This window comes from Vanellus vanellus (genome assembly GCF_965231255.1).
Source record: "Vanellus vanellus genome assembly, chromosome: 4".
In the NCBI taxonomy this organism is placed as follows: Eukaryota; Metazoa; Chordata; class Aves; order Charadriiformes; family Charadriidae; genus Vanellus; species Vanellus vanellus.
In genome coordinates, this window is record NC_138909.1 from 45205703 (window position 1) to 45274459 (window position 68757).

The following is a 68757-nucleotide window of genomic DNA, read 5'->3' on the forward strand; positions in this document are numbered from 1 at the left end:
CCCTTAAACGCTTCCCAGTGTTACAGGGCAGTAAATGAGGGCTGAGGGGTTTAAATTGTAGCAGAAATGGTCTTTCCTATGGAGGGAGCGGTGAGAGACTGGTGGCTCCCGCTTGGAGATCGTGTTGGTATCAGTCATGCTATCTTGCCCTGGGCCCTGGCCCCTTTTCTCACTGTGGTGTCTGTCCATCTTGTCTCCCCACAGCCTGTGATCACTGCCTGCGGGCTCTGGAGACAGCAGAGGAGAACGCCCAGCGGCTGCTGGGGAAGAGCTCGCTGGTGCTGCCTCACCCAGAGCAGTGCAGCATCCGGAAAGACCTGCACCAGCAGTGTCCCCGGTGCCAGGTATGGGACTGCTGGGAGGGACTGTGGTCTTGTTGGGGTGGCTGACTCCTTTACAGCATCTAGCCAGGCACTTGTGCTGCCCCAAGTTGTGTGTCTGCCCTTACCTTCTGCATTGTGATGGCTAAAGAGATGGGGCTCAGATAGTCAGGGAGGGGGCACAGCTAGGCCTAGGACCCCCTTTTCCTGCTGCCATAGCCAATGCTGGGTGCTGTGCCCCTTGCTCTAGGTGACGTACTGCAGCGCTGAATGCAAGCAGGCCGCTTTGGAGCAGTACCACCAGGTCCTCTGCCTTGGCCCGTCCCGTGATGACCCCACGCACCCCCTCAACAAGCTGCAGGAGGCATGGAGGTAGGGGACTGGACTGCCTGATGCTCCACGGGCAGAGGAAGTGGCTCTTCTGGGCTGGGTGACACTGCCTGGGACCAGGGCTGTGGACCGTCCTTGCTTTGCATCCCTGCATGGGGTGGCTGGAGGGTGGTGGTGGCTTTGGGGCACTGCTCAGCTCTACCTGCTCATTGGGCAGTAGGTGAATTTGTTTTGGGAGCACAAAGGTTTGGACACATGGCTGAGCAGTTCTTATTTTTCTCCCAGTAAAGAGCTACAAAGCACTGAGCTGCGCATTGCTCACTCCTGCAGTTTTATAGTGCTCCTGCAGATCTCCAGCCTCTGGGAGATCCTCCTTGTAGCACCCTTGCGGATACATAAATTGCTGTCCCTGCTTGCAGATGACAAATGGGCACAGAGGGTAGAAACGACATCCCTGACCCAAAGCTTGTCACAAACCCTAGCTGTTGCTGCAGTCCTGGGCTTTCTATGGGACCCAGGCTGTAGTTTAGCAGGATGGTAGGGCATTATTTGTATGCTCAGAGCAGGCAGGTGGGTGGAGGCTTCTCACCCTGAGTGGTGCTGGATCATCATGCAGCGATGCTGCACTGGCCACTTTGGTGTGATGGATGGGTATGAGCCTGACCACATGGATGACAGCTTCTTCTGCCTCTCTCCAGCTTTTTATTTCCATACCAGCACTGATCTGTTCATCTTTTTTCCCTTCCCCTTCCCTTCCCCTTCCCTTCCCCTTCCCTTCCCCTTCCCTTCCCCTAGGAACATGCATTATCCACCAGAGACTTCCAGCATCATGTTGATGGCCCGGATGGTCGCCACTGTCAAACAGGTACATCTGCAGTTTGAGCCACTGCTGTCAGGGTGTGGTTTTCTCATCCCGTTGTGGCCGTTATTCCCAAGGATTGAGCTATTCTCTGGCAACTGGTGGGGTTCTTGAATAGATTTCAACATCTAGTGGTCCCTGGTCATGGAGACAGCAGGCAGCAAAGGAGGTTTCTATGTCCTGAGCCAAGCAGGTCTTTTTTTCTGTACCAAAATAGTGAGTCAGAATGGAATCTTTCCTTTGGCTCTGTTTCTTTGGCTTGGGTTTCTCAGTGTTTATTCTGACAATAAACCATGCAGCTGCTTCTGGTTGTTCTTGATAGCAGGCTGATACCTCTGAACTCAGCGGGGCTTGTCTTCTCATCCCTCTCTCCTGGCTGGGGGGGAAGTGGTGTTGATGCAATGCCTTTACTTGATTCCTTTTCCAGGCTAAAGACAAGGAGTGGTGGATCAAGGCCTTCTCCCAGTTCTGCAGTAAGACAGCAAACGAAGAAGAGGAGATTGTGCACAAGCTACTGGGAGACAAATTTAAGGTAAGACCCTGGCAGCTCTTGGATGTGTTGAATCCCCGAGCCTGCCCTCTCCCTGCCTGTGTCTGAGCCCACAGGTGCAGAGGCCCTGTTACAGCTGGCATGGGAGACACTGGAAATCCCAGGCTCAAAGTGGGGACATAAAGCCCCCATTAGGGGCTGGCTGACCTGAGAGAGGAAATGTGTTGCTTAGAGGGCTTTGGGCTTGTGGTGCTTTCGTGGGACTTGCTGCTTGTTCCTGTGGTGGAGATGCTTCTGCTGGGGGGTGGGACGGGGTGATATTTAGCTGCTGAGTAGGTGGCTTTTGATGCTAAAATGGGTGGGTTTCAATGCTCTAAGGGCAGCAGCCTCCAGCCTTGAAGAGCATGAGCAACCTGACTCCTGAGCCTTCTAGCCCATTCTGGGCTTGGCCATCAGTCTGTGTTTGACTCCCAGTTGCACCTCCCCACCCTGACGGTGTTGCCATGTCCTGCCAGGGCCAGCTGGAGCTGCTGCGGTTGCTCTTCACCGAAGCTCTTTACGACGAATATCTCAGCAGGGTGAGTTGAGTTGCCTCCCAAATAGCCCAGGAGCATGGCAGGACCCTCCAGTTGGCCAGGGCTTCCCCTGGGACTCTGCCCATTCCTTGCTTCCCCCAAAGCTCCCTGTGGGATTTGAGGCGCTTGCAGAGTGGGGTGCTGCCACAGGCTGGCCTGGGCTCAGCTGCTTTCTCATCTCCCTTCTGCAGTGGTTCACTCCAGAAGGCTTTCGATCCCTCTTTGCCCTCGTTGGGACCAATGGCCAAGGCATAGGAACAAGGTAACGGGGCTTTCTGGGTGCTCCTTGCAGAGCAGCAGAGATGTGGCATGGAGGGGATGTACAGTCTGTAAATCCATGCTGGCCTGGGTAATGGCTGTGTTCAGACGTAACAGAGGGGGATGGAGAGGCAAATTTAAAAGCAGTCCTTTGTCTTGGCTGTATGCAACCCTTGCGCATCCCTCTGCCAGACCTTGGCCTCTCAGAGCCACCAAGTTTAACCCTTAGAACCCCCTGTGAGGTCTCACAGTGTGCTGACAGCACTGTGGGACTGTAACAATGTCCCTCTGCTTCCCGACAGCTCTCTGAGCCAGTGGGTGCACGCTTGTGATGCGCTGGATCTCCCCATGCTGCAGCGAGAGGAGCTGGACGCCTTCATCGACCAGCTCTACAAGGACATTGAGAAGGGTGAGGCTTTGACGTGGGCAGCGTCAAGCAGTGCCGTTTGTGGGGGACTGCTGGAGATTCTTGCCAGCATTCAGGGACTAGGAGGCATTCCCACCGGGGACTGGGAGATCCCACTTCCCCTGGCCCATGTGAGCCATGCCTGCTGCCTTTGGCTCAATATGTGGATAGGGCAAGTGCAAGTTTGCGGGCAGCGCAACCTGTGGCGGGTTGGGGTGGGTGGAGGGCTTATCTGGAGGGATCCTGTGTAGAAAAGACCCATCTACACTAAGTGTTCAAAGACCTGTTTGTCGCTTTTTTGACTGATGCAGCTGTGTGAGTACAGGGACAGGCAAGGGAGCACGCACTTGAACTGGGGGTGCAAATCTTCATGTTCTGCATCCCCTCCCAGTGCGGAGGGAATGGTGCTTTGGAAACCACGCTCCAACACCCGGCTCCCAAAGCAACACTGGCTGGGTGCGTTCAGTATTGACAGACATCCCGTTGTGCTCACACTGATCTGTGCATGTGGAAGAGCCAGAACGGCCCATGCAGAGCTCTAACCCCTGTGTCTGTGCTGCAGAGTCAGGAGAGTTCCTCAACTGCGAGGGATCAGGTCTCTACGTGCTCCAGAGCTGCTGTAAGTACAAGGAGTGGAACTAAAACTAATAGTGAGGAGGGGGATGTCCTGGGCTAGACTGGCTCACCTCTTCCTAAAAGTCTGTGGAGAAAGGGGTTTACACTTCCTGTCCATGGAACGGGATGTGACGGGTGCTGCCCTGGGGCCTGGCTGCTCTTTTGGGGGCTCCTGACATCTCACCTAATCAGTCCTGGCTTGAATGGGCTTGGATGTGATATGGGCTCCAGGAGCCGTGTATGCAGTTAGCAAAGAGACCATCTCCATCCTTGTCTGAGCAAAACGGAGGTGAACAAACCGTTAAGGGAGGGAGCCTTTATTGGCTGGGCCATGGGGATGTAGGAGAGGATGTCCCAGCACCTGGAGCTGTGTTCTTTCACTCTTAAGCGTTAATGACAGAGTGGGAATGAGCGAGGCCTAGGGACTGGCTGCTGGGAGACTGAGAACTGGGGCCGAAGTACAGCCCTGTGCATCCTTCTTTCAGCACCTGGAGGCAGGGGATGGTGCTGTTCATCCTTGAGGTTGATCCATGACAGCTTGCCCTCTCTCAGTGATTTTTGGGGTCTGACGGAGAGTCCTGGCCCTGCACCCTGCTCCGCTGGACTCCCTAGTCCCTAGTATGAGTGTAGAGTGTCATGGTGGCGTCCCTGAGGTACATGGGGTGGGCACAGCATTGGTGCTGCTTTATCCTTAGCCAGGCCATGGCCCTCCCAGTTGGAGGCACTGGCTCCTGCGTGCCTGGGCCACACAGAAGGGCAGGCACAAGCCCTGTGGGCTCTGTGGGGTATCTGACCCTGCCTCTGCCTTCCCCTTCCTCTGGAGACACCTTCACAAATGCATCCCGTTTTCCCTGTAGGTAACCACAGCTGCATCCCCAATGCCGAGACATCCTTCCCGGAAAACAACTTTCTCCTGCATCTGACAGCTCTGGAGGACATTGAAGCAGGAGAGGTGAGACAGTGGGGCCGGGATGAACCTGGGGTGGCATTGCACCTTGGCAGAAGGGTTTCTTGCTACCAGGGTGCAGGCTGTGTTTTGTACATCCCCCACGGACCTCAGCCCTGTACCTCCTGCCTCTTGTATTGCCCTGGTAGAGGAATTCATGCCTTGTCCTGTGTAGGGACTGCTAGACCTCATGTTTCTGCCTGTCTGTTGGAGGGACCGGTACGATCTGTGCTGCTTTGGGTTCATGGGAAACAGCTCTCAGCCTGGTTTGTTTCTCTTTGCTCACAGGAAATCTGCATCAGTTATTTAGACTGCTGTCAGAGGGAGCGGAGCAGACACAGCCGCAACAAGATACTCAGGTAGGGGCTGCTTGGAGGGACCCTGGGGGACATGGCACCCCTTTGAACTCCCAACCACCCTGGGCTGTGTTTCCACCTTGGGGCCCTGTGAGTGCCCTGGTGTGTGGCTGTGTATGGGCTAGTGTGCCAACCAGTCTGCATGTGGTAGGGTGGGCATACAGCACTTGGTGCTTTTTGGGCTTCATCCATGCTGCCACGAGACCATGGACAACTTCTTGCTGAGTGAGGCTGGAGCTCCTTGCTCTCACTTCTCGTGGGTTGTAGCCCCAAGAACTGAGATTTGCTCCCCCCCACCCATGCTCCACTCTGCAGTTAGCTCCTGCAAACCCCTGCTGTCCTCACCCACCTTCCTTTTCCTTCTCTGCCCTTCAAGGGTAGGGGTTCCTGCTGATGGTCACCATCCCAATGTCCTGTCACCCCTGCAGGGCTGAGAAATCCCCTTTTCCATGCAGACTACCTCCGCCCCACCTGAGCCCAGCATGATCAAACATGCAAACTCTGCCAGGTTTAACATATTTAGCCCCTTCCTGGTTGTTTTGTCCCCGATCCCCTGGCCAGCAGCAGCATTGGGGTTGTCTCAGCACCATCACTCCTTCTTCCTTCCCTTCTTCCAGGGAGAACTACTTGTTTACCTGCTCCTGTCCCAAGTGCCTAGTGCAAGCCGACGATGCCGATGTGACGTCAGATGAAGAGGAGGAGGGCGAAGGGGAGACGGATGATGCTGAGCTGGAGGATGAGATGACTGACGTTTGATCCTGGCCCTGGGCAAGAGGAGAGGGAAGGGATAGGGGGGTCCTCTGAGAGGCAGCAGCTTTAATACTAGAAACAGGGTTGTGTTGTGGGGTCGGGTGGGAGGCCACGTGCCGGTGGTGGGTGCGAAGGTCTGGCGGAGTGGGGCAGTGGGGGAGCCGGAGGCAGGCCCTGCTCCCGCCTGTCCTTGTTGTGTGCTCTGTGTGTGTGTGTGTGTGTGTGTGTACGTATGTGTGTGTGTCAGGCTGTCCCTGTCCTCCCTGTGAGGACAGGCTGTGAGCTGGTGGCCTCCTGCCGTGTCCCAGTCCCCAGAGGGGCCGGCTGGTGCTTGCAGGGGAGGCTGGATCCGGCTAGCATCTGTGCTGGGGTAGGGGATGTCACAGTGGTCACCTTGTGGCTGCCACTGCGGCTGCTCCGCCGTGTCTGTGCCGGCCGTGGGTACGGAGGAGCATGTCCTTTCCTACCCTGCAGGGACAAGGGGAACGTGTGTGTGTGTGTGTGTGTGTGTGTATGTGTGTTTGTGCACGAGGGGTACTATTTAATGTCTATATTAGCACTATCTACACACTAAGGAGCTGGGGTCCTTATATATACTCCATTACATGCCTTGGCTCGGTGAGCAGCAAGGGGCAAAACAATTTTGCAGGTGGGACAGAGAGACCTTAGAGGGTGGTTCAGATGCCTGAGTCCAGTGGGGAGAGTGGGGCTGACCCTGGCAGACACCTCCCTCCAGCCTCAGCTGCATCCTTTACACGATACAAAGCCCCTTGCAGCGATTGCCGGGCTGTTCAGGGAGGGGGAATGGCCAGGCTGCTGCTAGCCCAGAGCTGACATGGGCTACGGTGTTGTGTAAGCACAGTCACCGTCCAAAACCCAAAAGATGTTTGGGGTTTTGCAGAGAGTGAACTGTCCTGCCGGGCTGTCCGGCTCCAGGCTGCTTCAGGAGCCACCATGGCCAGGGACACAGTGTGGTACTGTGTGCTTTCCCCACACTAAGCTTAATGGGCCCACCATGGAGACGTTACCAGCAGCTGAGCGTTGTCATCCATCGCATGCTGCCCACCAGCAATGTGACCGCACCACTGTCTGCGGTGTCCCCATCTAGACTACGTGGCCGGAGGGAGAAGATGGCTCCAAGCAATGGACAGGCAGCAGGTTGGGGATGTGCCTGGGGTATTGTCCTCCCCTCTTGCATTTTGGGGAGCTGTTTTCCTGCTGCTGCTTCCTTCAAGCCTGTGGCAGCTGCATTGTGGGACCGAGGGCGACGCTGTAGATGGGCACCACTACACTACCACTGCTGCCAGCCCTGCACCCTGCTGCTCGTCCCCAGCCGTCCCAGGGCCACGTCCCCTTCAGTGTTCGTAATAAACTGAGACTGGTGAGAAGTGGGACCCGTGTCATTTCTTCTGGTAAACTGGAGGGTGCCCAGTGCAGAGACGAAGGCTATGGTCCAGGGGCTGGTGTCAGTGGGGACGTAAGGGTTTGAGCATGAGGGAACAGAAGCCTACTGAGACCTGGGCAGTGCCCAGCCTGCCCTTGGGGAGGGATGCAATGCTGTCCTGTGAGGCTGTTTTTTCTTCCCCAGTGCATGACTGATCCATGCTGCACAGGGGTCTGATGTGAGCCCTGCCCTGGCTGGAGGAGGCACCTTGGGAGGTTTACTAGGAAAAACATCATTAGGGGATGAGATTGGTTCTTTTGTCCCCTGGCTGATGGAAAAAAAAAGAGAAACTCCCCTTTCTTTAAAACTTGTTCAGACTTCATTAGCTCAGACAAAAATATACAGATGTTGGGTGAGTGCTGCTAGTACAGACCAAGCCTCACTCTCCCTCCCATCCCTGTCATACCGCATCCGCGTCATGCTGCATGCCTCTAAATCAGCAGCACAAATTACCGGTGGCATCGTATGCAGCTTTAAAATGTTTCTCGGGGAAGTGCTGGCCTGCTCTGGGCCATCACCTCCATCCCAGAAAGTCACTACAAAGGGTGCTCGGTTGCCAAGCTCAAGGTTCCCACTGTGGGCGCTGGTGTTTGCCCTTCAGCCATGTGCTGGCAGCAGCAGAAAGATCTCCCATTGCTGAATCCGGCAAGGCTGGGTGGTGGGGTCTCTGGAGCATGTTGGGACCCTTTCCTCAAACCTGGTCCCTTGGGCAATCTCCTGGGATCCACTGAGTCCTTGATCCGGCGCAGCCTCCCGCTGCTACCAGAAGGTCCAGGGGGGCTGCATCATTTCGTACGTGGGGATGCTGGTAACATTGACGGGAATGGAGATGACGGCCCAGGGGAGCCCATGCTGCTCCAGGGACCGTCTGATCATGTACCTGGAAGGATAAAGAGGTGACAGGCGTGCCTGAGTTGGGAGAGTTGGAGCTCAGGTGTGAGCAGAAACCACAAACCATCCCAAAGAGAAATTCTGCAGATTAATTCTGACTAAATCCACTAAAAATCTGGCTCACCAAGCCCAGGTGGGACACGCTGATCACTGGGACCTCCCTGATTTGTGGGGACAAGGCTGTTGATCGGCCCTTCCCATGAGATGTTCCACACTTGGGAAGATGACATGTCTCTTGGCCAAGGCACCTACCCGTCCCTGCCCAGCAGGAAGAGTGCGGGGATGTCGGCTGTCCGCCTGGTGCTGTCCTGGATCATCTCGATATAGAAGCTGTCATTATCGTAGGCGTTATCTGCGATGATCACCGCTCGGCCACCATGCTCCTGGATCACACGTGTCTTCGACAGGAACGAGCAACCCCTGGGGCAGACAGTGATGAACCTTTGGTGGCCGCAGGTGGATGCTTGGCAGGTATGAAACCTGCAAGTGCCAGAGCTTGCCTGGAGATGCCCAAAATGGGGACTGTCTCCCTGGCCCCACACCTCCCCCAAACCCTGCTCCTCTTTGAATCTGTATTTTAGGCACAGACTGCCCACACTCGGCCATTTTCTCCTAAGGAAAAAGAAAATAAAATAGAGTTTTTTCCACCTTAGGGCAGGCTGTTTTCTAAGAGACAAAACATGAAACGCTCTGGGGTAGGAGCACCCTCACATTTTCCTTGTACACCCACACAGGGTAAGTCATGGAAGAAGCTGTAGGTGATGGTAAGATGTGGCCACAGCACTGTCACCCTCTGTGCTGTGGGCAGCTCCTCTCCTGCCCGAGGGTCCCCCCCAACAGCTCCCACGACACCAGACATACCCCCTCTCCACCAAGGCGATCTGGTCCTGGATGAAGACGCCATTATTCAGCTCTCCGCAGGCTTCGGGGGGATCTGCTGGGACCAGGTGGATCTGGTCGTACCTTGTGTTCTCCGAGGAGACAGGCAAGGATGAGCAAAGTGGATATCGGGGCTGCTTCCCGTCCCCTGCCCCACCGCGGCCGTCCCTGCTGTGCCCTGCTCATCCCTGTGTGGGGTGTGCTTTTGGGGAGATTTAGGGAGCTCAGGTGCAGGGATGCTGGTTGCCCCTTTCCAGCCCCTGCAAAGCCATCCCAACCTCACTCAACAACTTGCCTAGATCTTGCTGTCACTGCAGAGAGGGCAAACTGAGGCACGGCACCATTCATACATACTAGTGCTCCTGGGGAATGTGTGCAGAGCCAGAAAGTGTCTTTTCCTCTGGTCCTCAATGTCCCATGTGCTTCCTAGCAGGTCTGCTCCTGCACCCCCATCCTGACTCTGGTTTTATTCAGGGAAAGATCTTACACCTGCAGACCAGTTGGTTTAACTCTGCCATTCCCCATGGGAGCCTGAGGAGCCCTCCTGGGACATGGCTGTGCCTGTCTCCCCCCTCGGAGGAGGAAAGAGTGGGGCATGTGCTCCCTGAACACATGTGGGGCCAAACTCCCCCTCCAAAAGTCTGCTGAGGCTGAATGCAGGGATCACTGTGTGCCTCCTTCCTATGGGAAGGCTCACAAAAAAGCAATTATCTCCACTTTTATAAAAGGCTTCAAATTACTGGGCACTGCAATAGAGAAATATTATGAAGGGAGGGGGACCCAAGACAAATTCAGTTCTTAATACTTACAAACACACCACCAAAATCCTTGGCTGGAGTGGCGGTGAAGATGTAGCGGATGTCTCCAGGGCTCAGCACTTGGAAATACAAGTATTCATGGATGCGTAAACCTGGGTGTGCATGGAAAGAGGTGAGAGGCTGAGAAAACAAATGGGAAAATTCCCGAAACAAGGGAAAATACCCAACTACTGCTCCCTGAACTGCACCATGCTGAAGGGAACACATCCTTTGGCAATGCCAACTCCCGGCTGGGCCCCGGGGTCGAGGACCCAAAATGCCAGGTTCAGCCTGGGGTGCTGCAAGGGGAGATGCACCAGCACCCAGGAGCACAGAGGAGATGGTGGAAAGGCACTGGGACTGGGGTGCACGAGGGGAAGGGGAAAACGCAGCCAGACCACAGAGGGGATAGGGGTGACACGCACCCAGATCAAGCTGCACAGAGGGGAAATGCAGTTGGACCGAGGCACCTTGAGAAGAAATGCACCCGGGATGGGGCTAGGGTGCGCCAAGGAGAAATGCAGCCGGACTGGGGTGTTGGAGGAGGGAAGTGCAATGGAGCTGGGGTGCATGGAGGGGAAATGCACGCAGATTGGGGTGCAGGAGGGGAAGTGCAATGGAGCTGGAGTGCAGCGAAGGGAAATGCACCCAGACTGGGGTGCAGGAGGCAAAACGCACCTGGATCGCGGTGCATGGAGGCGAAATGCACCCAGATTGGGGGGCAGGAGAGGAAATGAACCCGGAACGAGGTGCTGGATGGGGAAATGCAATCAGGTCGGGGTGCACGGAGGGGAAATGCACCGGGATCGGGGTGCCCCGAGGGGAAACGCCGCCGGATTGGGGTGCAGGAAGGGACATGCACCGGGCCCAGGTGCACGGAGAAGTGCACCGGGATCGGGGTGCACCGAGGGGAAACGCAGCCGGGCCGGGGTGCATGGAGGGGAAAGGCATGCGGGCGGGGCGGGGCGCCGGGGCCGGGCGGGCCGCTCGCACTCACCGCGGGCCGGGCAGGAGCAGAGGCAGAGGCAGAGCCAGAGCGAGCGGCGGAGCATGGCTGCGCCCGGCGCCGCCAGCCGCCCCGCCCCGCCCGCCCCCTCCCCTACTCCCATTGGCGGCCCCCACGGCCTGCACCTTCCTATTGGCCGGCGCCGCCATCAATCTCCTGAGAGACCTAGGCGGGCAGGCGCCGAGGCCTGTGAGGTATCGGGCCGCAGCTGCGCCTTTCGGTCTCTGTCAGCCCGGTGTCCGTTTCCGGGGCGGCGCGGTTTTTGTGTCCCCTCACCGCCCCTGCCAAATAAAGCTCCCTCCACCAGCCCTGCTCGCTCCGGGCCGTGTGCTCGCTACCTCCCCTGGCAAATAGTGAGCCGCCCTCACTGACTTTCTATGGCTGTTCGGGAATGAGGGGCACCTCGCTGGGGGCCGCTCTGCTCGCCCGTACCATAGAGCGCGGCCGGAAGCGGTCGCCTAGCAACGCGCGCTTCCCCTCCCGCCCCGAGGAAGCTTCTCGGCGGCGCGCGGTGTATTGTGGGGTGGAGTTTGTCTGAGGCGGGGGTAGCAGTAGCGAGGAGTGCCGCCGGGATGATGGTGAGTGCTATCCGCCGCCATCCTCGCCGCCGCCGCACCCCGTTGCCCTGGCAGCGGCCTGCTCGGCCTCCGCCGCTCTCCAAGAGCCGTGTTTGGCGGGGTTGTGGCGGCACCGGTGCGCGTTCGGGCCGGCGGGGGGCGTGGGGCGTGGGGGGAGCGGGTATGGCGGAGGCCGCCGTGCCGCAAAGGCCTGCCGCTACCCGGGGCGAGAGGGGACAAGTCAGGTCCTGGTTCCCGCCGGGCTCCCGAGCCGGCCGGGAGGGGCTGGGTGGGAGCCGTGCGTGCTGGGAGTTGTAGTTGTGCAGCCCGGTGCGCGGGGCTGCCGGCGACCCGGTCCCCCTCCCGCCCCGGCCGTATGGCTGCGTCCCCCCCAGCCGCGCGGCCCGGGTCTTCCCCCGGCTGCAGGTCCCCTTCGACTCCGGCCCTCCCCAGCTCTGAGGCCCGTTGCTGTTGCTCAGGAGCAGGCAGGCCGCCGCACAAGGGCAGTGTGTTTGATTTTCTCGAGGATACAAGGGTTTCTTTTGCGTTGAGATCTCTGCTGTGGGGGTGTGTGGAAGAACTCGGTACGTTTTCTTCCACAAGTTCTTTAGAGAACTTAGGGAGGCCTGACTATGAAACTTCTATGCACATATCAGAGCCTCAGTCCTAGCCTTGTCACTCTTTAGCGCAACAGTCATAGTATAATTTTGCTCTCTGCCCGCAGGTGGCTGTTTAAAACTGGGTGCCTCACAAACTTTGGCTGTGTTTGGACTTTGTTTGAGCTTTGCCTGTAAGGCACGTTTTCTTTCTGACAAGGGCTGGTGCACTCTCAGAGCAGTGAGAAGCCCTTGTCTGCTGTGGCCTCTGTTATCTAAGCTGTCTTCAGCACAGTTTGCTGTCAGGCAGGTGTAATCACTTAAACTGTGTTCATCTACCACATCCTTCGTGTGAAAGCATCTTTCAGCAGTTGCTATCCTTGAGGCAGCTTGGACTCTGATTTGATGTGTGATGGGTAAAAGGCTGTTGTGCTTGACCATCTTGCTGGCACTACAATAAAAAAATCAGTGATCCGGTTGCAGCATTAATGCAGTTCCCTACTGTCTCAGTAATTACTGCATGTACTGTCTGCTCCAGTCTAACATCAAAATCAGAACTTCGCTGAGCTATGCTGTGTGGAAGAAGCCCACTTATTTTGGGGACAGTTATGGTATGGTACCAGAGCGTATACTGGAGACAGTTGAGTGAATATCAGTTATGCTGGGAGCAGTGGGAGATGGAAAGCAGTTAGATTGTGTGAAGGCAGAGGAATTTTAAGGAGGCTGTAGGTTTTGGTCTTGGGCTTTCTATGTGATCGTCGCATGCTGGGCTATGTGAGGAGTTAGCTCCAGGTTGTCTGCAGGCTATTGGGATTGGAGTAATGGCTCTGCTGTGGGTTCTCTCTTCAGCCGACACCAGTTATCCTGCTGAAGGAGGGGACAGACACCTCACAGGGGATCCCCCAGCTTGTCAGCAACATCAATGCCTGCCAGGTTATCGCAGAAGCTGTGCGCACTACCCTGGGACCTCGGGGCATGGACAAGCTCATTGTGGATGACCGGGGTAAGCACTGGGCAGTGGTCTTCCACAGCCATGTAGAAAATTCACTCAGAAATAATCTCCAAGCGCAGTGCATGCTGGCAGTGTGCATATTTACTCATACCTTCATATTGGTTAAAACCAGCATTTGCATATATGCAGACTTCAAATTCCTCACCCCATACTAATCTCAGCTTTCCCAGTAGAGTTTCAGTTTCTGTATCAATGTTCAGTTTAACACCTTGACTCTGGCCTCCACTGTTGAAGAGAAGATAATTGTCAGACCTGCCTGAGGAACTACCTGTTTGCTGCCTATTAGCCTGAGTTAAGGCAGCTGTCGTCTTTGTGAGATTATATAGATCCAGGGTTAGTGGGACTGGATATGAGAAGGTCCATACCCGAAAGGAGAAACGGTGTATCTTGAACCTGGTCTTCAGCTATCCCTGACCATCTCTCTCTATTTTTTTAAATGAGGCTTGTAATATGTGTGGAGCTACTCAGCACTTGTTGTGGCTCAGTGTGAGGTCAGTGGATGTTACTGGGTTGGTGTGTTTTTTTTTTGTTTTTGTTTTTTTGTTTGTTTGGTTTGGGGTTTTTTTGTTTGTTTTGTTTTGTTTTTTGGCATGTGATTTAGGGATGAGACTCCCCCCCCCCCCCCCCCCCCAAGACTTGTGTGAAGTCACCAGACTAATATAGTGTTTGTTATTCTTTTTATTGGTGTTACTGAAGGGTGAGGTTTAAGGTCTTAAAATTGTCTTTGTTTTTGCAAATAGGAACTGTAATAACTTCTGTTAAATTGGATTTAAATTTACCTAGTGACTACTATGATTTCTAGTCTCTTTCTTCATGTGAGTTTCAGGCTAGAATATCCCCCTCTCCGTGGGGGTGACCCCTTCATTTTTCAGCCAATTTATATTTGTGTATCTGGCTGTAGGAGTGTATTAATATCATGGTGATCACAACTCGAATCACATAGGAGAAATAAAGCAGTTTTACTGAAGAAAAATTACTTTGAAGTGTCAATTTGGGATGAGAGCCTGTGGTTCTTTAGACAGGACAAAATTGACAATGGTGTAGGACCAGGACTTGTTTGGGAAACACTGTAGCATAATACCGGGTTGGGGCCACATTTGACCTGAAAGGTGAATTTGCTGGTCTGAAGTTACTGTTGTATTAACGTCTCTCTGATGAAAAGCTTCCTTGGGTGTTGGGGTGTCCTTTCAGAGTGACTAGGGCTTTACTTGTGGCGGTCAAGCTTGACTTCCTTTTCTACATCAATCCTAGGCAAAGCCACTATCTCTAACGATGGTGCCACCATCCTGAAGCTCCTCGATGTTGTCCATCCGGCTGCGAAGACATTAGTGGATATCGCCAAATCTCAAGATGCAGAGGTAGGAGGGTGGCCTGGCTGCACTCAGGAACATAACACGCAGCAGCAGGCTTGCTCCTGTCGATTGTTGTGTGGACTTTGTGTTACTGGGTGGGAATTGCTCACGGACTGCTGGTATTCATTCTGGTTTCTTTATTGATGCCTTTTTGTTTATGATGACTTACAAATCTCTTAGACAGTTTCAGCCAGAACTGATGGGGAGTTTGGAAATGTCAAAGATACAAAGTTCACATTTCATGAACACAGGTGACTGAGAAATGAGACTTCACCCTCAAACAGGATGTAGTCTGAACCCAGCCCTTCTAAATCACTAAAGAATCCAGCTGCAAATCTGTGAGCACAGAAAATTATGAAACCTGATTTCCTTTGGAAGCCCTTGCATGGTTTTGAAGCTGCTATCACAGTGGCTCTGCAGTATGTGGATGACACAGAGTGTTTCCTCTCTTTGCAGGTTGGTGATGGGACCACGTCCGTAACTCTACTCGCTGCTGAGTTCCTGAAACAAGTGAAGCCCTATGTGGAGGAAGGTCTCCATCCTCAAATCATCATCCGTGCCTTTCGCACAGCAACACAGTTGGTAAGGCAGCGCTGCTTGTAGCTGAGGGAGGGCTTGGCTGCCGCTGCAGACCCGAGGGATGTATTGTATTGATGCTTCACCAGAGCATCTGAGGAGAGCAGTTCTGTGCCAGAGAGGAAAAATAACACACTTCCAGGCAAAAGTCAGTAATGAATGGGCGTGGGGGTGACAGTAGTGATCTCATGATGTCTTACTGCAAACATCAACTGCCTTTTCTGGTGTCAGTGAGCTGTTATTACCAGCTAGTACCTCTTGAGCGCTATTGCTTCCTTTGTTTTTGCTCCAAGGACGAACAAGTGGGAAAATGCATTTCCCATTCTCCTGATCTCCGCTACTCCTTGGTAAACCTTACATGCCATGAAGCACATCAGTCCCATTAACCTGAACCTTCGCTGGAGATTAACTCCCTCAATAGCCCTTTGATTCCACACATCTCTACTGAAAGCAGTGGAGCAGCTCTGAACCTCTTCCCGATCCTCTTATGTTGGTGTGTTTCTTAGAATTACTCTGGTGGAAGGGTGGAATAGCTTAAATGCTTGAAACTTCAGTGATGCTGAAGTAGGGAATAAAAGGTAACTTGAAATACAGAAAGGAAAGTCGGAGATATGATCAGCTTGCGAGCATGAATCATTAATCCAGCTGTTGGCTTGTGTTTTGACAGGCTGTAAACAAGATCAAAGACATCGCTGTTGCAGTGAAGAAGGAAGATAAAGAGTAAGTTTGCCTTAGAGATGACCTGGTTGTGTTAGCTGGTGTGAGGATGTTCCGACTTCTGCTGTGGCTCTGGCTGAGGACTCAAGGTTGCATGAAACAGCTGAGGCCCCACAGTGGGGTTATTCTTGAGCTTTCGGAGTTTCTTGCTCCTCTGGGGCAGATGCCGTGCTCCTACTTGGGCTGCAGCGAAGTATGTAGGTCAGTGTCTTTCTTCCAGTGCACATGGAAGAAGCTAGGTACCAAAATAATTGGCCTGATTTCTTTTTTCCAGTGGTGATGGAGACTCTAAGCTTTTCCTGTAATCAGTGGCAGTCTTAAATGCTCAGCGCTTTTCTGAAAATGAGATCACTTTTTAGCTGTTGTATACATGAAGTTAGATAGCTAATAACAGTAAGGGAATGATCCATTCAACTGAGGTGAGAATACTAGAGTTCATTTTCTCCCTGCTTTTTAAGCTCTTGTCTGCTTGATCTGACATTACTAATACCTGCAGTAAAAGTTCAGGTTGAACTGTGTAACCATCTTAAATAAACCGGAGTGAGTTGTATCCTTTCTGCTGTCCTGTGATGTGAAATACAATAGTTCTCATGGTCAGCAGTAACTTGGGTAACAGAGCCTGCAAGTTGGATCCCAGTTTCCCTGGGTCCATTGTGTCATCCACGCTGTTATGGCATGCATTACCTGAGTTAATACTTTAAAGAACATGCCACCTTTAGAGGGTTTCAGAAACTTCCTACTGCCTTAGGATGAAGGAGAGGATGCTGAGCCCTGGTGTTTTGCTTAGGCCTATGGTGTCTAAAAGCCAACTGACCTGGTCAGTGCTCATCTGATGCTCGGGTTCTAAAAGGGAGAATCATACGTTGACAGTCTGGGCTTTGACATGCGTGCCCTGCTTTCCCTATCGACAGAAAGGGATCTTCGCCGCTATCAGAGTGGATTAATTAATCACACCACATGCAATGTTTAGTGAGCTTGTGAAAAGAATTGGTAAGGGATCAAGACCTTATTTTTTTCTTTCTTTCTTGCAGTGAGCAGAGAAGCCTGCTGGAGAAGTGTGCAGCCACAGCCCTGAGCTCTAAGCTGATCTCCCAAAGCAAGGAGTTTTTTTCCAAGATGGTCGTAGATGCTGTCATGATGTTAGACGACTTGTTACAACTCAAAATGATTGGAATAAAGAAAGTGCAAGGAGGTGCTTTGGAAGTAAGTTCTGTCAGAGTCTGTCCTGAAGGAGACAGCGATCACAGCTCCTTTGATGGGTTGACTGTAGCAGAAATGCAGCCTGGCTTGATAATGCCTGTTCAGGATTTAACAAAGTGAAACAAAGCTGTTGATGTGAGGAAAAATCTTACTGAATAGGGCTGGATTTTTCTGTAGGCAGGAAATGTTTTTTTGAGCCAAATACACTCTTATCATGGCCCTCTGCAGCGAATGTTGTTACTGATAGAAATTCCACTTACATGTCTGCAAATAATGAATATTTTTTTTTTTTGTGGGTAGTCTTTGTTTCTTCTGGAACCAAAAGCCATACAGTCCTGGTTGTAGTTGTATGCATGAGTATTGGGCTAGGAAAAATGCAAAGAAAATGTTGTGAAGAAGCTGATCTAGTGGTGGGCAGAGCAGATAGTCTGTGGTTTGTACCACAATGCTGGAATACGTGTCACATATGAGACTGCACATGGGTGTGTGGTAGGGAGTTGTTGGTGTGTCTGTTCTACGCAAGATACAGGCAGAAGAGAGCACAGGTTTGGCCTGTCGCTTGGGACCCTTGTGATGAAAAGTGAAGCACGCCACAGTCTCTGAATTGTTATTCTGTGGCTGTTACTCTCTGTAAACACTCTGCATGAGCATTTTCATTGAGAAGAGACATAATTATGCCATTATCTTGCCCAGACAACTAATTCAGTGAATTAGGAATGTTTCAGCATCTGTTTTTGTGGTGTCTGGGCCTGCTGGTATTCTGAGGCTTGCAGAAATTGGTCCCCTGGGGAAGATGGTGTCTCCCGTTCTGGATAAAAGTGTCGTTCCTTGCTCTGTATTGTTTGGCCCCTATATTCCACTGTCAGACTCCTTGGAGACCTGTATAAGGATGGGGCAAATAATTTAGCACGCTACTTTTCAGGGTTGGCTTGTGAGAGATTCTGGGTCATCTCACCCTGTCAGCTAAAGCAGAGAAAGTCTGTGCTTGTCCTAGCTTAGGAGGGACAGGGACCCACTGGGCTTTAGTGGCTGGGCAGAGCTGGGTCTGCAGTGCTTGGTTAGATACTCATGGTAGGAGATTTAGATGCTGATATCTCTCCCAGCCATGAAGTCAAGAAGTTCAATTCAGGGGGCAGTGTTGGGCAGGGCAGTCCTGCTGCCAGACAATCCTGGAGGTGGTGATGGAGCTAGGAAAACCAGACCAGGGGAAAACAAACAAACAAACAAACAAAAAAAAACAAACAAAAAACAACAGGTGTGGGGCTGTGGGTGAGAATTATTCGTCTTCAAAGGGTAGAAATGGGAAAGACATCAGAGAGGGAACAGATTGCACCATCCCTTGATCTTCAGATTCTGTACAGCATCTTTCGCTGCAGTGTCTTGAGGGGTAGAAAGGAAGTGATAGAAGCTGGTTTTGTGAACGGAGAGAAGAAAGTATTTGCTGCTTATTTCTCTAAAAGTGGGTTAATCAAAAGAGACAGCTGTTGGTGAGTGCTTTGTAAATGAGGACTCTGAAAGCAGGGAGTCTCCTGTGGGAGTTATTAACCCTGTTGAGAAAACCTTTGGAGGGTGAGCCTAACACATATCCCTGTCTTCAAGGACTCTCAACTGGTGGCTGGAGTTGCCTTTAAGAAGACATTCTCTTATGCTGGGTTTGAAATGCAACCCAAGAAGTATCAGTCTCCCAAGATTGCCTTGCTGAATGTGGAGCTGGAGCTCAAAGCCGAGAAGGACAATGCTGAAGTCAGAGTAAACACTGTGGAGGTAAGAGCCGAAAGGGGAGCCTGTTCCAATTCCTCATGCCCGCAAGATGTGGTGGCTGCTTGAGAGCCAGTGGGATAAATAAGATTGCCTTTTGCACATCCTTTCCCCCCCCCCCCCCCCCGAAGGTATCTGGTGGGTTATGCTGCCTTGTTTGGGAGAAGGGTTTGGCAGACTCTGAATTACAGCCGGTTTAAGGCATGTTTCTGCTCATTCATTGTGCCTCAGCTATGCCATGATAAGTCGTCAGCGGTGTGGTGGCTTCTTTATGCCTAACAAGTGACCTTCCAGGGAAAGCTTATCAAGCAGTGCTTTAAATGCTGGAAAAAGCTTCTGCAAAATTAAGCAAACAAGATAGCCATTTGGACAGTAGTTCTCTTTCCATCTGGTTAAAATAACTTTATGAAGCATGGTCATTCTCTGACACCTTCTTGGAAAGTACCACAATGTTGCATGCATTTGGTTCGTGCATAACTGTGGTACCTAAAGATCTCTAAGTGCTTTGTTTTGGGGGTCTTGGACCCAATGTTCTCGCTAATTGTTTCCTTAAAGTTCCCCTTTCTGCCATGGTGAACATGATGGTCTTTGCTGTTGTAGTCGTCTGCTGTGTGAGGTGTTGCTGTGTGCTGTTGTAAGCTTTCCCAGCTGTCTATGGCTGTATTTCACTGACAGCTAGAGCACAATGGGCTTGTGAAGTCTGGGCATGCTGGTAAAGCATGAGGTTTTTCCTCTGTGGTAGATACTGTAAGTCTCTCTACCCCAACACCCATGCACAGTTCTGTAAACACCTCTCAGACATCAGTATAATCCCTTCTTCCTCCTTGTGCTCACTCTCTTTTGAGCTGTTGCTGCATCTCTGTCAGCTCATCCAGCTTCTTTATCAACTCAGTTCTGCCGCTGGAAGCATTTTTACAGACATGGCTCTTGTCATAAAACAGAGTGACCTAAAATCACCTATGAGTCTTGGAAAGCAGTTGTCTGCTGGGGCTGCACAGAGCAGTGTCACTGCTGCCTTTGTTTTAGATAAGCTCTCCCTTTGCAGGCACTGTGGGTTGGCATTTTCAACTCTTTGTAATGTGAACTCTCTCGTCCCTGCTAGGATTACCAGGCCATTGTGGATGCTGAGTGGAACATCTTGTATGACAAACTAGACAAAATCCACAAGTCGGGAGCCAAAGTCGTCCTGTCCAAACTTCCTATCGGTGATGTGGCTACTCAGTACTTTGCGGATAGAGACATGTTTTGTGCCGGCCGTGTCCCAGAAGAAGATCTCAAGCGAACTATGATGGTGAGCTGCCTTGCTTCAGAATAAAGACTTCAGATTTAGTCTTAACAGCTCCAGGCTGGTCATTCCCAAAACAGGGCAGCAATCAGTGACTGAACACACTTACAAAGATTTAAAATTCAAATCGCATAGTTTTTGCCATTGTGGTTATTTTGTAAAGTTGCCATATACTGACAAAGCTGTTCCTTGACAGAATGAAGAATCACGCACTAATTACATCTGCACTGCTTTTTTTGTTTCTCTGATGTTATTATATATTAGGGTCTGTACATTGCATCGGTAGAGGTTTATTTTCCCTAGTTCTTGCCTCTTCCATCGTGACTGTTTTTTTCCTAAGCTTTCTTTGTTTAGCTGCTGGAATCTAGAGCCTCTGAGTCAGCAGTTTGAAGAAGCTTAATCTTACTTTGCTGTCGAGGATTATTTCTAATGTTGGTAGCCTGCCTAGATGCATGAGATGGGAGGAAAGTAGAAGGTTTTTTTTCCTGGACCTGGCCTGCAGGGTAGTTTTGCATCAGCTAAAAGGCTGAGCTGTCTCTGAAGAGTGGGGACCTGCTGGGTAAATTTGTCTTGTTTGTCAGTGTTGGTAATGCTGCACTTTATCTCCTTTCTGTGCAGGCCTGCGGCGGTTCCATTCAGACTAGTGTCAATGCCCTATCGGATGATGTTCTGGGCAGATGCGAACTCTTTGAGGAGACTCAAATTGGAGGAGAGAGGTAAATACACCAGCTGTGAACCTGTAGTCCTGTGTAAGCACTCTAAGATCAGTTTGAAAGGTTAGGGTCTAAGCGTTTGCAGGTTTGAGCATCTCTCAAGGTGATGGTGTAAAAACAAGATAGCGTTATTGCTGCTTTTAATGACGTTGACGGGAAGGGGGCAGGAGTAAGCTGTCATCTAAATCTTAGCTCCTTTATATACTTTTAAAACTATATATTTATTCCCTGATGCCTTGTAGAAAGCATAGTGATATTCTTTCATTTGTAACTTAGAAGCAACGCATTTTGGGGTCGATTGTGGCACTCAATCTGATATCCCACACTGACTGTTCACTATCAGTGCAAATGAAGCTGGGTACTATATAATAAGGTTCTTCCCATTGCTAGAGGAGAAATCCTCTTTGGGGCTGCCTGCTAACATCTGCTGTGTTCCTGCCAAGTGAAAACGAGAGCACAGGTTTAGTGCAAAGCCCTAGCAACAGGAAGAGAGTGGATTTTCCTGGGTCAGCTTGAATTTCACTTGCGTGTTGCCTGGCTCTGCTCCTTCTTAGATCAAGATCTGATAGGGGCACTGCTTAGGGTGAAACAGCTTCAGTCATGCAACTGGCTTGTAAAGAAATTCTCTGTTCCCATACTGTTGTGTCTGTGTGAAGCTGTACAGCAGCAGTACTTCTCTGTCACCTTAACCCTTCTTGTGTTGTGCTATTGGCAGGTATAACTTCTTCACAGGCTGCCCAAAGGCAAAGACTTGCACAATAATCCTGCGAGGGGGTGCAGAGCAGTTCATGGAAGAGACGGAACGGTCCCTGCACGATGCCATCATGATAGTCAGGAGAGCAATCAAGGTAAGGACCAGTGGAGATACCTCCCTGCTGGATTGGCATTGAGGTTGTTGATCAGACCTGGCACAGCTGTAACTCCTTCTAGAAACCTTTTCACACACCAGCATTTGGCTGAGGTCTCTCGGGAGAGACCGGGAGCTCTCAGCCAGTTGACTGGAGCATGCAGGCGGGTAGCATCTGATTGATTAACTCAGCTGCTCTTCCTTGGCCAAAGCAGCGTTGTCTCTGCAGCGTTGTCTCTACAGCGTTGCCAACTGCTTTTCAAGCACGCATGGTTTTTGCCTTCTCTTTAGTACAGTCATAACTTGTGCTTGTGGGGTTGTGGTGTGTTCTGTAAACACCTCCATCCGAAAGGGAACACAGTCTTCTGGATGCGTTGGGTAGATCTTCAGTAGATTTGAATAGCAGGACTGACTCATGTGCATGTCAGTGCCCGTTAAAGCCACTTGGTCCCTCTCTTGGTGATCAATCTAAGGGGGTAACTGTCCCCTGGCTGTGAAGGTCAGCTGAAAGCACCAAGAGAGAAGTCTGAGTTGTGTGTGGATGTGTGCTCTGCTTGTGGAATTGCTGGTCCTGTGTGATAGATGCTGCCTAACTGCGGGTGTTTCTGGGTTATGCATAATAAGGTGTTAATGTGCTGTTTTCTGGTTAAAAACAGCTTTGAGGCTGAGTGCCCTGCGGGGATGGGAAGAAGCATGTTAAGATTTTTGGAACTGTTTTGCTTTGAGAAAGAATATCCTGGTCTCCCTATTGAAGCAAATAGGGAGGGGAAAAAATAGCAGAACTTGGCTGTGAAGTGCTACTGCAAATACCTTAAATTTTAAATGCTTTACAGAAGTGAGGGAAACTTGCCCAGCACAAGGGGACTGTGGTCTGCCATTTCTCCCTGCTACAGCATCCCCAAACCGCTCCTTTATCTTGTGCACAGCAGGAAAGAACTGCTGGTAGCTGCCACTGGAGGTTCTTGGCCTGTTTCTGAAGCTTCCAGCAAAGCTGGCAGGCACTCCCAGGGATGTCAGCGGCCTGGGCTATAGGTTCCCCTGGGCCTGGCATGTCTGCGTCACCCTGATGTGCAACACCTGCAGGAAAGGAGGCTTTCTAGCTCTCCTCCTTCTTGGAAGCAGTGTGAGAGTTTCCCCTCCTCTTTCAGAATGACTCCGTTGTTGCTGGAGGTGGTGCCATAGAGATGGAGCTTTCCAAATATCTCCGGGACTATTCCAGGACCATTCCAGGCAAGCAGCAGCTGCTGATAGGTGCTTATGCTAAAGCCCTTGAGATCATTCCCCGCCAACTCTGCGACAACGCTGGCTTTGATGCCACCAACATACTGAACAAGCTCCGAGCTAAGCATGCGCAGGTAGGTGCCCACCTTTGAACTGAGGGCTATTAGAGGGAACCATTAGTGTGTGTGGTTTTTCTTTCTTTCTTTTTTTTTTCCTTGAGCCTGATGGATCCGGTGTAACTCAGCTAAGCCCATGTTAGGCTTGCATCCTCTTTGATTAAATGCAGTGTTTTGTTCTCAGATCAAGTGTGGGCTTGGTGCAGGTTTCTATAAAAGGAAATGAGCTGTTTTTCCTTTGATCTCAGCTGTTGAGTGACTTCTAGAGCTGGGAGTTCTGATTTGCTTTTTAAAAATACATCATTTGCCAGGAGGGAGGCTTCTATATTAAATATTAAAGTCATTGGAATATAGAAGCTGGCTGAGCTGTGTGTTTTCCAAAGGAGCTGCAGCCTGGAGGTCCTGACTGCTTGTGATTGTTTCAGATCTTGTGGCGTATATGCATGCAGGCACATGCAGTCTGAATTCAGGCAGTTGGAGGTTGCCCCCTTGACTTCTCTCAGAAGCAGGTGCTGCTCTGTGGGTCACTCCCACCTGATGATGATTGTGAGGTTAGGAGGAATTCCCCAAAATGAGCAGCTGTATCCTGTGCTGCAAAAACTGGGGCTGTGGGTAGGGGAGTGAGACAGCAGTGGAGTGGAAGTCAGACCTGTAAGGCTTCTACAGCTTCTTTCTGAAAAGGAGCACACCTACTCTTTTATGACACTTTGCTAGCACTGTTTGCTGACAACAGGGGCTTTTTTTTTTTTTTTTTTTTATTCCTTTGTTTCTCTCAAATATTCTTCCTTCATACAGCAAGGGCCAGTCTCTGCCTCTCCCTGAACATTTGCATGTGTCTGCTTCCCAGTGCACTGGCTTCAAAGTCCAAACTAGCCCAATAATGACTCTTTTCCCTGTCTTCTCTCCCACCAGGGAGGTATGTGGTATGGCGTGGATGTGAACAACGAGGACATTGCTGATAACTTCGAGGCCTGCGTGTGGGAGCCAGCCATTGTGCGCATGAATGCGCTGACGGCAGCCTCGGAGGCTGCCTGCCTCATCGTCTCTGTGGACGAAACCATCAAGAATCCCCGTTCCACTGTGGACGCTGCGCCCAGTGGACGGGGCCGGGGGCGAGGCAGACCCCACAACCACTGAGACCCCATTCCCCTTCGGCGTTGTGACAGGGGCTGGCGCTCTCCTCCCAACGTGCAAAGTGACAAAGAATTGATTTTTAGCTTAATTAACGGGCCGTTTACCAGATGGTCATTTTGAGGGCTTACGGGCAACCACTGGCCTTGTTTAATTAGAGTCAAATCTTGGCCTCAGCAGTGGCAACCTCCAGTGAGGTGCCCTGCCCCAACGTTTCCTACACAGCACTGATCCCCTTAGGCTCGCCATGTCCGTCTGCTTGGAAGCCGCACTGAGCAGAGCCCTCTTCAATGCTGGCAGGTAGTACAGCGAGTGTTCATATTTATACTCTTCCCCTCCCTCCACCCCTGCCCTGTTTCTGCTGGGGGTTTTGAACCCAGGCTCAAAAACAATAAAAGATGACTTTGTTTCAGTGGCAAATTGGGCTGTTCCTCTGTTTTCTGCTGCTTGCTTCGTTCTGCAGGGTGGTAGCTCATGGTTAGAGTTAAAAGGTTAACCTGTCAAACTTTTTTGCCCCATTTAAAAGCAGGCGCTGCTCTGGGAAGCAGGATTGACTCCTAGCACACCCCAGTTCCTTGTGCTTCCAAGACAGATGGCCTCTGCATGTGTTAGCTCTCTTGGAGCTCTCTATTGCTCAGTGACATTTCTACTTGCTTTTGCTTAATGCGCCATTTACATCTCGCCTTTTGCTTCGTGGGAAGTGGTTCAAGGGCAGGGCTGTGTCCGACATCTCCAGCCCTGGTGATGGGGAGGGGGCGCGTGGGGCTGGTGGTGCTTCAGGTATGGATCCTAGCGCTTGGAGTGTCTCTGGCAGGAAAATTCTTTTGAGGAACGAGGGGAGACTTGGGTCTGGTAGGTTGAAAGTGTTAATGGAAGATGGTGGCATAAATTCGGTATCTCTCCGGTATCGACCTTTGGAGATCTCATTTAATTAGGCAAGTTGATGGTCCCTTACACCACAAAAATGTGTTATTTCTGCCCCATTCACAAAGCGCTGCTATGCAACAGCCAGTACGAGCCCCGTTAGAGGCATAAAGGCATCCAGTACATCCCTTAACGTGACCCTCGTGGCCGTTCCTGTCAGCTGAAGCATGATCAGCAGCATGTGAGTGGTTGTGCTGAAAAGCAAGTGCAGTTGCAGGTTTCATGTAAAACTCTCTTGGCACTTAAACATGAACGTTCCCAAGAGACAGCGCACCAGCTCTGCAGCTGGGGAGGGTCAAAGCGGGACTAGTGGGGTGCAATGGGTTGCCCATTGCAGATGGCAGGTCCGTGTGGCTGAGGGTGTTTCCCCTCCAGCAGCAGCGACTTGGAGGAATGTGTTTCCTCCTGCCTGTCTCATGGATGGCAGCGTGGCTGCATCTCCCTGTGCCTTGGGAAGCTGGGTTTTCAACTCCTCCTGTGGTACTCTCCAACCCGTAAAACTGATTGTGAACTGTGGGGTTGTAATCTGGGAACTGGGAATGTTCCAGCCACCTGGGCTGGCTTCTCCACCAAAAATTAATCTCCCTTTTCCTGTTTCCCCCCCTCAGACTGTTCAGAAATATATATTTTTTTTTTTTTCTCCCAGCAGAGAACTGCGACAAAAATGTTCAAACTCAACTTTTCTTTCTCTGGTTAAGATCAGCCCCATACATTGCCAAGGGAGGTGGGGATGGGAGTCACATCTTTCTCAGCCCCAGTGTGGGGTGTGAGTTCTCCCGCTGCCGCTGGGCTCTCCGGCACCATCTTGTGCTGCCAAATCATAGAATCATAGGGTTGGAAGGGACCTCTGGAGATCATCTAGTCCAACCCCCCTGCCAGAGCAGGGCCACCTTAGAGCAGGTTGCACAGGAACACGTCCAGGTGTGTTTTGAATGTCTCCAGAGTTGGAGACTCCAACCACCTCCCTGGGCAGCCTGTTCCAGTGCTCTGCCACCCTCAAGGTAAAGAAGTTCCTCCTCATGTTTAGGTGGAACTTCTTATACTCAAGTTTGTGCCCGTTACCTCTTGTCCTGTCACTGGGCACCACCAAAAAGAGCCTGGCCCCATCCTCCTGGCACCCACCCTTTAAGTATTTATAAGCATTGATCAGGTCCCCCCTCAACCATCTTTTTTCCAGAATAAAGAGACCCAATTCCCTCAGTCTTTCTTCATAAGAGAGGTGTTCCAGTCCCCTAATCATCTTGGTAGCCCTATGCTGCACCCTCTCCAGCAGTTCCCTGTCCTTCTTGAGTTGGGGAGCCCAGAACTGGACACAGTACTCCAGGTGCGGCCTCACCAAGGCAGAGTAGAGGGGGAGGATGACCTCCCTCGACCTGCTGGCCACACTCTTCTTGATGCACCCTAGCATGCCATTCGCCTTCTTGGCAACAAGGGCACATTGCTGCCTCATGGTCATCCTGTTGTCCACCAGGACTCCCAGGTCTCTTTCTACAAAGCTACTCTCCAGGAGGTCAGCCCCCAACCTGTACTGCTGCATGGGGTTATTCTTCCCCAGGTGCAGCACCCTACACTTGCCGTTATTGAATTTCATAAGATTCCTCTCTGCCCAACTCTCCAGCCTGTCCAGGTCTCTCTGTATGGCGGCACAGCCTTCTGGTGTGTCAGCCACCCCTCCCAGCTTTGTATCATCAGCAAATTTGCTGAGGGTGCACTCTATCCCCTCATCCAAGTCGTTGATGAATATATTGAACAGGACTGGACCCAGTACTGACCCCTGGGGAACACCACTCGTCACTGACCTCCAACTAGGCTCTGCGCCCCTAACCACAGCCCTCTGAGCTCTGTCTTGCAACCAGTTTTCTATCCACCTTACTGTCCATTCATCTAACCCATTCTTCCTAAGCTTCCCTGTGAGGATGCTGTGGGAGACCGTGTCGAACGCCTTGCTGAAGTCAAGGTAGACCACATCTACCGCTCTTCCCTCATCTATCCATCCAGTCATACCATCGTAGAAGGCTATCAGATTAGTCAGGCATGATTTCCCCTTGGTGAATCCATGCTGAGTACTTCTGATAGCCTTCTTTTCCTCCACGTGCCTTGAGATGACACCCAGAACAAGCTGTTCTATCATCTTTCCAGGGATGGAGGTGGGGCTGACCGGCCTGTAGTTCCCCAGGTCCTCCTTCTTGCCCTTTTTAAAGACCAGAGTGACATTGGCTTTCCTCCAGTCCTTAGGCACCTCGCCTGTTCTCCAGGACCTTTCAAAGATGGTGGAGAGTGGCCCAGCAATGACCTCTGCCAGCTCCCTCAGCACTCTCGGGTGCATCCCATCAGGGCCCATGGACTTGTGAATATCTAATTGACCTAACTGGTCCCTCACCTGATCCTCCTCAACCCAGAGGTTGAGCAAATGCTGCTGTTCAGCTGAGGTTGGAAGGAGGCTGCACCCCCCACGTTGTCCCTGTACCTTGCTTTGTCTCTGTACCCCATGGGGCTGAGCTGATGGAAACCATGGGCCCTAAAACACCTGTGTCTGCAGGGAGAGGGAGGTAGGAGGAGGGATGCTTCCAGTTAAGCCCCAAACAGCAACTGGTCTCACTGGTTTGGTGCTCAAGCTGCCCAGCGCTGGCCCGGGTTCAACGTGGCCCTCAGGAGAGTGAAAACCCCGCCTCAATCTCAAGAGTCTTTATTCAACACTGAATCATAAAATAGCTCTTTACACACTTTTTTTTTTTTTTTTTTGTAATTCTTTAAATACACATTGTTTACACTCGGCAAAGTTTCAAAGCAACAACATCAAAGTGCGTCTACAGGTGATAGTACCAACCAAAGTGCTAAAACCACGGTCTCCCGCGGCCCATGGGCAGCAGCCACCCCCTCACCCGCTCTCCCCGGCCGCTGTTGGACCCTGCTGCTGCCAAAACCACCCAGAGCCTCCCCCTGACAACCCCCCCTTCCATCTTGGACTTCACCCCAATCTTGGCTGCATCCCCATCCCCACCTCTTCCCCTCCCCTCCCTCCTCCAGGGCAGCATCCTCTGGCAGATTTAGCATCGAGGACCTGGTTTAGCATCAAGGGACCACTGGGTAGGGGGAAGAAAGGTCGTTTGGTTCTCCAGACACTGGCACATTGCTGCAAAAGACTAAAATAGACCTAAATTTATATAGATTTAAAAAAATAACTCAGGAGGCAAACTTGCTACCTTTCGGGAGGGAGGAGGTCACTGTACAGGGCCCCTCGGAAATTGCTTACCAGGGGCTGAACTTGCACCGCCATGAAGTGCTTTAGGAAAATGATTGCAATTCCTGTATATATATATTTTTTTTTTTTTCCTCCCTGTGGGGAGCTCATCTCTGATTATCTCTAAGCAAGTGTACGTTACCGCGCTCGCTTCCCAAAAGCCGTCCTGCCCTCCCGCACCATTGCACCCGCTTGTCCCCGGCCCCAGCCCACCTCACCCCCCACCCCTCCCCGAGGGCTCAATCCCGAGGCTGGATCAGAAAAATCCCATTTTTCCCTGCTTTCGGGCAGTTTCCCTCCCCTCCTTGCTGCTGCACACCAGGTAAGGATTTGCAGCAGCTTTTCCTCGGGGCAGGAGGGACAGTTTCACCCATCGTGGGGGGTTATTTTCCCTCCCACCAATAGGGAAAGTTGTGTGTCGCCACTGCTCACCTTTGTAACAATACCCTGCGGTGCTTTGGTCGCAACAAACCGTCTCCGGTTGCTAAAATCTCCCTGCTCCCTCTTTTGGTTTTTTTTTTTTTTTTTTCCTTTTTTTTTTTTTTTTAAGCATTTTGTCGTTTGGCACTGATTCCCAAATGCTTTCATTCCACCCGGACCTGCAGGTTTTCAACCCAAAACTATGAGCTGAAGCGATGCGCCCACTCCTGGGGCGGGCTCCTCTAAGAGCTGAGAGAAAATATCGTTCAACTGCTTTAAGAGCCTTTATCAACACTTTTCATGGTTTTTGTTGTTGTTGTTGTTCTGTTTTAGCCGATTTCGGAGCTTTTTGAAGGATCCAGGCAAGCTGTCCACCACCTGTCTGTGGCTGTCCCTTGGGTGGCAGCTGAGACCGTGACACACGGAGAGAGGTGGGATTTTATTTTTCTTTTGCTTTCTTTGCTTGATGAAGAGGTTGAAAAACCTCCTCAGACAGAGTCAACCTGGGGGGGGTCCCTCTTTTCCTAGAGATTTTACACCCCTGGACCCCCCCCAAACTGTGGCACGGGGATGAAGTCAGGAGGAGGCAGCTAGTCCCTGGAACATTCCTGACTTCTGGGGGCTCAGAGCAATGGATGACGAGCAAAATCCAACACACAAGGGAGACAGAAAAACATGGATTTGGGATAAATTTGACCCCCGAGCTGGCTTTGCTGGTGGTGGTCCTCTTGAGATCCCTGACCGACACCCAAATTCAAGAGAAGAGGAATGTCGCAAGCGTTGGCCACAGGGAAACTTTGGGCAAACTCTCTAGAAAAGGAATAAATTCCGCCCAAAACTGGTTCTGCGGGAACCAAGCCTGGGCAGGAACCAGCAGCACCATCCCTCCAGCTCCTGACAGATCTGGCCATCACCATGACCCCATGTGAAAGCTGCTCACCGCTGATGCTCCACCTGGGACAGGTGGCTGTGCCCTAGCTTTTGCTGGGGATTGTCATCGCAGAGCCCCTCTGGGGCTTCTCTAAGGTCTTGTATGGGGTTGAGCTCACACTGCAGCTGTCCCTTCCCTATCAGCACCCGAATACGCTGTGTGATTTCAAGGCTTTCCCAGGGAATTCAATATTTCTGTGTGTCTCCATCATTTCCAGAGGAAATGGAATTGAAACCCCATGGCCCATGTGGTAAGTCCTATGGCCGTGGGCGATGCTGCCCCAGCATCCCGTAGGGATGGGGGTGGGCAATGGGGGTTTGTGGGGGAGCCAACAGGGCCATGTACCAGTGGGATGGAGAGGAAAAGCAGCAGGGAAACCATCAATATGACATTTCAGCAGAAGAAATATGGAGCTGTTAATGAGCTCGTTGTCATTAACAACCTGGGCAATTAGGAGCTACCAGGAGGGCCAGGGAGACACAGGACTCTCATTACCGCTAAGACTGCGCCAGTCACCTTCATCCTTAGCCGAGGAGGAGGAGGAGGAGGACGGGACCCATCCAAGCCCAGGCATCAATCAAAATGGGGAAAATCCCCTACTTTACATCTTCCAATCCTTGAACGTGCTCAAGGTCTTGTGTCATTGCAGGATTTTTGTAAGAAACGTGGGTTTGCTAAGCCAGAAGTGGACTTTTTGGGAATGCCCCAAGGGGAGGCAGATGGTTTGGTCTGGTCTCGGCAATACACTGAAGCACCAAATTTGGGTGAGGTTTTCCTGCCACAACTTACAAAACCTTCACAGCAGTGGGGAGACGGGGGCGTCACACACCTACCTAGGCCCCACACCACCATGGCCACCAGCAGACACGGCCACCGATGGCACCAGCAGCCGCACTGGTCTCACTGGCGAGCATAGAAGGTTTCTCCAAGAGTCCTCAACATCTCCTCCTGCATTCCATCACCCTGTCTTTGCCTTCCCCATGACCCGAAGGAGCCAGGTGAGGGGCTGGGCGTGGGCTAGCAGCAAACCCAGAGCAGCCACCTTCAGTCTTCGGACACGACTCTCCAACACGATAGTCTTTAAGCATAGAGTGTATAAACATGCTGAGTATATAATTTTCCTTTAAAATCTTTTTTTTTCTTTCTCCTTCTTTTCTTTATAGAAATAAATACTTACTTTGTTTTATTTTTAAGGAATTTCGCAAGTCTCTGCACCAGTTCAAACGGTGACATCTCCACTGGGACCATGCTCGTGGGATGGCGTCTGGGTGGTTCCCGGGGGGTTTTAGCTTTGCTGGGTGTTTTTTTTGCTGGTCGGGGCATCCCTTGCTCCTCTTGCCCCTGGATTATGCATGTCCCAGCCTCCCCGGGATGGAGGTAAACCCACAGCGGGCACGGCGAAGAGCTTGTCCCTGGTGCCAGGAAGTTTGTCCAATGCTGCCCATAGGGGCATGGTGGGACGTGGTAGTTTCTCGCAGGCATCTTTTTGGGCTCCCACAATTTGTGCATACAGGGAACAGCCTTCTCCTGGAAAGCTGCAGTCAACGGGGGAACGGAGGTGCTTCAAATGGGGGGTTATGGCCAAAAACCCCTACCCTGTTTCAGAGGAGACAGCGTAGATAGGATGAAGGGTGGATGAAATGGTCTCCTGAGGTGCTTTCTGGGGCTGGAGACTCAGAAGCTGCCTTCAGCCCACCACCAGCTTCAGTGATTTGGAACAGATTTTATTTTCTATCGGGGTCCCCTGGGCTGTCAGCATGCTGGGAGCCTTTGGCTGAGGTCTGCAGCTCTTGTGATGTGGATGAGGAAGGTCGTACCAGGATGGGTCTGCAGACTTCTCCCTCCCAGGGGGATGTTCCATGGCAGCCTATCACCTCAGGAGGGCTGGAGGAAGGAGAGACGCCCTAGGAAGGGATGTCTCCTTGCAGCCATGCTGGCCAACAGACAGTGAAACCTCCAATGATGGCCCAGAGGAGACGACAAACTTGCAAAATCTGCTTTTCCCAGTCGGCTCCTCTTAGCTTGGTGTGTTGGGTCCAAGCACACCTGGTTGGGGCTTGGGGCGGCATTGGGCTGTGGTTAAGGCCAGTGTGTCCCTGCTGCTGGCAGTGCTGTGATGGGTGTCCCCCATGGTGTGGGCACCTCCTGGCACCTTCTCCCCAGGGTGGAGGATGGGGACACCTGACCCTGCCAGATGTCTTTCAAAAGCCTTTTCCTTTGGAAAAAGAAGGGTATTTTGGGGGTGATGACCTCCTTGCAGGCAGAAGACAGCCAGAAGAAAAAGGCAGAATAAAAAAAAAAACAGCCGTGGCCATAGACAAGGGATCTACTAGGGCAGTTGAGTTGGGGCTTTCACCAGCAGCTTTGAATTTCAGGACAATTTGGCCAGAGTTTCTCCTTCAGGTTGCTTGGGAAGGTGATGGGATGGCAAATGTGGGTGTCCCTTGCCAGTCCCTCTCTCCCCATGGGACAACTCGCTCTGGAGGGAGTCTTGAGTGGATGGTGGATGTTGGTGGGGACAGAAGCATGACCTGTTTCCTGGTGGACGAGGATTTAGGAGATGGTTTATTGCCTTGGCAGGAGGGTTTGGGTGGAGAGGAGGTGAGGCTGGAGACCTTTGGAAGAGCAACCATCTCTTCTGTTGTCCTCTAGCTTCTACAGCCCCCAAGCTGCAGCTTTGCCATCCGGGCTTGTGCTGTTGCGGCTGCTGGTTTCTGGGCAGTATTCTCCCAGGTTATGATGCCCCTCTGTTAAACAAATGAAATGAAAACAAGCAGAAACCGTGCAGGAATGCTGAGCACTGTTTCCTCTGGAGGAACGGCACCTTCTCACCCCACCTCCACTAGCCCACGGAGAGCATGGGGATGGTCCAGCTGTGATGCAGTGGCGCCGAGCCCAGCACTCTGCAAAGAGTCCACAGGGATGGACTGGGCCATCCTCAGTTCCCACGCCATCAGACAGAAAAAAAAAACAAAAACAAAACCCAAAACAGAAAAAGAGTTCAAAGAAAAAGGCATTCCCCAAACAAAGATCCTTGGCAACGAGCAGCCGCAGGGGGTTTGAAGCCATCTTCCCTCCTGGGAAAGAGCGTAGCCCTGCCTCTTTGGGCAGCCAAAAAATTTCCTTAAGTAGCACCTTCTTGCCTGCGAGCTGGCCCCGGGGACAAGCACCAGCTGCCAGTCACTAAGGCCTGCAAGAGTTTGGGTTTTTTGTGCATGGGCCGGCATTTCCGTGCTCCAGGTCTGGCAACGGATGAGCGGCAGATGGTGGGTTTGGTTTCACAGGGCCTCTGGCTGCGCCAGGCTGAAGAGGGAATGTGCTTTGTGGTTCCCTGAAGGTCTAACAGCCTCCTTCCACTTTGATGTGTAAAATCTTGGAGAAGCCGGGTCTCTTCCTCAGGGCCTGGAAGAGGGGCAGAGAGCATGGTCAGTGCAGGACCTGGCAGTCTTGCTGACCCACAGGCTGTGCAAGAGAGAGGAGAAGACGTCTTGAATCCTCACCATGGGAAGGGGTCCACCCTGGTCCCACTGCATCCCACAGGGATTTGGCTTCCTTGCAGGACTGGGTCAACGCCTCTTAATCCCTTGCCCTTGAACCTAGCTCTGGATTTGGTTTCTGCTTGGTTAAAAACACTGTTTCCAGAGGACTGTAGTAGTTTGGGGCAGATGATATCAACATGCAGGGGCAGGTGGGATTTGCAAAGCACAGTGGTTGGTGGCCACACAAGGAAAGCCCTTCTGAAATGGCTCTTCTCTGAAGGTGACCCCCAGCCTGGGGGTGGACACGGGTCTGTCTCACTGCCCACTGTTGTTCCCATGCCAGGGCCTGTCAGTGAAGCAGGAACCGTATGAGCCATCTGACCCCATCTGACTGCACTGGTGGGCCTCTGTCCCCAGGTCCTGCCTTCCTGCATCTCACGGGAGTTTCGCTTTATGCCCCTATGGGACCCCAACCCATTGCAGGATGCAGTCAATCAGAGGATGACTTTTTCCCCCTTGGATGTGGATGGAGATGTCTGCCTTGGAGACCCTGAACAGACTGAGGACAGCCCAAGCCCTACTGAGCATCAAAAGCTAAGTGAAGTCTGCACTCAGCTTAACTAAAATTGTCCCCGTTTCTGCTTTCATGGGTGGATTTTAAATCACTTCACAGTGTTTGACAAGGAAGTGGCCACGTGAAGGAGGCAACAGCCTTTTTCTGTCCCTGGGGAAGAGATCCACAGAGAAGCAGTCCTGTTTAAAGCAATGGGAAGGAATCACAGCATGTTAGATCTTGTTTCAGCCTTTGGGGCCTGCGTGTCTGAAGGATAGTGAGCCTTCAGGATGTTCCTAGTGAGCTACAATGTTCTCTACTGAGGTACTTCAGCAGTAGGCAATTGTCCTCAAACCCCATGGGGACGTGAGATTGGTGACACATAGGTGAGCTGGGAATGGCATCTTTTACCTGGAGTTTGTTCACCATTTCTTCAAACATCTTCTTGGCTTCAGGGCTGTGGGGCTCCTTGAAGTAGTCCACAATGCCCACCTGCACAACGATGGACTTCAGGTTCCGGCACACACCTGGAGGCAGAGATACCACCTGACATCTCCATACCTGGTGGGGAAATAGCCTCCCCACAGCCAGGATGGACCCTAAAACTCACCCAGTGCTCGTCAAAGTGTTATGCATTTGGGGAAACATCACCCTGAAGATGGAGGATACCCACTTTTGATGACCAAGACCTCTGGAGAGAGGATGGTGGTCTATGAGATGTTTCCCAGTTCATAGAATCATAGAATGGTTTAGGTTGAAAGGGACCTTTAAGCTCACCTAGTTCCAACCCCCCTGCCATAAGCAGGGACACCTTCTACTAGACCAGGTTGCTCAAAGCCCCATCCAACCTGGCCTTGAACACTTCCAGAGATGTGGCCTCCACAACTTCCCTGGGCAATTTGTTCCAGTTGTCACATCCCAGTTCAGCAGTCCTACCTCTTACTTGGGAAACCCTTACTCTTCTACCCAGATAGGTGGGTTCCCAGCAAGTCATACATGCCAAGACCACCAGGAACAGCACTCAGACTCTCTTGCCAGCCCCAGACCTCTTCCCCCCGGATCTCCCGTCCTGGCAAATGGCTTCAGTAAATGGCATGACTGCAAACTCAGATACATGAGGGTGAACCTCGGGTGTGCCACAGACATTGAGGCCTCATTTACACTGAGGGGAGCATAGAGGGAGTGTCTCCATCCTCCCTATTGCCCAAGGCAAGATCAGCTCTTCTTAACCCATCCGTGGCAGGGTTTGGATCCCCTCTTCCACCACAGATTTCCCAGCACCTTCCAGTATTGGCAGTGGGTTCCTGTGGGTGGGGCTGGAAGGTAGGGTCTGGTTCATGGATCTGGATATCTGGTGGCCTTTTTGTCGATGTATGGTGCTATGCACTCCCCCCGATATTGCTACTTACTGTTGAAGTGCAGCAGGGCTTTGGGGGTGACCGGTGTGGAGGTCAGCACTAGCATCTCCAACCCCTTCAGCCCCTCTCGACACATCTCTGCTGCAACTTCCTGGTTGATCTCTGCCACGTGATCCAGCTCCAGGACTTGAAGCCGCATGCAGTTTCGGGCTGGAATGACAGAGCACCTGCCATCAGCACCCCACGGGGAAGGGATGAGGACAGCCAATGGGAACAGGGTGGTAGGAGGGATGGGTAGCAGCAAGGAGGGGCAGGGTACACCCATGGTCCTTGGAGTGGGCTTCTCCGTTGCGATCCCCATGCGGCATCTCCTAAGGGTATACCCTGCCTCCAGCAAGGTCCCCTTCTTGTCCCATCAGAGGAGAGCTGCTTACCTAAGGATGCCAGTCCTTGGACGCCGCAGCCTGCGCCTCCAATGCCCAGCGCCCGCAGGTGTGGCCAGCACCGGCCAATCATCTGAAGGCAGCGGTTGCTGAAACGTGTCGGCTGCTGGCTGGGGAGATGAAGAAGAAAGATGTGGGGAGGGCTGGCAGAAAAGCTTGTCCCCCCTCTCCCCTTATGAGCGCTCCTGCAAGTGGTGTGGAATTTGGACCTCTCCCACTCCACCAACTTAGGTGTCACCACACTGTAAGGAGCTATCTCTGGAGCAGATGTCTCCATCTGAGCAGCCACCCTGGGCTGTGTTGCAACCAGGACAGGGAAGGTCCATGCACTCAGTGGAGTCTCTCTGCCCCAAACTCTTCACCTTTGGAGATCTGAATCAGGCCCTGAACTCTGTTCCTTGCAGTGATCAAACCAGTAGCAGGAGTTTGGACCCCTAGCTTAGGTGGAGAAGCCTACATGCCACGTGGTGTTTCTCCTTGGGGAGAAACAAATCATCGGGGACTTGACATCCAGCTTCTCCTGCTAAAATACATCCCCCTCTGTACACCTTGATCCAGGCTGATGGGGGACATAACATTGCAACAAACATCCCAGGACAAGAAGAAATGCCCAGGAGGAAGCCCCATGGCATGGACGTGAGGCGCCAAGTGACCTGCTCTGTGAGCCATGAACTCCTGAGCACTCAGACATTGTGGGGTGGGGATCCACCAGCATCTTCATGCCCCCAAAATGCTTTTCCAAAGTGAGAGCAACTGCAGTTGTCTGCCTAAGCAGTGGCTTGACACCCTTTTAAAAACATCCACGCACTTCAGAGCTGCTGTTATATGAGCAGTGAGGAGCTCAAACAAGTGTTCAATGTTCAGCGTCACCTACCAGACCCATCACGGCTCCCCTGCCATCTCTGGTGTTAGCAGCCTCCATGGAAACGTTCCTGGCTCAGCAGGGAGGTGCCTACACCCAACAGCTTACAGCCTTTGCAGGATGGGGCCAAGCTCCAAGTTCCCCCAAACTGGTCTCCAGGATTGCTGCTCATCTCATGAAGACCCTCCTCCGAGCAAATCTGGATCTGGCACCTAATTTCTTTCCAGCCCAGTGGTGTTCCTCACACTCCTCCTGGCTTCCTCTTACCATGACTCTTACCATGGATGCAGAGGCGCGACCTGGAGGGAGATGATGTCCCTGCAACCTGCTCCAAGGGCCCAGATGACTTCATGACCCACGGGGTCCGTAGAGCTCCTGGAACAACACAGAGGACACATGGTGGCCCCCACTGGCAGTGATGCTGCTCCCTGGGGGCTGTGTCTGCAGCCTCCATGCTGCTACATGTCTCTGCACCTGGAGGTACAAATCTGGTCATTATTTACAACCCATGATGTGCCCATGAACCAGACAGTCCCAACACCAACCCATGCAGGAAGGCTAAAGGCATTTCTATCTGCAATTGTGCCAATATCTGCATTGCAAATGTGCAATGTCAAGAAAAATGGAAGGTGAGGCTGAAGGTGAGACTAAAGATGAGGTAAGGCTGAAGGTAAAGGCTGAAGGTGAGGTTGATGGTTGAAGGTGAGGTTGAAGGTGATGACAGAAGTCTTTTAGATGCAAAGGTGACAAGTGACTGAACAGAGACTGCCAGGCTGTGTACCCTTGCAGAGAAAATATAACATCCCTGCTGATTCCATTGGGTTGGTTTCACTTGCCACCTGCCCAGCATGGACAGGGAAGGTGCCAGGAGGTGGTAAGGACGTCTCAGCTGATGGGCAGTAACTTCCAGCCAAGGGCAGTGGCTGCTCCATGGCCTCTGTACCAGTTCTGTGGTTGTGCCACCACATCTGTAGGGTGGCTGTTGGCCAAATGTCACTGCAGAGGTTTGCTGTGGGCTCCTCCTTGGGGTTTTTGGAGGTATCAAAACAGACCTCGTGGGATGCTGCTGGATTCATGCAGGGGCATAGTGGAGGTATAGGTTTCTCATGAGTCATGGCACTGGCCTGGCACAGCCATGCTGCCTGCCCACCCAGCATTTGTGCCACTGGCTCAGAAGAACTTTCGCTGATGCCGTCTGCACTGAGTCAATGGAGGACAGATGTCAGAGAGCGTTGTCCTGATGCTACCAGCCCAGATAGAGGTCCCTGGCTGCTTCATTGCACTGGGCTCTCTCCCGAAGACCGAGGCTGCACTTCCTAACTCTAAATGACCTACTTCAAAATTTCAGGCAAGCCTAAAAATAAGTGATGGGTGTTATCTTGAGTGTTTCACACATCTCCACTGAAGATGCCTGCCAAGAGGCCCTTGTGAGTGCAGCAGGTTAATTAGAGCATGAGTCAGAGTCACAGGTTAGCAATGTGCCAGGAGTGCTTGAGCTTGCTCTAACACCCTTGGAAGGGACGATGAAGGAGTCTTTGGGTTAAACCTGGTGGTGCTGGGCTGGCTCGCAGCATGGGGGCCCTGGATCAAAGCCACATCAGAGCTCACTTTATCCAAAACAGAGGAGCCGGCTGGGTGTGCCTTCCCACCTGAAGGACTCTCCATCCTGGGCTGGACAAGGACACTCATCGGATGCAGGTGAAATAGATACCAAAGCTGAAGTAGTCATCTGCAGGGTGCAGAAGAGCAAGGTCATCCTCCTTGAGTGTGTAGGAGAAGTAAATCCTGCCTCCATGGGAGGCAGAGCCTCTTCAGAAGGTGGCCAAGACCAAGGAGCAGTCAGTGATCTCCAGGACCTATGACCTACATGATCATGGGCCTTGTGTCCTTGCTCTTGGGCAAGGTCTCCAGGTTGGGTCTTACCAATCCCATGTCAGACCCATTCCTTCCTCCCAGGACAGAGAGACCTCAAGGTCTTGTCTCCCTGTTAGAAGCCTTCGTCAGTAGGTGACAGTCAGGTGGGACCCCACTGGGCCCTGCTGTTGGTGCACCTCTTCTTCACCCTTCTCTAGCATAAAGCAGAGTCCCCATACCAAGACCCCGGTCACACCTCCAGCTGGGGTGAGATTGGTAACAGGATGGTGGGAATGGAGCTGGAAGGGAAACATCTGCATAGGAACATGCCAGAAGAGGATGAGAGCTGCATGGAGAGCTTGCACTGGGGACACTGGACACTGGTGCTGCCACTGGTCTAGGGACATGGAAAGGTGGGTCCTTCACACCTAACCAGATGGGCTGCATTCTGACAGGGAATGGGGATGGGCATCAGAGGAGTCCCAGCACATCCCATGAATGTTCCCAGCCTTCTCCCAGCCAGGGAACCTCATGGTCCCCATGGACGAGGGGGGATGCTGGTGGCCATCCTTACCGGTATGTGACAGCCTGCAGGGCCCGGCAGTGGCAGCTGGCCAGCCAGAGTGAGCGGTCCGTCAGCACATTGGGGCAGTGCGAGATGCGGAGGATGAGCAGGTTGCTGCCCGTCGCCTGCAGCAGGGACTCCAGCCCGGCTTCCAGACAGCCCCTGCCGGGGATGGAGGCAGGGTCAGGCACAGGCACCGGCACTCACAGTCCTCATGTCCACCCCAGGGCCACCCCAGAATGCTGATGTGTCCCATGGGGATCCACAGCTCCAGGACACCCAAAACCCACAGCAAAAGCCAAGGTGTGATGAACGGCCATCAGTGGAAATGGGACACTGGTGCTCAGAGCATTGTCATCCATGAGGACCAGTGGCTCTGGCTGCGGGAGGAGGATGCCCAGGATGCGGGGACTCACCGCGTGCTCTTCATGTAGTCTTCCTTGCTCTCCTTCTTCCCCCGCTGGCGTGGCTTGAGGTTTTGGAGGGTGAGGGAGTGCATCTGGGTGCACCACTGAGACAGCATGGCCAGGAACTGGGGGGACAGGATGGGGTGGCCATCACCGAGGGGAAGGCCCTCAGCGTGCTCCACGCCACCCATCCTTGGCTGCTGTAGGCAGACCTGTGCACACACACAGGCATTTCTGCATGCACACACACATGCCGTAAATATGTGAAAATGCACATACGAGGTCATGCAAGAGTGTGTGCAACAAAATCATGGGTGTGACCACAAAAGCACATGAAAATGTAAGCGCATGTGAGCTCATGCCCACAAGTATGCACACGTGAACGTGCAATGCATCCAGCTGCTGGTGCAAGCACACAGCTGTGTGCGCTCAGATTCCCATGGCCATTGCAACGTGACAATCGACACAAGCGAGGTGAATGAAAGGTCTCGCCTGAGGCAGTGCCATCCCCGGTACCTTGGAGGACACCCTGGCATTCTCCAGCAGCACCCGCGTCCACACGGCCGGGTGCCGGGCCACGAACTTCCAGTCCTTGCACACCTCGGCCGCCCGCAGCAGGGTCTTGGTGTCCAGGTAGGTGAAGATGCAGAAAAGAGCCGCCCGCATCTTGAGAATCTCGGGGCTGATCACCTCACTGGAGTGGCCTGGGCTGCCCCTCTCCAGCCGGCCCACCTGGCCCCCAGCCCCCTCGGTCCTGGCTGTGGAACACCCACCGTCAGTTGCCACCGGCGGCTGGGGAAGGCAGCAGGGACGGGATACTCCTCGTGGAGCTGAGAAGCCGTCCCTGTCCCCCACCTTCCAGCCTCCCAGTCCTCCCACCCCACCAGAAGAGCCCGGTGCGGTCTCACCCGTCAGCCGGCAGCTGCCGGTGGGTCGGGATGCGGCAGATCCGGTTGCCTCCAGTTCCCATCCCTCAGCCTCCGACTCAGTGGTGCGGGAGCCCACGTCGGAGACGTCGCCCTCCTCACCCTCGGTGCTGTTGCGGTACGGCCGGCGGTGCCAGTTTTGGATGGCTTGCCGGCGCAGCCCTGAGCCCCGGGCGCCGTCCCGCGCTGGGTAAGGATGCCCGTCGGCGGTGTCATCGGTGGGGCACGGCTCTGCGCTGTCACTGTCGTAGCAGCCTGAGCTCTGTGACACGGCTTTCGCCCGGCTCGAGGCACTGGGGGACGGGGATGCCCAGCCTCAGTGCTTACCGGGGTGTGCGTCCCCTTCCCGTCAGCTCCTCGCCCCCCAAAAAAAACCAAGCAGGCTACTAAAATCACAAACTGGCGGCGCAGATAGGGGACTCACCCGGTGCTGGAGGAGGAGCGCTGGTTGGACACGCCATAGGGACCGTGCACGGCCGTCCCCGGCCCCAGGTGCCGGTCTCTCTGTGGGGAGAGGAGTCAACGTAGCAAAACCAAAAATGTCGATGGTGCAGCCGAGGGAGACAACCCCAATAACCCATCTAGCGCCAGCTGTGGTTTTGGGTGAGGTCGTCCCCAAATGAGATACAGAAGAGCACTGCCAGCATCACCCCAGCACCTTGCTCATGCTTGCCATGGAAATACAAACCCATCAAGAAGCAACTTCTTTTGGGGATCCCCTCCCCCCCCCGGATTATCCATTTCCCTATGGGAATGAGATGAGGGTCCCTACACCTTCCATCTCAACCCTTTGCAGACATCAGAGAAGCCACATAGGTGCATGCCCGAAGTCGCTGGGGTGCCCGTGCCTGTGCCCGCGGAGGTACCGGTCGGCTGGCAGCCTTGGCCCCTGGCGTGCCGCAGCGTCCCAGGCTGCCGTTTGGGGTAGTGCCGCAGCTGCTGCTGATGATCTGGAGCTGCTTCTCAGCCCGGTCCGCCCGGTCCAGCAGCTCCTCGATGAAGTGCTGGAGACGGACCTTGGCATTGGCCTCACGGGCAGCCGTCTCCTTCAGGAACTGGTCAATCTGCAGCACCTCCCTGCGTGGAAGGAGCAGTGGGTGACACCCCAATCCTTCCCCACCTGTCCCTGTGAAGCACCTCCATCCCTGTCCTCCAGCTGGGATGGGGGTTCAAAGGATGCTCACTTGCAACCAGACCATTCCACCATCAGCCTGATTTGGGTCTGTGTCAACCCAGATGGCTCCTGGATGTGGTTTCGTGCAAAGTGTGGACCAGGTGATGCTCCTGGCCTGCAGGGTGGATGTGGCCACCTTGTTTTGGGGGGGAACAGCATCCCCAGCACCTTCACTTATATGTACAACCCAGCCTGACCCTTTGCTGCCAGGACTGGGGTCAGGCCCCAGTGTGATGGAGCAGAGGGAGGAGGAGGATGATGGTTTGGCAGGATGATGGAGGAGAATGGCAGTGGTACCCTGCCTTATTCAGAGCAGACTTAAAGGAAGGACCTTAAGGACAGCCTGAAGTCCTTCAACCCCACTCAGCCCTGTACCCAACTAAATGCAGTGGTTGCAGGGCCCCGGCTCCCTCGTTAACAAATTAATTAGCAGGTGCTCAGGAGCTTTGAGCCTGTGGATGAGCAGTGTTCGCCCTGCTGAGGCACTGAGATATTGTTCCCAAAACGTGGCCAGCTTTGTGGTGGAGCATGCTGGCAGCTCAGCAACCCAAGGTGGCCCTGTCCCACCCCGCACACACGTGTGCCCATGCACACACACACCCACTGACCTCATATGCTTCCCAAAATCTTGAGCATGTACACACAGGTGCACGCAGCCATCACATCCCTCCGCGAGCACACACGTCCCAAAACCCCATACAACCAGACTCACCTGACCATCTCACCCCTGCAAATGCACGTGCCCTGTGAACACACACATGTACACCCAGGCCTGCACACATGCATGGCCATCGTGCACACCCCCAAGTGCATCCTACACACATGCAGAGACACCCTTATGTGAAGGAGCACCACGAAAACACAAATACGGATGTACACCCTGACACACATGCAGGCAGCATCACGAACAGGCACATGCACACACACACCCCCGGTACACATACAGTCGGTGGCACACACACCCAGCACTGATCACACCCACATGGTCGATGGTGCGCACACACACACACATGCACAACCACTCTCACACCTTTGCTCAGCACCACGAATCCCTGCAGATGCACAAACACAGCTCCGCATGCCTGTTGTGTGCACACCAGACTGCGCACACCCGACTCTACACCTGACCACGCACACCCAACCATGCACACCCGACCGTCCGCATCCGACCATGCACACCCAGCCGCACCGATTTGCACTGGAGCGCAAAGGAAAAGGAGGGGGCAGGGAATATATTATCATGATATAATTCCTGTTGCTGGCTATTAATTGTCACTTAATTACCAATTAACTGCCCCCCAGCCTGCCATTTGCAGGGTGAGCCTGGGAGCTCCCTGGTAATGATTTGGGAAGGCTCCAGGCAAGGGGGCCCAGGAGATTTGGAAGGCAAATGGGGCACTGGTGTGGCAGGTGTAAGGTGATGCTGATGGTTATCACCGGCACCTCTCTCATTCCCACGGACCGGGTGGAAAAACATAGCCGGCAAACCAAACGGAGCCCAGGAGCAAAAGACCTTGCATGGGGACAATGGCTTCATGGTGTCTCGGAGCTGGCAGCGCTGGGAAATGTCCCAGGCAATGTTTTGTTTTTGGGGAAGGGTGAAACAAGCTTTGCCAATGAAAATGATTTCTGATGATTTCCCCACATCTAGGAAAAAAAACATCTCTTTTCATCAGCTCTTCACATGCTCCCTCTGCAACCTGGCAAGTGATTTTGTCGCTCTGGCTGGGGGAGTTTGGGGACTGATGAGGACAGTCAAGGGGCAGAAGGGTTTCTTTAAGGAAGGGGAGGTCCAGAAGGTAGTTTTGGGTTATAAACCCAGGTTCTTAGGTGGGAACAGTGTCCAGACTCCACCACAGACCAAATAAGATGCATTTGATCCATCGGTCACCCCCATCTGCCCTCTCTCACATCTCTCTAGGCCCTGCTCCAGACTTGTCCACCCCATTGGCCCTCATCCTGCCACCACGCGCCCCCAAGATGCCCCTGGACAACACCCACGAGGCAGCTGATGGCAGCCCCCAAACCTCCCCATTGCCTGTCCCATACATGTGCATCCAAACCAAGAGCTGTTGCCCTTATTACAGTCCCAGAGTCATCCCGCTCCTGACCCCAGAACCACCTCCACCACCAGCAAATCCTGTGAACTTCGTTTCTAAGCGCAGTCATTATTTTGGAGTCAAAGTCATTAATGAATGTGCTCAGGATGGTGGGGATCAAGACAGGTCCTTGAGGAATCCTACCAGTGCTCCCAGCCCAGCACAACCATCACTATTCCCCATTATCCTGCCACTCACTGACTTTCTGGACCCCATGGTGGCCTCCAGCTTTGCTAAGAAACTCCCAAGGGGCAAGAGTCTACTTTGCTTCAGTGACATTGATTGGCAAAATGACCCAGTGCTTGACTGGAGGGAAACTCAGGAGCAGTGCTGGGCTGGGAAGGGGATGTTGAATAGGGAACATGGGATGAAAATGAGGATGACAGTGCCACGGTCCTAACAGCAGATGCTTCTTCATACTTCTTGGGCTATACCCCTGAATTATGCATGGCCAAGCTGACTCCTCTCATGTTTATGACCATGGGATGTGCCGATGGGATTGCTCAGGTTGTGCAGGGATGGATGATTCAGCTGTGAAGCCAGAGGGTATGATCCAGCCCTGATTTTGGGGGATACCTTTTGGCAGTAGAAGTGGGCTGCAGGAACATGGCCACCACCATGTTCCTTGGCAGAACAGCAGGATGGCCATGTGCATCCCCAGCTTGGCCATGTCCTGGGAGCACCAGTGGCTCTGGGACAAGGTCTGACATGATGTGACCCAGCTTGGTCATTGACATGGAGAGGCTCAGGTCTACATGGACACTGCCTGCATGGGAGAAGATGCGTGATGAGCAATGATACAAATGGACATTGCCAAGGCGATTGTGCCCTAGCACTTGGTCTGAGGGTTTGGTGATAGTGTTGGGTTCCTGGGACTTGCCACTGGGGACCGATTTCCCCCCACCCTGCAACAGGAGAGAGGACAAAGGACTCACTGTTGCTTGCGCGTGAGCTCCTGCTCCTTCTGCACCAGGTCCTGCTTGAGGGAGGCCAGCATCTCCACGCTGACGTCCACCTGGCGAGAAAGTTCAGATGCCCGGTCCTCCAGCTCCTGCTTCTCCCGGCTGAGCCGCAGGCTCTCCTGCTTGGCCTTCTCCAGTTCCGAGCTCTTGCGGTCCAGCTCCACCTGGAGCCGGCCCACCTGTGAGGCGATCTTCTGCTCCACCTCTTCTGTCAGCTTCTCCAGACGCTTGTCTACCTCTAGCTTCTCAAAGGCGCGGATCTTCAGGCGGGCCAAGCCTTCCTCATAGGCAGTGTCCATAGCGGCCGGTGGTGTGGGAGCTGGTGCCACGGCTTTGCCCCGGGTGAAGATCTCTGTCAGAGGGATCTCGATCTCATGGACATAGCGGGGCGAGGGGGAGGAGGATGGGGCTGGCTCCAGCTCCTCAGCAGGGACGAGGTCACAGGAGAAGCGCTGGTCCTTGCCTTGGAAGGAGGTGCTTTCAAAGTAGTCCCGCCGAGCGGCCGGTGTCAGCAAGGCCCCATCGGCAGCCAGGGGGAACACGGCAGCATCACAAATGCTGTTGGTCTTGGAGAGAACGTAGAGGGTCTCATAGGTGTGGTTGTATTCCAGGTGCGCCCGCAGTGAGGAGAGGCTGCGGAAGCGCTTGTGCTCCCCACACCGCGGACACCGGTAGGGCAGGTCCAGCGAGGCCATCCCTCAGCTACGTGCCTTGATGCAGGGGAACTGCACGGCCCCACTCATGGCACGGGATGGATGCACTGGTGGCACACGGGGTGGGTTGGGGAGCCCCGGGTAGTGGGGCTGCAGCTCTGCTGGGGCATGGTGGGGTGGGAGCCTTGGGATGGGAGTGGAGGGTCCGATGAGTCTTGGGGGGGATGTCAGCATCGGCTGGTGCCAGGCACTAGAAGAGATAGGGGGGTTAGTGATAAAGGGATGGCAGGTCCCCAGAAGTACCTTCTTCTTGGTCCCCTGTGTACCTCTATCCTCCCCTCCTGTGTTCCTCCCACTCATGCACAACCCTTGGGAGGGTGCACAATGTTCAAGAAGGTGAACAACCCTTGGAACAGTCCACAACCCTTGCGGAGATCTACAGTCCTTGGAAAGGTGCATAACTTGGAAAGGTGTGCAACCCCTGGGAAGATCCACAACTGCTGGGAAGGTTCCCCACTCCTTGGGAAGGTGCACAATCATTGGGAGGATTCACAACCATTTGGGAGCAGTACAGCCATCAGGAAGGTGGACAACCCATGGCAAAGCTCTCTCCACTCACCCGGAGCTTGCCACAGAGGGATGACCCATGTGCTTTCTTGCCCAACCACCATGCAATGAGCCCCTGCAGTGCCAGGGGTCTCCAGGCCCTGGGAGCATCCCTGTGTCTGATGCTAGAGCCAGGGTGCTGCAAGCTACCTCCTCCAAGCAAAGGGTGACCCAGTCCTGCTAGATCAGCCCATGCAGCCTCACAGCAGGATTAGTTACGTCTCCAGCCCCTCACTGCAGCCGTCAGGCCTCATTGCTCAGCCCCTCCAGGGGCTGTGCTGTCCTGGTGATACAGAGGACCTGGTGGCTTCCCACACCTGGGCAAGTGAGGGTCCCTATGGGGACCTGGTTTATACCCCACTCACAAAACCCTCCAAGACATCAAGGGGGAAAAAAACCACTATTGTGAAATGGGATAAGCCACCAAAAGTCCAGCCTAGGATGTCACTGTGGTCTCCTTCAGCCTTGGAGGTTACAAACACCCATTGAAGTCCATTCTTGCTGCACTTTCATCCCAAAGCACTGAGGGCACCCATGGGTGGGAGCATGCCTTGCTCATCCCTCTTCAATATCTCACAAGGGGCTCTTCCCACCATCCTAAAACCCCTCCGAGCCTCTCTGCACCCCACAACTGCCAGCCCTGGTGAGCATTGTATCACCACTGAATGCTTCATCCATGCTTGTCCCCAGGGCAGCATCCCCCATGGCTCAGCACGCCCCTTGAGGGGTACAATCAGGCCACGAGGCTTGGGAAACTGTTTTTTTGGGAAAAATCAGTAAAGCCAAGAAATCCATGAAAAAAAAAAAAAAAGTGCTGGGAGGATTTCTGGAGCTGCCTGGCTGTCTTTTGGGGTCGTTACAAAATGCACCCTCACATGTTAACCCTGCCTGGGCGATCACCAGCACCAGCCCAGCTGAAACCCAGTGAACACAAAGCACCACCAGCAACTTCGGTTTCATTGGGCGCCTTTGCTGCCGATGGGATGAGAAAGCGCTTTTCCATCGTAAGGATGGGGCCACATCACTGTGTCACTGATGTCTCAGGCCTGGATCCCTGCCTCCGTCTCCTGGGGTACCCGATCAGCCTCGTTCTGTATTTCCCAGCCATTAAGCCAAGTCAGGATCAGGCCCAGGTGGGCTGCTCAGTCCCTCTCCTGGGCAGGTTCCACCCTGCCCACAAAACCTCTCCTCCCTCTACCCCTCCCCCCCCCCCCCCAGCAAACAACGACCAGGATTTAAGGAAATTATTAGCAGAGTCATTACTCCTGTGGCCACGCTAATAAAACCCCCATGCATTCTGAGCCGGCCACCGGGAGATTGCAGCAGTGGGTGAAACCCATCCCTGGGCTGCTTCGGCGCTGCTACCTGCGATTCATCATGGATCCTTTCTTTGCATTGTTTAACATTTTTCCTCCCCCCCCCCCCCCCCAAAAAAAAAAAAAGCCCAAACCTCTAAATTTACCAGCAGGCAGCTCCACTGCCTGGTTGAAGGGGGAAAGGGGGGATGGAGAAGAGGGGTGGTGGTGGAGGATGCTGCTGGGGGTTTGGATGCTGTTGGTGCATCCACTGGTCCCCATCCTTCCCCAGCTGGGGCTGCAATGGCAGCGGGGTGGGAAGGAGCGGGAGGGGGGCACCGCGGTGGGCGAGGGTGGCCAGGGAAGAGGCGCAGGGGGCTAGTGGGAGGTGGGCACGAAAAACTGGGGTACGCTTAGCCCCCCGGCACCTGCATCAAGGAGCAGCGGGTCCCTCCTCACCTCCTGGCAGCGGCTTTGTCCCCGCTGCCTTCCCCTGCTCCCCGGAGGCCCTGGGCGAGGAGCAGCCCGGGGCCAAGCCACCGCCTCCCGGTGCAGCATCCCGCTTCGCCCCGTACCTGCTTCTCGCCGCCGACCTCCTGCGCTTGGCTCCTCCGGCGAGGGCAGCATCTCTCCCGCGTCCCCGCCGGCGGCCACCGTCGCCGCCGAGCAGAGCGAGCCGGAGGGCTAACGGAGGGGGGGGACGGGGGGACGGGAGGGACGGAGCACGCACACCCGCTCCGGTGCACAAAGGAGGCGGCTGCCGAGCGGCTCAGGGCTTTGTCGGGGAGGAGGGATGCCCGGCAGGAGGGATGCAGCCCCGGGAGGAGGCAGGAGCAGCGGGTAGCATCCGGCTCCCCGCGGCCAGCGGCACCTCCATGCCAGCCGGGCCCTGGGGAAGGAGGGAGGGTGGTGGCTGCGGGGGGGAGGAGGAGGAGGGGGAGGAGGAGGAGGAGGAGGAGGAGGAGGAGATCAGAGGCTGAAGGCCCTGGTGGGGCGGCGGGAGGGCGAGGGCTGCTGGGCACCCTGGGGACGGCGGGGTCCCCTGGCGCTGCTGGGCTCAGGGGGGGGCGTTCATGGCGAAGGTAGGGGCGAGGGAGGGAAGGAGGGAGGGATGGAGGGAAGGAGGGAGGGCGAGCGCTAGCAGCCGCCTCCTCCTCCTTTGCAGCCTGAACCCGGACTGTTTCTCTCTGCCGCTTTCCTCCTTCACAGCTCCCTCTGCCTGTCTCCCCACGAACACCGCGGGCCCTCCGCCGGGCCTTGCTGCCATGCGGCAGCCCGCCGGCCTCATCCTGCATCTCCCCTGCACCCCCAATCCCACCTCCTCCATCCCCACCCCCCATCCCCAGTGAAGTCCCTGCCCCTGGCAGGCTCCTGGCCGGGATCACCGCGGAGCATCCCCCCAGGGGGGCCACTTGGTGCAGGGTCTGTGGCTGAGCACGGGTACCTGCATTCCTCCTTCCCTATCTCAGGCTGAACCCATGGTTGCAAGGACCCTGACTTGGTCCTGAGACAGTTCCTGAACACTCCAGCTTGGTCCTGTTCTGGTCCCTGAGCACCCTGGCTTTTTCCCTGGCTTGGTCCCCAGCTGGTCCCCAAGCACCCTGGCTTGGTCCTGATACAGTCTCTGAGCACCTCAGCTTCATCCCTGGCTTCGTCCTGATCTGGTCCCTGATCAACCTGGCTTGATCTCTGGCTTGGTCCTCATTGAGTCCCCAGGTGCCCTGGCTTGGTTGCCAGCTGGTCCTCAAGCATGCTGGCTTGGTCCCTGACTTGGTCCTGATCTGGTCCCCGATCACCCCCGCTCAATCCCTGAGTTGGTCCTAATCCAGTCCCCGAGCACCTCAGCTTGGTCCCCAGCACTGAAGGCACCCAGTATTCGTGTTTTCTTGTCACTGATGTGGACATGGGGGAAGATGGCAGCGTTGGCACCAGGATGCTGCTGCCCTGGGGGGGAATGGTTGTCCCATTCCCTGAGTAGCCCCAGGTTTCAGGGCGCAACCGGTCCTCCTCTCCTAAAAACACAAGCACGTGTGCTCAGTCCCATCCCACCCCAGAAGCAGCCGCACACAGCTGCGGTCATGGATGCCCCCGTCCACCCCCCCCCTCCCTCTGCACCGCTGGCCAGGGGAGCAGAGGGAGAAGACACCAGCCCAGGTGCCTTCACAGAGCTTTCAGACTCAGCATCAATAATAGATGCACTTTCGGAGGGGTATTAATAAAGGCCTCATGCATCATGCATGGCCAGCAGCATGGGGGAAAGCAGCACTGTTTACTGCCCGGTGAGAGCTGCCATCCCGTGGAGATGTGCCCAAAAGACGGCCTCTTTCCAAAGGAAACCTGGGTGCTGAGGTCCTTATTAACGATATCTGGGGTGTCCCCCCCAAAAAAGTGTTTTTTTTTTTCTGGTGCCTGGGGCCATCTGCATCCCATGGAGTGGTCCTTGCTCAGGATCAGGCTCCCATGCACATGGGGTGATTCAGGAGCTGGGGCCAGCAGTGCTCAGGGCTGGTGGGTTCTCACTTGAGGGGCAACAGCACCCTTGGGTGTCGTCAGAGGTGTGAGCTCTTAGGGACAGGTGTGAGGGGACATTTAGGATTTCCCCTTCAATGTGGTGTCCTTCTGGCCCCTTCCCCATCCCGTCCCTGCTAGCAGCCCTTGGGGACCCTATGTCCCTTGCCCAGTTTCCCACCCCAACTCCACAGGGTCCTCCCACCCCATGACAAGTTCAGTGAGGGTCAGTGGATTTTGCCAGAAGATTTCAGCAGCAGACGAAACCCATCCTGGGATAACAGTATAATTGGGGTTTAGTCCTGGGATGCTTCAGTCTACATGTTGGCAAAGGGTTCAGGGGCATGAGGCAGGGACACCCCCCTTTCCTCCATAACATGGTTGGGTGGCAGATCTCCCCTCTCCAGGGCTGGTGGAGGGGACAAAATCTGTCAGAGAGCGTTGATTTGCAGCCATGACCCTTCCCTGCCTCAGTTTCCCCCTCGGCAAGAAAAGGTTGATCATTCCCAAAACACCTGAGCATCGATGACAACTGCTGAGCCCCAAGCCAGGGACATGCTACCCTTTCCCCTCTGCCCACCTCCCTCCATTCCCACACGCACCTTCTCCTGCCAATTAATTGAAACCAAAGACCGGCGTGCCCCATCTGAGTGAGCATCTCCTGTTAGAAGGATGAGGTTTTGGAGTTGCATGGTTTTAACTGATTTTTAACCACTGGAGGAAGGATGCTCTGCTATCAGTGGCACCTTCGAGGCTGCAACATTTTCTCCTATGCTGTCCGACCCCTGGACATTCCCAGGAGAAAGGAAACAGCATCTCTCTGCCATTTAAAATGCCAAAAGGGAGGGAGAAAACGGCTTCCCCCCGGCTTCGCAGGGCACTGCATCCTGCCTGCCTGATGGTGCCTGGATCTTCTCCAGCCCTGGGGATGTGCCAGGTTGAAAATGGGGAGCGGGGCTGTGTTTCACCCCATTTCTTGTGGGTGCACACAGGGTATCCACACCCCACGGGGGGACCAGGAGCCCAGGGTGGGGGGTCTGGGCTGGCCTTTGTGGTCCCTGCAGTTGATCCCACGGCTCTGGATCCAAGTAGGGCAGATCTCACCAGGGCTTGGCTCCATTGGAACAAACCTGGAGGCACGTCCCCCTTTTCAGAGGGGCAACCAGCAGCGGGGAGTGGGGATCCCTTCCCCTCTCTGTCCCGGGACAAGACTCTTCTCCCGGGATGAGTCGCCCACCCTGGGGATTTGGGGATGCTCGGGAGGAGGGTCACCAACCCACCCACTGCACTGACTGATTTTTCTCTCCCTGCTAATTATTTCAGCACCTTTTTACCCATACATGGCAGCTAGAGGTCAAAAACGCAATAGAAATACCACTGGCCTCAACTGCTACACGGGACCGAAAGGCACAGAGCAACCCCAGCGAGGTCTTAGATCAGCTCAAATCTTTAATTAGAAAAATAGACACAATTTTCTAATATTATTTTTCTTTTTACAAACAGGAAAATAATAATAGTAATAGTAATAATGACATCACCTTTCCAAAGGGACCGTTATGCACCAGTTGCTGGAGCCTGGTGGCATCTCTCTCCTTTGGGAGAAAGGACCGGTGCAGCCGCAGCCCCCGACGGCGTTGGCCGGTAAACAGCCGGTCGGGAGCATCGTGTAAAGTGCTGGCAGGGGAAATCACAGTCGGGTCGCTACAAACGCAGGATGTCCAGGGGTTTGGGTATATAAAAAAACATCTTGGTGGTGATTTATTTCTGTACATGTGTTTGTTTTTTTTTTTTTTTTTTCTTTCCCCTCTTTGGAACAGGAGCTATAAAAATGCCTCAGTCCCTGCAGTTTTGGAGATGGCTCCGGGTGGCCGGAGCCGTCATATCCCTCCTCTGCAGCCAGTGGTCCAGTGCTGCGGCATCGCCTCTGCCTCCCGCATGCTCCTCTCCTCCCTGGCACGGCCTGATCTGCCGTCATCTTCTCCAGGGCCACCCCAGGAGGATATTTCCACCCCGGCTCTCCAGTGAGATGCTCAGGGGACCTTGGGAAACATTGTCTCCCAGCACTCAGGTTGGGGCTTCACAGTGTCCCGAAGGAGAGACCCACCGAGAAGAATCCCAAACCTTTGAGCTTCTCCTCTGTCCGGGCTTTCTGCTTCAGGTGAACCTTGCTGTGGCGCTTCTTCTCATCACTTCTGGCAAAGCGGCGGCCACAGGTGTCGCAGGAGAAGGGCTTCTCACCAGTGTGGGTACGGATGTGGGTGGTGAGGTGGTCACTGCGGCTGAAGTTCCTCAGGCAGATGCGGCACTGGAAGGGTTTGTGGCCCGTATGGATGCGGAGGTGCCTGTTGAGCTCATCTGAGCGGGCGAAGCTCCTGATGCAGTTCTCTACCGGGCAGGCAAAAGCCTTCTCGTGGGGTTTTGGGCAGAAGCATTTGGAAGAGCACTTGGTCCTGCGGGTCTTCTTCTTGGGCTCAGCCAAGGCAGGAGGGTTGGGGGGCAGCAGGGAAGGGATGGAAGAAGTGGTGGGGTGGCCCAAAAAGTCCGTGGGGGGGATGGAGGGCGAGGGGTGAGGATGGAGGAGCTCGGCAGAGCTCATCAGACCTGGCAGCACTTCAGGCTGGGCCAAGGAGGTGTCGAACTCCGGCATTAATGGAGGAGGGAGACTGTGGATCTTGGTGTCGGCAAAGTCTCCACGGGCCGGGAAGTTTTCTGGCTCACAGCCGAAGCCCAGATGGGTGCTGAAGCAGGCAGCATCCTCCGCCAGGCTGCTGAGCTCCGACTGGCAGCTGATGGACAAGACGCTCTCCATCTTGGAGCCCAACGGGTGGAATAGCCCCTGGCTGCCCTCCCCAGCCGGGAAGGCTTCGGGAGAATGGTAACCGGTGGGCAAGTAGGCCTGATGCTGGGTGACGGGCTCCCACTGGGCACAGGAGGCTTTAAATTTGTCCAGGGGTGGGGAACCAGAGGGCAGCTTGATGTCCTGCTTGTTGTCCAGGAGCTTGGGCTGGAAGAAGCACTGCGAGGTGTTTCCCAAGGTGGATTGTGCCTGGAGGGGTTGAGCACCCTCCGCTGTGGGAAAGCTGCTGTAGCCCTGCTCTGGGAAGGGAGCTTGGGTGGATCCATTCATTTCAGGCTGGCAGGCAGTGTAAAGGTCCAGCTGGCTCTGAGCCACTTCGGGACAGGGGTAAAGAGCATCCAGGTGCCTTTGGTGGCCCTCAGAGGAGGTGAAGGGAGAGATGCCCAGGATCCCCGACATCAGGTTGAAGAGGGATTCCTGGTCCTGGGGGTGCTCCGGTACTGCCTTGATGAAGAAGCTGCCGGTGTAGCTGAGCGAAGGGGAGGGCTGGCTGCCCAGGAGGGAGTAATCCACCGCCCCACCACTCATCGGGGCGCCCAGCAGCTCACCTGGGGACGCAGAGGGGACAGTGATCAGAGGGATGGAGGGATGCAGGGATGGGGGGGGGGGGGGGGGGGGAGGGCAGCATACGGGGGAACAGCAGGAGGCTGATGTTGCGTCACTGTGAGGTCCCCGTCCTAGCCGTGTCCCCAGAATCGCACAGGGAGCCCTGGGCTTCACCCCCACTTCCCCAGCAGGACCCCCAGGACCCCCACACTGGACTAGGGGGGACTGTTGAACCCCCAGGCAGGGGCTGGGAGCAGAGGAGGGGGAGATGCCCGATTCCTGGCTGCAGCTATCACTCCCAGCGGGGTCCCTCATCCCTGCCCAGCTCCCCCCTGTCCTTACCTCCGAGGAAATCAGCCTCTGCCAGAAGTTGTTGCTCAGGCTGCCCCAAGCCCTGCAGGTCTCCGGTTTTCATCTCGCAGCTCTCTTCGTATTTGGAGTAAACCGGGTCCGGGCAGGAGAAATCCATAACGTTGAGCATCTCCCCTGGAGGCACGGCCGGAGCGGCGAGGCCGGGCTGGGGCGAGCCGGGGGATGCTCAGGGAGAGTCGGCGGATGCTCCGGGGTGCTTGGGGGGAGCCGGGGGATGCTCCGGGGTGCCGGGACTGATGCGGGAGATGCCCGGGGTAGGTGCCAGGGACCGGCTGGGGGGGATGCTCCGGGTTGCTTGGGGCAATCCGAGTGATGCTCCGGTGTGTTTGGGGCAATCTGGAGGATGCTCCGGGGTGTTTGGGGCAATCTGGAGGATGCTCCGGGGTGTTTGGGGCAATCTGGAGGATGCTCCGGGGTGTTTGGGGCAAGCCGGGTGATGCTGGGGTTGGGTGCCGGAAGGGATCCGGGGGGTGTGCTGTGCCCCGGGGGTGGGTGAGGTGCCGGGGGGGGGGAGGGGGGGCGCAGGCAGGGGCCGGCAGCAGCGGCAGCCCGTGCGGACGCCCGGCTCTCCCTCCCCGCCGCTCCCTTTATAGCTGCAGCGGGGCTGCTCCGACCTTCCGCCGCAGCCATTTCTGGAGTCCCCAGTGAGGCTGCCGTGACGTAAATGCCCATATATGGACTCAGGATGTAGGCTAGGGAGTCCCAATAAGGAAATCTCTCCCGTGACGCGCTGCCCCCTCCCTCCCCCTCCCCCCTCCCTTCCCCTCCCCCTTTTTTCTCCCTCTGTGTTTTTTCTCCCCCCCCATCTCTCTCTTTTTAACTAATAATCGCGATATTTTTAACAAATCGCTGCAGGGCTCGCAGCTGCTGCTCTGCGTGTGTGTGTGTGTGCACAGCATCCCCCCCCACCCCCCCCACCCCCCTGCAATACTGTCCGCATCCCCCCCATCACACCTTCTGCATCAACACACCCTTGCACATGGACATGCACACACACGGGTGTGCAAGTACACGCGTGTGCCCACAGCCTTTGCTTTCCTCTGGCATCAGCTTTGTCCCTGCAATTCCCACGGCTGGGGCAGGGGAAGGCGGGGGGACGCTGGGCACCACTCTGGATCCGGCCCTTGCGCCGCAGCAATGCACTGGGGCTTTGGCTCCCCTCCCAACGTGGGCTGCTGTTCTTCCAGATTTACATCTCCCCAGGCTCTTATTTGCCTTATGCTATTTTTTCCCTGTGAATGCCTTTTGTTGCTCTTGTTCCTTCTAGAAGCGTGAATGGTGCTGGGTTTGCTATTCCCCCCCTCCCTCCCCTCCTTTCCGTGCCTGATTTTGCAATACTTTCTGCTGGCATTTCGTATTTGCTTTGATTCAGAGCCGTGAAGTGGATGCCTGCTCCTCCTGCGAGCGAGCAAGTGGCCAAATGCTGCAGCCAGCTCCCTCGCCGTGTTTCAGTCATCCGAGTTCATGGCTCCCACCCAGGCCAGCGTGTGACAGGCATGGATTCGGGCTGGGAGAGGGCAGATCCACTGCAAATCCTACTGGCTCATCAAAGGGGGATGTTTTAAGAGCGACTCAACAGAAGCAGTGATTTGGAAGGATCCTGGCAGTGCTTCCACCCCCGCTGCAGTGCCCTGAGTATCTTCCCAACCCCCAGCTGCTGCGGTGGGGTGAAGCCTCCAGTGGAACAAGGCTGGAGGCTTCCCTGCTTGGTTGTTTGGAGATTCCAAATCTCCAGCATCAATTCGGAGCTGATCCTGGATGAGCGGCGATGCTTTGGGGAGCAGATCACCACTGGCATCCAGCACAGGCAGTTTGAATGGGGAAGGGAAGGTTTTCTCTTGCTAATCTGGCTATTGGATTTGGAGCCCACTATAAAACACATCTATAAAAATTATTTATAGGTACAAACCCACTGTTTCTGAGTGCAAGGCCGCTGATGAGAAGGTTACCTCCGCAACCAGGTCTGCAGGAGAAAGCTGTAGGATGCAAAGGAGTCAGAAATGAGGAGGGGACCTCTCCGTACCTGCAAGTTTTCCCTGCCTCCATGTGCTTACAGCCCTTGCTGGTGGGCCGGGTCCATTGGGGATGTGCAGCAGCCACCACACCTATGTCCATGGGGCCAAGCGATGCTTGAGCCGGGGCGCAGTGGCCGAAGCGGGCCCTGCTTCTGTGCTATTCCTGGCCTCAGCAATGACTCACTGTGTTACCTTGGGCAAATCACTCGCAAATGTGTCTAGCAGTGCTTCCCCACATTGGGGGCAGGCTGTTAGTCCTTGCCGCTGCAAAACGCACCGATATCACTGGCAAAGAGGTGCAAAGAAGCATTAAGCCCGGCTGGTGATTCAGGGAGTGTCAGGGAATGAGCTGTAAGGTTCAAGTTGGAAATAAAAGAGGGGATGGAGAGAGATCCGGAAAATTATCAGAGTGTGGAAATGGTGAGTGGGATCCAATTATTCATCATTTCTCATCTCACAGGAGCTGGGGGGAGCCCAGTGCAATGGCCAGAAAGTGAGTTTCAGGCAAACCAAAGGCAATACTTAGCCCTGCCGTGCTCGATGAAACTGGAACTCAGCGCTTCAGGACATCGTGGGCACCAAGATGATAAACAGGTTCAAAACAGTCCATCTGTGGCTTACTAAACATAACCACGACCTGCTGCTTAGGGGATCTGCTGGATGCCCATGGGACATGACCAAGAGATGGACCTCAGGGCCCTTGCTCTCTTCTTCACCTCTCCTTGGCTGCATTAGATGGACCCATCAGACCTTGGTTGCTCTTATTTTATTTGGCCATGCCACATTTTATCTGGGATGACAGACTTGAGGATGTTTAGGGCCTCCAGTTTCTAAACTGGGGTCCAGATCCTTGCCCTTGCCTGCTGCAGTGCACATCCCTGGCACAGCTGCTGCCAGGACAAGCAGCTCTCCTTTTCTCCTGGAGATGGAAAAAACTGTCCCACCTTTTCTACAACGCCAGACTAACATGCCATAGGAAGGTCGCCTGCTACTGCCATGGGGCAGAAGCAGCTCTCGTAAACCTCTCTCCATCCTCAGAGATGATCCTAAAATAGTGGCGACATTTCAGTTCCCCAGAAAAGAAAATAAACAATATTGTGTGGTGTATAGATGTCTCATCTGCCTGGGAGAGTGCTGCTGACTATACAGGGGTGGCTGTATAGGTACTGTCTAATGTCTCCTCTTCCTCTGGATGAATGCTTTTTTCTTTTGAGCCTGAGATAAATAGAGACCCGCTTATATTAAAAAAACAGTCTAAAGTGACCCTCTTGGATGGCAGTTTCCATGGGAGGAGCATGGCTGTGTTAGCTCCAACCGCGGACGTGACACGACGCATGAGGTAATGGGAAAACGTGACCACAACCAAAGCCAAGCTCCAGGACCAGGTGCTGGCAGAGCATTTCCCTTCCCAGAAGGGGCACTTGGCTGGCGAGGAGGCGGGATAGCCTTCCTGGGGTGAAACGTGTCATCATAAAAATACAGGGAGGAAATCCGTGCAGTGGCCAGGTCCCCCCTGCCACACACGGTCACCCCAGGAAGGTATTGGAGCCCAGGCTCTGCCCTGATTTTTGGGTCTTTTCTCTCTTTCTCTGGTCCCTGAGATGCTGCGGGAAGCTTTGCTTCGGGTTTTTAAGAGCTAAAGCAGTTTGGAAAGCCGCTGTGGCAGCCCTGTGTGTGTCCATGGGGCATCTCGCAGCAAAGGTTCACCCAAGGTTCACTTCAGGCTTTTGGCGGGAACATCCTCAGGGCAGCAAATGACGACCCTCAAAGGAAGGAGCAGTTTTTCTCCAGTGATGCTGGGTGCCCGAAAAGTGTCTCTGAGCTTTCTGGGAGGGCACAGGTTTCTCAGTCTCAAGCTCGCCCCCAAGCTCGCCCAGGACTGCAGCCCTCCAAGTGTGCCGCAGTGCGCAGGCTGCCAGCCCGGGACTCCCCCAGTCACCTGCCATCTGGAACCGGCTGGCACAAGCCACCATCCCCAGGAGCCTGCCCGCCTTTGCTAGCCAGGGTGAGCGCTTGCTTGGCGAGCTCCTCGCTGGATCCTGCTGATCCACCCAGATGTTTCCCCTGCAGAGTGGGGGGCCAGCTTGGTCCCAGGGGTCACCTTTCTCCTGACCATCCCACCACGCTGCATGCAATCCATTGCAGTGGCACATCAGCCTTCCTTTTCCTCCAGTTTCCCAGGCTGTGCTCCCAGTTGGGCTTATAGCTTGGAAATCAAGCCTTAATTCTTGTCTTTGTCCTGTTTCTCCCATAGCTTTCATCTTTGTTAGGCTTGGTCTGGGGTCTTCCCCACAGTCTGGGGAGATATTGGCAGGGTGTTGGATGCTCCTGGGACTCCCAGCCCTGTTTAAGGGAGAAGCTGCTGTGGAAAGGAGGCAAAATATCCTCATCCCCCTGCCTTGCCTAGCCACGAGCCAGCAAGGAGCTGGGGGAAGGTCTGGGGAGCACCTTTCCCACTGCAGCACGCAGGCTGGGCAGGAGGAGGCAGCCCTGGAGCCGCTGGCAAGGGCAGAGACGGGCAGCACTGATCTGAGTCTGGAATTCATTTTTCCAAAGGGATGGGCTGAGTATCGGTTCATGGCAATAGTACTTCGGCAGCCAAACTTGGGCCCACGTGCCCAAATCCAACAGATAACTAGGGAAAAGTGTAATTTCCATGTGTCTTCTCCAAGCCCCAAGTATTCATGGCTTATGTATTGTCTACATTCGAACTGATGCCTCATATTTAATAGTCCTCAGTGGATTTTCCCCCTGTCTGATTCCTTTTTGAACCCTTAGAATACTCTGTGCTGTGAGATGAGCTAAGTTTTAGATGAAGAAATCTCTCTGTTTGTTTGGAGCGTGCCCACCGCCTCCACGCTTGCAGCTTCAGAAGAGCCTCCGAGCAAATGGGTGTGTGTGCAATAAATCTGCCGGCTGCTCACACGAGGCAATGAATCCCCTCCTCTTAATGATCAAAACCCCTCTGTGGTGATGGGTTAAGCCAGGAAATTCGCTACCAGCGATGCTAATCTCTTCCAAGGGCTTCTCTCATGGGCAAGAAAGTCGCTCTGTTGACTCTGGTCCTCAATATTCAAGAAGATGCTTCGGAAATTTAGAGTGTTTTATTTTTTTCCAGTAAGGCAGGAAAAGAAAAACAATCTCACAGCACAGCCCACCTCCCCTTGCTCCCCAGCATTTCCACCTCTTACGGCCAATGGTGTTCCTTGGATTTTCTGCTTGTGGTTCAGGTTTGCTCTGCAGATGGGGCTGAGCAACAGGTGGAGTTGGGTATTTTAAAGGAATCCCCCTGGGAAGTGCTGCTGCTTCCCCCCATGCTATTAGGGGCAGAGACAGAGGTGGGCACTAAAAGGGTCAGCTGCTCTACGAGCACCCATGGCTCAAAAGCTGCCGGTACCACCCTGTGCTCGATGCGAATTCCTGAATTACCTTTCGTGACTCCCATCTTCTGGATGTAGAGCATCTCCTTTAAACCACCCCCCCCCCCAAAATAAAAAACCCACATCAAAAGGCAACCACAAAGTCCGTACTCTTCATAAACCACCCCAAACCTCCCTCTGCCAGGCCTCTGAGATGGAGAAGGGAGCAATATCCCAAAATCTTGAAGCTGGCAATGGACTTCACAGGGAGTGGATGGCATGATGCGACAAAGCAGCAATTTCTCCTGGGACAGCCACTGGAGATGGCACATTGATGGGTCACTGCCCAGATGCTGGATCTCATCTCTTTGCCCTCCATCTCCCCCTCCGATTGCTCCAATCATCTCCCCTTCAGGAAAACTTCTAGAATACATCGCTCTGCATTTCCATGGTAACTGGCACGCGACCAGCGGTGCCGTCTCCGCCGTGTACCTATTCCTGGCACTGTGGAGAGGATGCTCGTGTGACAGAGGAGACAACCCGGAGAGGTCAAGAAGGAGACCACCACCACCTCCAAGCTGTGCTGCCAGCCCCGGGGTGGCGGTGAAGGGATGCTCTAAGGACCTCTGCCGAAGAGCGTCTTTCCTCAGGCATGCCCAGGCAGCCTCAGCAGATTTAAGCAGCACATGAAGCTTTATGAAATGCCTGCTGAAAGGGTATTTTTTTTAACTACCAGGCATGAGGGAGGAATCGCTGGCTGGAATTTCAGAGCCTGGGCACAGCGGGAGGCCAGGGCGGATGGCTATCTCACTCCAGGTTTTATGTTGCTGCACATCACCATATTCTCCGGGTGCTTGGCTAGCAATAACAGCTCTTCCTGCCCTTAAAATTTACGGATCGCTTCTCCTGCACCCTTGTTTTTTTTTACCACAGGGAGCTGAGCTGTGGGGTAAAATCCCTCAAATCTGGCTGCTACCTGCAGTTTAGCCAAGGGGAATTACAGCTTGGGAGTGACTGCATATGGGGACGGCAGAGTAGCTTGCCAAAGCAGAGAGGTCGCTGCAGCGCCTGTGATCGCATCGCCTCCTAAAAATAGGCTATAGTCAGAAATAATCTCATCTCCTGCTCCCCCCTGCCCCCCGAATAATAAAATCAAACCCAATACTAAAGGCAAAGTGCTAATGCTGTGAGCTCTCGGAGAAGCCGGTGGAGAGCAGAAGTGGCATTTCTATTCTCTCCTTCATCACGTGTCCTAATCACAATATTTTTAGCGTGTGCTTTTGCATACATTGGTCAGGAGCAGGATTATTAATTTGGCTCAGGATAAGCACAGGTCTGAGGCCGGGGCTGTCAGGAACACAATCATGTGGCTGTAATAAAGTAATAAAGCAGGAGGGGACAATTTTCTCAACTTCTTTCCAAATTCAAATTTTTTTCTAAGTCTGTCTGCCTTGATGTATTGACTGGGAAGCTGCAAACATTTCCAAGCAAGCTTGCCTTCCAGTTTGAATGAAATGATTCATTGAGCCCCAAATAAGTCTTTCTCCACTCATTCTCACACTGGTTTTAATCACCTCTAAAAAAATTGTGTATATTTTTAAATAAAGCATTCTTTAAACCAAATTATTGGACTATTTTATTTAGAAAAAGCCTGAAGAAAAACGTCTGGACTTTTATTTTTCAGTTTCCAGGGGGCTTTGAACAGGAGCTTGAGCTCCGAAACAAGGCCTGAGCATCATTAGGCTCTATCCTCATTAGGTTGCAGGACAGCTCAATCCCCACCGCAGATGATAACCTTCTTCTCCAGGCCTCTTCTGCTCCTCTCGCTGTGGTCCCGCAGCCCGGGCAGGTTTAGTTAGGGCAAGCAGAGGCTCGCACGGTACCCAGCAGCCTCGGGGCTCCGGCTTCGCAAGTGATACAGCAAAGGTGTGTCGGGGACGCATGTCCCAAATGAGACGCAAATGTTGGCCCCTTTACTGCTGGTGTCGTCAACCCGAAAGGGAGCCGCCTTGCAATCAGATAAAGGTGTTCATTAACAAACCATTAGAATAAAATCCCCTTTGGAGAAGGACAGGTAAGAAAAGCTAAGCTGGCTGGAGAGGGAGGAGCTCTTTTCCTTGCCCAGGGAAAGGAAGAAAGCCTTGAGGTTGCTTCGCCTCCACACACCCGGCCAGTTTTGAGACCCAGTTTCCCAATGCCCGCAGGGATTACTGGGAACCGGGGTCGACCCTGGGAACGGACAGGGGGCTTCCTCGAGAGACTCAGAGTTAAAGGGCTGGGTTTGTACCCACCCATGCTGACTAAGTGAATTGGCCAAGGATGTTGCAGAGAGCCTGTTGCAGAGATCAGAGCTAAATCCATGCTCCCTGCAGCCCATGTTAATTTTCTAAGCACCCACTGCAAATCTTGCCCATGAACCACCCTCAATTACTGACCTCTCTGATTGCAAAGGGGTGGGACACACACACACACCTGGCCTGGTGTCTGCTCAGAGATGAATTTATCGGACAGCTTTTTGAGTGTTATTTGCTTCCTTGACCAGCTCACCGCTCCTTTTCAGGAAAGTTTCCAAGAATCCAGAGAGACGCTCTCCAGAATCATTAATCAGAGCAGCATGAAGATTTATTAACTCTCCTCTCCATGAAATAAAACCATCAGCCTCCAAAGTCAGCTTTCTATGCCATCAATTCTTCCTCCCAAGTAAATTTAAAGGCTGTCACCGTCAGCTGCTAATGAAGGCAAATCCATCTATCAAGCTCTGATTTGTTGCTTGTGGTTACAGTATCGTGATCTCGACTCATATCCAAAATACAAGAGTGAAATGATAGCAGTCCTTTTTTTTTGCCATTAGTATTTATTATGTTAATAAAACTTAATTATATTCATGCCAAAGGTTGGAAGTGCGTGGAAATTCATGGAACTCTTCAAGTTAACTGCTCGGTCTCTCGGCATGTAATTAGGAAAACTGCTAAATATAGTATGGTATGGAAATTAATGCAAGCTATATCTATTATATAGTTCAGCTATGCAAGGAAGAGAACTTGCCCTCTCACAGGAATCAGGCTGCCCAAGACAGGTATAAATGGGAAAAGTATCACCCTAAAATGTATAAGCTAGAGTGCATTTTTTACCTCAAAACACCCCATGGGAGAATGCTGATTTTACCTACTCTTAAAAATGTCTTAAGCTGCATTTTGCAGCCAATTGCTACAAATTGCCAGAACCTGGAAGGACATAGCAAGGGAATATGAGTGCAGATGGATGCCCCCTTGTACCTTCCTCTAGGCATCCATCAGCGGCCACTGTCAAGGGATGAAGTACGTGGCTAGACAGGTCTTCAGCATGACTCAGAGTGACTGACCCTACATTCCTGCACCAGGACATCATCCCATCGCTATGGTGCAGCAGGAAGGATACCTTCCTGGGTTGTTTTGGGACAGTCCAGCATCTCCTGCTGAGGTCACACACTTGGCAGCATCTGGACTTTGGTGCATCATCCAGTTTGGCAATGTGTTTGAGTCCCATTTGTTCCTGCAACGAGGATCATTCTTCAGTCCAAGGTTTGTCCTTCAGGGAACAACGTGGACTACTGTGGCTAAGGCGTACCAGAGTGTGCCGAGGGGAATAAATTGGCTGCATTGCGTCTGACTATATTTGCACTCAAGCACACAGCTGGGTCAACACTTTATGTATGAGCCCAGTATGGGAAAGAGTCAATGCATCCCTTCTTGACAGGCTTAGAGCAGAGCCTTGGACACAGGGTATGAGCCAGAGCAGTTCCTTCTAGAGGAACCTGGAAATTTACGGGTCCAGAGCACAGATGAGAACACCATGCCAGTGGCTGGACCATGCTTTCTGGGCTATATGTTACCTTTTTACTAGGATCAGCTGGACCTGGGAACAGATCATTAAATAATGTGGTGAAGAAGCCATCTACAAGCATTAGTCTCATTTGGAAATTGAGGGACAGGGGTTGAAACTTTCATATAAACATATGAATCATCATGATGCCACACATCAGAGAGAGTATTTACTCATGTAGCCTGAGAGTCAGAAATAGGAAGCATCTTGAGATGGTTTCATTGTTGAACTTCATGAAGTTTGCACAGACCCACCTCTCCAGCCTGTGCAAGTCCCTCTGGATGGCATGCCTTCCCTCCAGTGCATCAACCACTCCACACAGCTTGGTGTCATTGGCAAACTTGCTGAGTGTGCACTCTGTCCCAACATTCATGTCACCAACAAAGATGTTAAACAGCACCAGTCCCAGCACTGATCCCTGAGGAACACCACTTGATCTAAAATTGGGATGTAATATGGTGGTTTTCAGGCAGTCACTAACAGACTGGGCCATTTACAAAGCACACAAGTTTTCTTGGAGCAGGGACATCCCACTTGCAGTCTATGGGACGTGTTTAACCATCCCAAACAGCTCATCCAGTGCTATGGGCTCTGTGGCACCCCTTATTCCCGCAGCCCCAGTGCACCCAGCACGGGACTAAACGTAACTCTGCTATGGGCCAGATTTGCAGCCAAGCTGTTCTTCCAGGACTCTCCTCTCTTTGAAGAAGACTTGGCCAAGAGCTGCAGAGAATTAAATAAACCCTACAAGAAAGTGTTAGTAGAAAACAATGGCATGCTTCCTTGCCCAGTGCCCAGGGCTCTGCCGGAGGGAGCCAGTGGGAATCCTGCGTTACTCCAAATGGACAGAGCGGGGCTTGGCCCACCCAGGCTCACTAACAAATACAAATAAATATAACTGGCATGAAGCATAAACTGCCTGCCAGGACAGTGCAATGTCTCCATAGAAACCCCTGACAAGAGAACCTGGTGCTAATGTAACGACGGCAAGAATAATGCTGTAGCCTATTGACGTTGTAAACTTCCTTGTTTGACTCTTTTTTTTTTTTTTTTTAAAGGAAAGTGGGATGTAATCACTGGAGACGACGCTGGATGCAAGGCAAAGGATGGACACGGTGTCTCTAGTGCTGTGACAGCTAGTGATGACAGATGCATGCTCAGCTCGCACTGACTTCTCCTTCACTGCTCCAGTTCACAACTAAAAATAAGCAGAAGAAGGAGCTGAGTCTGCTTCAAGGAATTGTGGGGCAATAGATAAATAAGAATAAAAAGTGATGTTCCTGAGTGGAGACATTTCTAAAGCTAGATCACCTCCTTCAATGCTGACCCTTTAAACCTCTGCCCAGGAAAAATCACCAAATCAATAAGTTCCTGTGAAAAATAAACATTCCCTTCCCATCCAACCAGGAAAAACACCCAGAGATGAGGATGCAGTCAGAATTGCGGACCCAAAGTGTTCAGGAAACCCAAAGGTGTCTCCCCAGATTGCTTCATCTGTATATAGAGAAAAAGTTTTGATTTCTTCTTTTTTATAAAATTTGCTTTCTGCTTTCAGGTCTCGAGGCAGTGCTCACCTTGTCTCTGGCTGCTGTGATTGCAAGAATCTAGGTTAGACAGTACCTACATGCCTAACTGACGTTACATTTCAACTGGGAAATCCTTTGGAAGTCTTTGAGTCCGGTCTCTCCCATTCTCTGGGTCCATCCCAGCTCCACATCAAGGCAAACGCTGGGCATGGACAGACCTACCCCTCTTCTCCTCTTCATCCCCTGAGCCTGGGGACACCAGAAATGATACCGAGCTGCAGTGAGCTCTGACTACTCAGTTTCGGTGTTGGGGGGGATCAGGATCCCATGATAAAAAAAAAAATAAAAATCCAGGGAGTTCAGCTGCAAATTTGGGTACTTTGAATTGCCACCTGAAATTAGGCGCTTTTTCTACCAGCTGAATAGCGAGATCCGAGCTCCCAATCAAACATTTAATTGCCCAAAGTTAGCTGGGGTGCATCCCTCTCCCAGCAGGTCAGGATTCCACTCCCTCTGCAACCTTTCGGTCTCTCCTAATTAGACTAGGTTTATTTTGTGCCTTGATCACGCCTCGGCTTCCTGATGGGAAAAGATCTGGTTATACATCATCCCTCCATCCTTCCCCTCCATGCCCTGGTCACCTATGGGGAGGAAATGCACGTAGGTGCTCCACAGCCATGAGGCTACCCAGTCCGACTGGCTGAGGCTCAGGGACTCCAGAGATGACTCGCATGACACACATTAGTGAATTAAACACGCGTGGGAACTTGGGCACCGAGGCCAGCTGGTTAATAAACTCCTTACCCTCTGAAACAGGGGGGGCTTCCTGCAGGCTGCCTCCTGGGAACGGTCCCTGGCCCAGCTCCCAACCTCTGCGAAGCCAGAGAGGAGCCAAACCCAGGAAGATTTATTTGATTGTTGTTTCCTGTGTTATTAAAACCAAGCAGGAGGAAAGAGCAGAGCTACGGGCCCGCACTCCCTTTGAGACCAGGCTGGGGAATGTTACTGCTTACAGTAACGTAGAGAGGATGAAGTGATCACCAGGCGGCCCCAGAGGCTGGGGGGGGATTTTCCATCATAACAATAATGACCTGATGCAGAGGAACAATGTGAGATTTAATTCATTAATGCTTGAGAAGTGCTTTAGAAGGGACTATGAGGTGAAAATCTGCTCAAGGTTGTGCATGCCACCAGCCACCTGCAGAGCTGTAACTCAAAGGACATGAAGAGTGAGACCTGGCTTCTGTAGGAACCTGCCAGTGGGAATTTTGCTGTTGACTTCAAGAGTATCAAGATTTCTGCTAGCTTTCTGCCCCACCTCAAATTTTATGCACACAGAGACCTCTGATGCTATATACAGTTTTGTTTGTTTCATGACCGTTTGGTCTGAATTCTCCTTTCCTCCTCTCCTGATGAAATAAATAAAGCTGATTTCTCAGGAAATACACATTTCTTGATTTGTCCTAGGCATAATCCAGCTGTCCTCAGGGTCTAAATATGATCACAAGTATTTACTCTTAGCTCTGAAATGTAACCAGTTTTGGTACAGAAAGTGCCAATATTTTCTATTTTAACTTCCACACAGCATTTTCTTCTCCCTCCCCCCTCCCTTTTTAGACTTTGGATTCAAATAGTGATAGTAAAAAGTCTAAAAAACACAAAGCACTGGAAGCTCAAAGCTTTCAGAGAAAGAAATATGTCTGTTGTTTCCAGGAGATGAAACGAGGCCACGTTTCGTTGGCACTGCTGTGACGTTCCCGTGGTGAAACGCTTTGAAGGTGTATTACATCAGAGACAGTGGTTCAGCACTTTCTCCTTGTTCTCTTTGATGATTATAACCTCTCTTTGCTCCAGCTTTCTCTGCAGTCATGGAATAAGGTGATTAATAATATTTGATACTTCTCTGATGTGTTAAATAAAATACTGCACTATTTTGCAAATGTCAGGCTCTTGCCTGAACTGAGCCTGGAATGTTTGTTTCCGACTGTCAAGTTTCATTTCCCCTTTGTCATGTTTAAGTTCATGAAAAACAGGCATTACATTTCGATTTCCATTGAATCACAGGGCCAAGCCAGTCACTGGAGCCAACCAATTGACACTAAGCGAGGAGCTGACTCATGAAATTGGCTGGCGTTGAATTACTCTTCCAGAGAAGACTGAAAGCTGAGGCTTTAACTCCCCAGCGATGTTCAAAATCCTATCGTGCTCTTTGCCAAAATGTCTGTATTCACTTTTCATTATTGCCCCCAGCACTTGTTATAGCAGGATAATTTGGAATGAAAATTGGGCAATACGTACATTAAGTGCTTCCAATTCTGTTATTCCACCGTTCACAGAGATATTTCTTCCAGCACTGCAAACACTGTCTGCCTACAGCAGGCACAGCACATGACCTTGGAAAACAGATTGTCCCAAATTGGGAATGCCAGAAGTAAAATTGCCTGTGTGGTCCTTTGCAGGATGACACCAGACTATGTCAAAACTGGTACGGCATGCCTTGAGGTCCCAGTTCCCAAATGATCTACGTCAAGGGTGAGGCTACAGTGAGATATATCTCCTTTCTACCTTATCCACCTGAGCTGTTTTCTTCTAGGGAAGGGCTGAGCTGCCCGAACGTCAGCATCTGGAGTCATATGAGGTGTCCCCTGACATGTCCAGACATGACGGACTATCTGCAGAAGACCTGTGCCCTCCTGCAGTGGCAGGTGGAGCTCAAGCAGGGCACCCTGTCATGACAGCAAATGCCAAGTTTTAAGCCCCTGATACCCGCCCCGGTCTCTTCCATTAACTGCTCCATTTCTGCCCATCTCATCTTCCCTCTCTTTCCTTTCTCCCAATCTCTCTACCCCTTTGGTCCTCCTATACAAGAGACATGTGCCTCACCCCTCCGTGGTGCCTTAGGAGGAGGCAGACAGCCTCCTGCTATTCATGTCAGCTCTTGTCTGTATCATACTTGGCACTGGCCATGAAAGTTGTCTTGAGTTCCTATATTCCTAACGTATGTCCCATGTGCTGTAGAAGCAGGCAGCAGAACATGTGCGGTTCATATTTAGGAGCTGTGGAGGGCTGAGATAAACCCATCCATGTTCACAGAACATGACTGCAAATTTGCCATAAATCTCATTGAACACAAGGAAAAAAGACAGATTTTTCAAAGTGTTTACCTAAGCATGTTCAGGTGGAATTTTCCTGGGATAGGTATCTCCTTGACCATTTTATAACACATTTTATAACACTCCAAAACATTTTCTAATCTGGCAAACAATGTATTTTTCTCCTCCCCTCATTCCTGAAAACCACAGAACTGTTTCATCTGAAACTTTACACAAAATCTCAGCTGGAGAGAGACATTTGTCCCAGAAAATTCTTGTCCAAACAATTACAGTCTGGCAAAAGTTCTGAGCAACTGAAAGCAGGCATTGGAAAAGGGAAAAGCCGGGCTGCCTTAATGAACAGAGCAGCTGGAGCAAGAGGAACCAGCAATGGACTGGGATATACTATCTACAGCAACAGCTTTAGTTTGGCATCCATGAAACAAACTTCATTTTCAACATCTGGCTCCTGTACCCACAAGACTGACCTTGGCAAAATGTTGTAACACAAGTGCACTTACTACTTGTCTGCACCGTGTGCAGTCTTGCCTCTTGCTTCCTGATAATTGCCCTGCCCCAAGGTCAAAAACATGGATATTGTGGCCTTTATGATTGAACCCCATTTCAGCAGGGAATAAACCCCAAAAGCAGGTGTCTTCCCTCTCTGAGGAGGTGGGATTCCAGGGTCTTCTAGAGATCTGTGGTTAGCCACGGCAGGCTTTGTTTTGCAATAGAAAATCTTGAACTTGGGTTGCATGGATTTTCAAAGGAGCTTCTAAAATCTCAGTAGAGTGGATGACAAATATATAAGCCAAGGGCATCTTGCTTCACAGATGGAAAGATACAGAAATCATGCTGATAAAATTACTGAAAACTGTAACACACCCACAACACATAGGCTACCATATTTTTTTGCATGCAAATTCTGAGTGATCCTGTAGCCAAAAATGGCATCTAGAAAAGCAACCTGAGGGGACGCAATTCCTTCATATAACTTTGCGTCCAAGAATAATGATGTGTGTCAGTTCTGTGGATATGTGCTGAACCAGCCAGAATGATTCAGAATGGTTGGCAAAACGGAAGCGTTAGTCACTATGAAAGATCAAGAAGTTAGTGTTGGCATATCGTGGGCATGTCAAGGAGAAATGAAAACCAAATAGGGAAAAGGGTAATGTAATGGAAGAGAAGCTGAGAATGGGATGGAGGTGGAAAGGGTAACTTCTCAAATAGAGAAGACTCTGGAAGATGAGATTAGTGCCAGTAGCGGCAGGTCATGGATGGGACAGAGTCGTAGCCTGTGTTTGAGCTCAGAGGAAGAATATCTCCAACAAAGGCAAGCTAGGAAAGAGCAATGTGTCTTGCTCAACACAAGTGCCCTCAGATGGGTTGCCCTGCATCCTCAGCCCAGCATTTCTGACTCTAAATCCATGAGCAGGCACTGCCCTCTTAGATCTGACAGTTCTGCTGGCAACTGTAGGTCATCCAACCCTCTGCACCAGATGCTGAAGTGGGTTCAAAATGGGTCTTACATGTGCCGAGATCTCTGATTTCTTCTTTCTCACTGTGGGCTGTAGCTTGGGCTGAATGCTTGTTCCAGCTTGAGATGAGCCCTGTCTGGGATATCTGCTGAGGAGGCTGGTGGTTGTCTATTTGGCCTCATACTCTGCTTGGAGAGCATGAACTGGAGCATGGTCTTTCCCAAAGGCTCTTCAGATGGGTCCTTCCCAGAGGTTCGCTTTCTGGAGAGGGGTTTGACCAATGCCCAACACTAAGCACAGACAAACGTGTGCTGGCAGCAGATGGGAGAGAGAGCGCTACAGTGGGGCACAGAGTATTGCTTGATTTCTTTGCTTGACAGGTAACTCG

General features: G+C 52.9%; 5 protein-coding genes across 5 annotated transcripts in view; 2 read left to right on the forward strand and 3 right to left on the reverse strand.

Moving 5' to 3' along the window:
- SMYD5 (SMYD family member 5) overlaps positions 1-5983 on the forward strand; it is a 6894-nt gene extending 911 nt beyond the window's left edge. Inside the window, exons 3-13 of the mRNA XM_082482788.1 lie at positions 205-344; positions 571-692; positions 1446-1515; positions 1937-2041; positions 2515-2577; positions 2766-2836; positions 3135-3241; positions 3801-3857; positions 4711-4805; positions 5088-5158; positions 5773-5983. Of these exons, the coding sequence (XP_082338914.1) occupies positions 205-344; positions 571-692; positions 1446-1515; positions 1937-2041; positions 2515-2577; positions 2766-2836; positions 3135-3241; positions 3801-3857; positions 4711-4805; positions 5088-5158; positions 5773-5911 (1040 nt within the window). The 3' untranslated portion in view covers positions 5912-5983. The remainder of the gene's footprint in view (positions 1-204; positions 345-570; positions 693-1445; positions 1516-1936; positions 2042-2514; positions 2578-2765; positions 2837-3134; positions 3242-3800; positions 3858-4710; positions 4806-5087; positions 5159-5772) is intronic.
- Positions 5984-7651: 1668 nt separating this feature from the next.
- Positions 7652-10979, reverse strand: PRADC1 (protease associated domain containing 1). The gene is made up of 5 exons (XM_082482933.1): positions 10914-10979; positions 9929-10029; positions 9102-9211; positions 8493-8660; positions 7652-8229 (listed from the first exon to the last, which is right to left on the reverse strand). Exons 1-5 carry the CDS (start codon positions 10966-10968, stop codon positions 8109-8111), a joined length of 555 nt encoding a protein of 184 aa, XP_082339059.1. The 5' UTR covers positions 10969-10979; the 3' UTR covers positions 7652-8108.
- A 435-nt stretch (positions 10980-11414) lies between these two features.
- Positions 11415-24417, forward strand: CCT7 (chaperonin containing TCP1 subunit 7). The gene is made up of 12 exons (XM_082482172.1): positions 11415-11500; positions 12925-13078; positions 14339-14445; positions 14896-15021; positions 15683-15735; positions 16764-16935; positions 18532-18696; positions 19793-19981; positions 20594-20691; positions 21404-21536; positions 22684-22890; positions 23785-24417. Exons 1-12 carry the CDS (start codon positions 11495-11497, stop codon positions 24007-24009), a joined length of 1635 nt encoding a protein of 544 aa, XP_082338298.1. The 5' UTR covers positions 11415-11494; the 3' UTR covers positions 24010-24417.
- An 8441-nt stretch (positions 24418-32858) lies between these two features.
- On the reverse strand, positions 32859-44896 carry FBXO41 (F-box protein 41; the record flags this gene model as incomplete). Its single annotated transcript, XM_082482320.1, has 12 exons — positions 32859-32921; positions 33963-34078; positions 34961-35119; positions 35344-35462; positions 36494-36589; positions 38643-38795; positions 39050-39165; positions 39557-39798; positions 39949-40259; positions 40391-40470; positions 40833-41043; positions 44175-44896. The coding sequence occupies 12 exons, from the start codon at positions 44894-44896 to the stop codon at positions 32859-32861; spliced, it is 2388 nt and encodes a 795-aa protein (XP_082338446.1).
- Positions 44897-51340: 6444 nt separating this feature from the next.
- EGR4 (early growth response 4) lies at positions 51341-53147 on the reverse strand (the record flags this gene model as incomplete). The annotated part of the gene is made up of 2 exons (XM_082482884.1): positions 51341-52668; positions 53009-53147. 2 exons carry the CDS (start codon positions 53145-53147, stop codon positions 51341-51343), a joined length of 1467 nt encoding a protein of 488 aa, XP_082339010.1.
- Positions 53148-68757: the final 15610 nt, after the last annotated feature.

Bases quoted from the DNA above. Each gene is read 5' to 3' on its own strand.
- PRADC1 (XM_082482933.1), bottom strand. From the start codon at position 10,968: ATGCTCCGCCGCTCGCTCTGGCTCTGCCTCTGCCTCTGCTCCTGCCCG. The intron at 10,030-10,913 runs GTGAGTGCGAGC...ATGCACACCCAG, and splicing joins CTGCTCCTGCCCGGCCCGCG to GTTTACGCATCCATGAATAC. The intron at 8,230-8,492 runs GTAGGTGCCTTG...TTATCCTTCCAG, and splicing joins TTCCTGCTGGGCAGGGACGG to GTACATGATCAGACGGTCCC.
- CCT7 (XM_082482172.1), top strand. The intron at 15,022-15,682 runs GTAAGGCAGCGC...GTGTTTTGACAG, and splicing joins TTCGCACAGCAACACAGTTG to GCTGTAAACAAGATCAAAGA. The intron at 20,692-21,403 runs GTAAATACACCA...TGCTATTGGCAG, and splicing joins ACTCAAATTGGAGGAGAGAG to GTATAACTTCTTCACAGGCT.